Source organism: Arctopsyche grandis, chromosome 8 (genome assembly GCF_051622035.1).
Source record: "Arctopsyche grandis isolate Sample6627 chromosome 8, ASM5162203v2, whole genome shotgun sequence".
NCBI classification, from domain to species: domain Eukaryota; kingdom Metazoa; phylum Arthropoda; class Insecta; order Trichoptera; family Hydropsychidae; genus Arctopsyche; species Arctopsyche grandis.
The window spans coordinates 5,214,162-5,286,250 of NC_135362.1; the positions used below are offsets into that span (position 1 = coordinate 5,214,162).

Sequence of the window (72,089 nt, forward strand, 5' to 3'; positions counted from 1 at the left end):
CGCCGGGTTCGATCCCATGAGCTGACCTTGTTTGAAAATCATTTTTCTGAGTATATCTGTAGTGCTGCTGGTCAGACTTGGATATTTGTGACTCCCGGTCAATCCTTTACTATCAGAGTTTGCCAATTTTTCTGATTTCGTTGTTAAAACGGTTCCCGATTAAATTAGTTCAAAAATTTCCTACCTACTATGTCACCACTATTTGAGTATGATTAATATAAAATTCATAGATGTCTCGTTAATTTTGAGTTTTCAGTGTCTCATAATTCAGCGACTTGTGTAATAAAAATGCTGCATCGTTTCTAATTTGACAGGAAAGCGCATTGGAGTTTACCTGTTAGGCCTTCCTGATATATATATATATATATATATATATATATATATATATATATATATATATATATATATATATATATATATATATATATATATATATATATATATATATATATATATATATATATATATATATATATATATATATATATATATGTAAAAAAAAATCCCCCACATAATTATAAAAATAAATAAAATTGTATAATAAATTAGAAATTCATAATGCAGCCCATTGCTAGAACCATTCGTCTACTTTACTTTCTGATTACGTTGGTTTATTTACAAATACACCAGATCATCTATACACTTTCCTTGGGATTTTAAATTTAGAATTTTTGTTCTCTTTTTATTATTTTTGTATATTTTTTCTCTTAATTATATATGTATGCCTGGCCATATTGGCGTATTGGAAAATTGTAAAGCCAGTGTCGCAACCCCGAGGTACTCATCATAAAATTATCGGTTGGCCAGTGTTTCACCGGTAAGCATTTACTTCCTCCCCGGCTATCGAAATAAATAGTTGTGCACAGGACCGCGTCTACCTATGTATGTAGAGTCGGAAAAATTATATTCAGGTTGTCTTGTTGTATACTTGTGGATTGCTATTGTAAGTTACAAATTCTAAGACACCCAAACTATGATTCGGGGAAACGGGATAGCAGGTATAGCTTCGGTCCGCATAGAGCTAGGTTTTTAATGTTATATTATCTTTGCGATTGCCAGATGTATTTCTTCATTGATGTTGAGTATTGGTTGGTCATCGAAAGAAGAATGTCCTAGATGTGGGATTGGGGGTAAAAACACTATATTTTCATGAATGAACTTGCAAACGTTCAGTCTCTCTTGTCGTCTGGTCCTGTTGAGAACTAAACATTTTTGTTTTCGATCTGTTTTCCTGATAAATTTTTATTGATTAAAATTTTCAACACTACCCTGAATTAATATGATTTATTTTGATGTTGATAAAATTAAAGAGCGGCTGATTTAAGTTTGCACACAGGCGGCCAAATTCTTAGGCACGGCCCTGGTTGTGCATTACCAACAGTCGTCTCACTCGCCCTACCCCCATACCACCATGGCACAATAATTTTTAAAATAAAAATTCTATTATTAAATATATAATTATAAAATATTCTATAAATAAATTATAAAATATATTTATACATCATGGCGGATTTACACGCAGGCACTCACATCGGGCTCTCGATTGGAAAGGGGCCCTAGTGTTTTTGAAAAATTAATTTTGATGATTTATTTTAGTGTTTCCATACCAATCTAATGGGTTTGCTGCAAATGATTGCAAACTACCCGGCTACATGCTCATTTCGATTGCATTTTAACTGTTTGAATTTCAGCATGTACGAAAGATGAGATATTCATGGAGTTGCACAGATGACATTTCGATGTACATTGATGATTGGCAATTCTTAAAATTGAGTTAGATCTTTCTGGCAAGTTTAAAATGGCAAAAGCCGAGACAACAGTATGAAATGAGCATGCGCCCGCTTGGTTTGCAATCGTTTGCAGCGCAGGGCAATCTAATATAACATATTAAAAGTTGAAATCACTTTCTGAAGAAATAAAACTGTTCATTATTTTACTAAATGCATCACATTTCCGAAAAGCTTCATATTTGTATGGAGGATGAACGAATGAGACGACTGGCATGTTAATGCACGTGTTTATTATATGACAGCTGAAGACAGAGTGAGTAGCGGCTCTCCGAACCCAGCCGGGTTGGTCCCCACTCGCAGGAAGGCAACCAAACTCGACCATGTCGTATAAGCGAGCCGCCACATCACTCCCCCCCAGCATCAGCGATACCAACATTACAAAGAAACAAATTTTACAAAAGAAAAAAATTATTGTTACACAAAGAGAAAAAAAATTATTGAGTGGGGAGAAAAAAATTGTTGACGTGGGTCATCCGCTGTGTAGGTGTACCGCCCTGAATGGTCGGTAGATTCGAGGGCGGTGACGTCGCGAGCAGGACGGTGGGTGGTCCGATGGTCGCGCCGATGCGATGCTGCGGCGGCGCCGCTCTTCCGAGGCTGATGTCGGTTGGTGGGGCGGCGGGGGCGGCAGGGGCATCGATGTGGTTGATGATACTCCGAGCTGGACTGTGAGTCGTTGTGGCTCGTGGAGGTGTTGTAGCGCTACCGCCCGTCTCGGCGTGACGACGCTCGTGGGGACGGACGGGGCCTTGATGATGATGATGGTGCTGAGGTGGTGTATGTCTTGTGGTGCTGGATGACCGTTCTATGTGTAGTGGATCGCGCATGACTCCACATCCAGCTGTCAAGATCGTCGTCTCATTCGCTCCCCCATTTTTTTAAAGCACCTGTCATCGACGTTGTGGCTGGACTCCAGTCGATAGGTACATAGGTAGGTAGGTAGCCGTGTCTGCTCGTTTATTGTCACCCGCGGGCCGCGACGCGTGTTGATGGCGATGGGGGCGCGGCGGGTAGCTTCCCCGCCTGGCTCGGCGAGGCAGGGATGAGCGGCATGTTGAAATTGATCGAGGCTGCGTGACTCGATGTCGGGGGTCACCAGTATGGAGGATGAACGAATGAGACGACTGGCATGTAAATGCACGTGTTTATTATATGACAGCTGAAGACAGAGTGAGTAGCGGCTCTCCGAACCCAGCCGGGTTGGTCCCCACTCGCAGGAAGGCAACCAAACTCGACCATGTCGTATAAGCGAGCCGCCACATTTGTATTTATTAGCCAGATAGCCAGAAATCCGGGCCCTGGTGTAATATCGTAATAACGGCCCCGTTTCGGTTTTTTTCCATTACATATACGTAAGACAATTTTATTTATGTTTTCAATTGGTAAACATTTTTCGAGTTTATTAGTTAATAGTTTTGCAAATTGAATTCATTTATAAATATTATATATATAAAGACGCTAATCTGTGTGTGTGTGTCCTAACGCTAGTCGAACATAATGAATGGATAAAAAGCCTAAACTTTGTATAAATTTATATAAAAACCGGTGACCTCTCGAACAGAAATATCCTCTTATAGGTATGCAAAAATATAAAGGCGTTAAAAATAAACATAATATATGTAATGTGCTATCGAGTTGCAACCTATATTATGTGTAATAATAATATTCAAGGTTGCGAGGTCAATGGCCGTTTGTTTATAATCGGAAAGTATTACATTTTGTAAACTTATTATAATAGCTAAACTTTTGTATGCATTAAATTAAAAATTGGAATACAGCGGCTTTACAGCTGTTTTCGACCTTACACATGAATTGTTTCGTTTACTTTTAGAATTACCGTTTCAGTTCTGATTCCGATTAATTATTACTATTCATATTGTAACTTTATTTTAAATCATATATCAATCCGAAAGAACCCGTTGAAATTTCAATGGGCATAACTACTTTCAATATATTGTTGAATAGTTTCAATTTAGTCTCAGAATGAAACCCAATAAAAAAAATTAAATAAAGGGTGACGATCTGAAAATTAATAAACATGATTTCGAGAATAAAACTACAGCTTCCAGTAGGAAAAACTATATTTTAAAATATGAAATTTGATACGTCCATAATGTGTGTATATACAAAGTTTCGGTTCAATCGAACAATCTGTTCAAAATAAGAAATATATAAAAACAAGTCAATAAGAGAGGATCAAATGGTGCAAGTGGAGATATTACCACTTTTACATTGCAATGGTTAGTACTTTACTCATGAAAATTCAGTGTGGTGCAATTAAATGTTAACTACAAAATACGTATTTTACACACATTTTCTAAAAACCACAAAAACGTGGTCAGGAATCAATACTCAATGCATATCACTCGAAATATCTAAATTGAAATTTCTCATGAAAACAATACTTCATCTATCAATACTTTGTATATAAAGTAAAAATCTAAATTTTGTTCTATAACTACGCTATAAATATAAAAATTTTATATTACAAACAAATTAATGATAATTTTAATATATTTTTACACAAATCAATTAATTATTTTGTTCAAAACTGGCATAAATACACGTATCATGTAAAACATTATGTACAAGTAAAATATATTTTTTTCTTACAAGCATCTTTAACAATAAAATAATAAACATATGCAACATTTGACCGATACAATTTTAACAAAATAAACATTACAGTAATATTGATTGGTAAATAAAACTTTAAAGGATCAAATGAGACATAATTTGTATATAAAATTATTATTTTGAATAAAAACACCAATATTTTTTTTTACTACCGCCATCTATGTATAAAATTAATGACTACCAACTGTCACCGAGATTAAAAATGTTCGGACTTGAAAAGCTTCTTAAACGATATTTTATCTCTATCGTAATGGCGGAGGATCCATTTACTTATATTGATGACCAAAATAAGCAATATGGCAAAGTATGAAAACGATCAGATAAGAGGCAAACTTTTTCCTGAATTGTAATCGTAAGTGAAACGTAAAGGAGGTATGTAATAAATAATAATAAAAATGAAACGTTTAGTCGGTAAGAAAAACAAATCCTGACTAACAAACATTATAAATGCACCTGTTAAATATAAATATGTAATATATTTGGTTTCAGAATACGCATCAATGTTCCACATTGACAAATATACAAATCACAATTATTGCTCCATTTTTCAAATAATGGTTAATATCGTATGGTCTACGATAGCACGCTTCAGATAATTACAGGCACACTTCACATTCGCAACATATTCCAAGTATTCAAACATGTACATCATGTACTCGTAATACTGATAACAAAATTTCATTCATACATACAAATATTCTAATGCAACTAAATTCACACCTCGCTCGGCTCTTGCAAAAGAAGAACCTCGTCTTGGTGCGCTTTAACACTCTTAGGCTGATTGTCAACAGGATTTTGAGAATAAATCAACACGGATATAGACACGATGAATATGGATATCACCGTGTATATATTAATTGGAATTCCAAATATTAAATAGCACGCCACTGCCGTAAAGAACAGTTCTAAAGCGCTGGCGAACGTTTTTAGGATAGAGTTGAGGGTCTTCAAGAAGAAGCTGGTCACGACGCCCACCGCAGCACTATTCAACATAATTAATACTATATTCAAATGAAACACATCTTGTAGAGACGCAAAGCTGAAGGTGTTGGAAGCTTTGCCTTCGAAGACGATGATGAAAATATTACAGACTATGGAATCGAGGTACATCAGCACGTTTTGAATGTAAATATCCACGCTGACGCCTTTGTGTTTTAACAAATACTCGTTATAAACACCGGCTAACGAGGAACAAAAGCTCTGAACTAAGATTAGAAGAGCACTAACGCTAAGCATTTGACTGAAGATGTTGTGACCGTCGGATAACTTATTAGTGCCACCAGCGTCGATATGCTTTATCATACAACCGATTGTGAGCATAATCAAGGCAGTCCATTGCCGAGCTGTGAGATACTTTTTGAAAATTATCTGGAAAAAAAGAGTATCAAATAAGTACAATCAGTTTTGAAGTATTACAGATTACGATTAAATTAAATTTTTCTTGCAAATTTATTAAATGTAACATATTAATGTTATCGGTGTGTATTTAAAACATTTATTTATTGATTTAACCCTTTGAATGCTGAATTTTGATTTTTGAAATCTTTATGGCGGGTCGCGTACCAGTGCCGATAATAGGTGGCGGGACGCCGTACCGGTGCGTACCGGCTATTCTACAACCCTGGCAAACAATGAACAAATTCTGCCGTGCAGAGTTTTCCTAGCAACATTTTTGGAGGCTGAGAGCGATTCTATGCATTCTACTTCTATGCTGCTAAGCCTTTAAAGGTAGCATTGAAAAAAAATACATTGAACATGGGTCGTGTAATCCGTTTAAATTTTTATGAAGACACATTTATTTTACACCGGAAGTTTTGAATTCATAACCATAGCAGAATTACCCGATGCAAATCCCCAACTGCTGAGAAGTTTAGATTGTGGTTTGGCATTTAGATTGTGAGCATTACATTTTAACAACAATGAAGAACTTGGAACTAGTTTCAGAAAAATACATTCATTAATAGACTTCTTTTGGGTGCTACTTTATTATGCGGTCTACCTTCACACATCTACTTTAGTATGCAATCTACATTCACGTTTTTACTTTAATATGCGGTCTCACTGTCTCAGTCCTCGCGTGCGACACTGAGACTGAATAATACCGACCCTAACAACCAAATCTTAAATTAATATGGCCAACCTTAACTTAACCTAACCTATTCTGACCCTTAAATAAATAGGTGTTGGCGGCTAAGATATCTTTTTTTTTTTCATATTTTCAACCTATTTATTTAAGTGTCAGGATAGGTTAGGTTAACCGTTTGCCCGCGGCCGTCTTCTATGGAAGCTTTGGGCGACAAGTCTGTAGCGCGGCTGTCTTCCATAGAATTTCTGAACTTTGCACGGGATTTTGAGCCTTATATGCGCCTATTTCAACTGTTTTAAGGTTCAAAATTGCTTGAATACATTACTGAGAGTTGAATGCCATCTATTCAATTTGCTTAAAATGAATATATACCAGTCAAAATTAGTTTTTTGTGGAACCATACTGAAACCTCGTTTATGTGACGTCACGTCTGTTGAACAATGGCGACGATACGTCTCAATTGTATGAAGAATGATTATTTGACAATTAAGCCAAAACTACGAGATATATTATGTATTTTATTGTTTAAAATAATACTTTACGTGATAATTAACATATCTGGTTACTTGAGTGAATATTAAAATCTGTATTTAAGGTCGAAAACTCGATTGCCAAATTCGCGAAAAAGGTGCCGCGTAGAGGGCTTGTTCGCTATATTTATTGCCGCGGGGAAAGGGTTAAGTTAAGGTTCGTCCCTATTCATTTAAGATTTGGTTAAGAGATGTATCTGCTGACGATATTTTGATAGAAATGCTTCGACAACATTATGGGACGGCAGGAAAACACAAAAATTGTAATAAACATTTCATTTGCTACGATACACGTAAAGAAAAAAAAAGATTGACTGGGATTCAAAGGTAGATCGCATGCTAAAGTAGCACTCTTCTTTCGTTTATTTTATATTGTTGCTAGATATATTAGAGAGTCTAAGCACACTTTTACCAAACTCGAAATCCTCGGCGCTAGTTATCTAGGGTTTGTTTGGATTATCTACAATGTGTATACCTGCTTTTTATTGGATTTCTAAATAATTCTAGTTGGAAATTTTCAGCGTGGCGGGCTTTCAACAGAAAAGACGTCAGCACTCAAAGGGTTAAGACAATTTTTTATTAATTTTAAAATGATTGTATTATGTATTGAAAGTAAAATATTTGTTATTAGTTCACCATACCTGGAAGAGTAACGCTGTAATGACCACTCTAAATTGAAGCAATAAATAATAAGTAGTCGGATCAAACAAGGTCAGATTAGCGAATGCGAGATTGTTATAAAAACAATACAATAATGAAGGCACGAAATACAGTCCCAAGAGGGCGATATTGTCATAAATCACTAGTAACATCTTCTTCGGAGATTCACTAAAAAAAATAGACAAAAAACAGATACGTGAGTGTGTAATTATATGCTCACGAATTATGACGCAATAGTACGTACTTTCTGCAATACAGAATGGCTGACGCCACCAACTTTATGACTTCGGTTAACAGTACAACTAATGTTGTATCGTAGTTATACTTCTTTTCAGCATTCTGCGAAGCCGTGACTAATATACCTGAAATCAGAAATAATGCATTTTCAGTTTTTTTCCAGTAAGTATCAGTTATAATTCGTTCCAAAGTGGTATTGTTAAGCTTTTAGTGTTGTATGAGGTGTTTGATAACGTATGAACCAAGTTTATTGACCATAAATCAGAAGTATTCTTCAAAATCCATTAAGATAATAAATCTGTTTATCAATCTGAATAAGTCTTTTAATGTTTTTATTATTTATACTTATCTTAAAATGCACCTGGTTTAAAAAAGATTACATCTCGCTATTTTATCACGTTGCATATTGCCGACAAACCACTTAATTATAATCATTTGCATCACCTAAAGACAATTCCTGCAACTTCAGTGTATTTGTATGTTTTTTTTTGATTTTTAAATGCTTTTTATTATTACGAAATTATGTTCACAATACATCTTATATCTATTTTATCTTTTTCTGATCATTTTATATTTTACAATTTAATTTAATTTGGTTAGTAATCATAGTATTATATTATTCTAATGTTAATCTACAGCATAATAAGAAAAAGAGCTCAAAAACCTATTTACAATCCTTGTATTTGAATGTGTTAGTGTAAGTGTGTATGACACCCGTTCATTGCGCCCGTATACCCTACAAGTACCCTAAACAGCGATATATTGATATTATACTCTCATATTTACTTATACTATAAGTATTTAATAAGAAATGTGTTGCCAATTGGGCTCAATAAGTATTCCAATAGCAAGCATTCCACTTCTATCTATACTTCTATACTAATAAATAAATAAATAAAAAACACAAAAATAATTACATTCTCAAAACAGCGATTATACATACATATTAGTTTAATAAATGTGAATATTTAAAAAAAATAATAAAAATGTCTTACAAAAAAATAAATTTTGTGCAAATTAAATTTGAATTTAAAAAAATGGACAAATACGAAATCTAAATATATATGAATATTAGTTGAGTGAATATTTCAGTTAAGTGTTATCGTTATAGTGATATGAAAAAATGTTCCGGTTTAACGTGAATAATTACAGTTGAGATTTGAATGGCAGTTGAATTATCTAGGGCGATAGTGAAGGAAATGTTACACCATGAAAGTGATGAGAGGAAACGGTGAGCACCTTGATTGATAAATAGCGCCATGTAGGCGATGAAGATGAAGAGGCTGAGCCGAGTTGGAAAGAGCTCTGCCCATCGAACGCGCAACATCTCGTTGCCGTTGTTCCTCTTCGGGCGCTAAATTAAAAACACGACGCACCTACTCCGCTGCATCGCTCATACTGACAGCCGACACTGAAGACAATACTGACATCATAAAAATACATTATTTTGGCCCTGACTGCTCAAATCGTATCCATTGCGGCAATTTAGTTTTCGAAAGTAAAAGTATTCAAATGAAGAATAAACGCCCATTTTATATAAATCAAATATATTTAAAAGGCTCTGAATATTTTTGTTAATTTTTCAAATTCACAAGGAAGAAGTAAATTGATTTTTACAGATTTTTTTATTTTAAACATTTGCTTACAATTTTGTATTATTCACAACTATACATTATTGCTTAGATTATTTATTATTTGTTTTTGAATATGCGTCTATTATATATTTTTTAATCTTACTTCATACATTTTGATTATACTTGTACGCATTTTCTTTTTGTCTTATTTATCTTTCAATATCATTTTTTACATATGCACTTGCTTTTAGTTTTATATTATACTTTTATTCAGGCCTGTATTTTTCTTTCGGTGAATGGATTATTTCACACATTGCGATTGCGCACACGACAATCGCGAATACAAAATATCTGGCACTCGAGTTTTAATTGTTATGATAGTTCACGTGGGTAAATCTCGATGGATAGAATTTTAGGGTGCCAGATGTTCCGTAATCGAGATTTTAGTGACGTGTCGATATCACTTTGTGTGGAATAATCGGTAAACTGGCTACATCCCAAATGTGAATCGCTACCAAGATAACTGCCGCTATGAAAATCGCTTATGCGGATCTCCTGTCGCACGAAAATTTGTCGAACAGGAAAACTACTCAAGTGTTGCTTAAAACTGCCCAAATCTCGAAAAAAAAAGAAGGTTTGTAAAAATCATTTGCTGAGCAATATTTGGGCAGTTTTCTGTACGTTTGTGTACATTTGGGATGTGATCACCGAACCATGTTCAAAATGTAATTTTATAATTTGATGTTGGGTGAAGGTCGAATTTTGTTCTATTAAAACTAATGTCAAATTCTGACACTACAAAATAAGAGTATTGTTTATGTTGTTCGAAGTGGAGTTATAAATTAACGTGCGCTTTTTCAATATGTTAATATTTGGAAATAATCTATTTCATTTGCATAAATTTCAATTTCAATTTGCATAAATATAATCATTGACGCTTCACAACTTGAAGTTATAATGGATATGGACAGAATACCATTCTCGTCGATTTGTAGAACTTGTTTACTTGTCAAAGAAGACATGAAATCTATACGCGAATCTTCCACTGTCGATATGTTGATGTATTGTTCGTCAGTACAGGTATATTTTCTGAATGAATGAAATCAGTTTTATTTCGAAACTATCAAAGTACATATCGACACCTGCATTTTATTTTTTACAGATCTTACATGGAGACGGAATGCCTGATTTTATCTGCTTGCAATGTTTACGACAAGTCAACAAATCGTTCAATTTTAAACAACTATGTGAAAAATCAGATGCAATATTAAAACATTATATACTGGAAGGTTTACTGCCTGCTGAATTTCAGGTTAATTTTCATTATTTCTACTTTACCCAAAGTTTTATTTCGAAATATAGTTTTTTATTTGTATTGAAAATGTATACATATATCATTTAAGGATCACGACTATTTAAATGTTGTAAAAATAGATATCAACGAGTCTGAAAGCGACGAAAAACGCAACGGACAGGTATTATGTAAATATGATTTTTCTTTTACTTTCGATATTTTTTTCTAAAAAAATTAACATCAAATATTTTAGGATTTAATTATATCACCGTTTCCTGAAGACAGCGAATTGCTGACTTCTACACCTTTTAATAAATTATCCCGACAACATTCAGACGACGAAGATACAACTGGTATGAATAGATTCGAACCGCTTTAACTAAAAATAGCCCTGACTTTTTCATACTGTATATTAAATGTGTTTCACAGGTTTCGTCGATTGTCCTGAATTAGATTTAGAACCTGAGTGTAATCTAGTTGAAAATGCATTAGCCGCTTTGCAAGAAGATTTAGAGAGAAGAAACGGGGATGCTAAAGGAGTTGAATGGTCTAAGCAAGATATATCATTGGAAAGCGCAGACTTTTCAAAACCTTTCAAATCGATCGGAACTGTCCAATCCAATAATAATAAATATAGTATGATTATAATATACACTCGGAAAGTTTTGAATATTCATGTTAAATTGCCTTTTCAAAGGTTTATTTATATTATATTTTTAGATCAAATGAAAAAGTCTACTTGTGATATTACGGATGAGACGTTTTCTTGTACGGAATGTACTGAAAAGTTTACAAATGCAAACGATTTAACCGTCCACATGTCTATCCATTCTGCCGAAAGCAACATGCAATGCAATATTTGTAATAAAGAGTTCAATCGTAAGCCGTTTTCATTACAATTATTCAAATACATAGATGTAGAATAACCTAGATATGCCATTACATACAAATTTCGTTGGAGATCTTGAGGGGTGCGGGGGGTTTAACTAGCGGGGAAGTGGTGAAAAAAAGGATGGAACGCAGCGGTCGGCAGTGGTCAGTAACCAGTTTATGTAAATATGTACATGCACTGAAGTTTTATTTTATTTATAACTTTATTTTATTGGACACTTCGCGTGACAGTAAACCAAACTAATAAAGCCATATTAAGAAAAAAATATTTAGCTATACACACTATATTAAACTACAAATGTATGTTACTATAATAAAACCATCATTAACTATTACAATATTTAAACATTAGTAACTTCCACAAGGATCAATTTTAAAGCTGACACTTTAATATTTAGTTCATTGTTTGTAGTTTTAAACTTAATGTCGATTTCTGAATTTCCTTCAGTGCCAACAAGATATACGCGTGCATTTAGAGACACCTGTGGCAGAGGTTGTCGACCGCTGTTCCATCACTGCATAAACATGCGCCGATATTTCATTATATGTTAAAATACTACTATAATTGAAGACATTATATATTAATTCTTAATTATGATATGTGATGCCATCCGCCTTTTTATGTTTTCTTGAGTAATTGTAACACAATTTCACTGAATACGTTGGCATTTTCGAAAAATGTCAATCGACCTTCCGACTTAGAAGCTAACTAGCTACTGAAAGAGAGTTTGCATGCACTGTACTTTTTTTTGTGTGTGCATGCACCAACAGGGTGATTGGCTTAGAGCGTCAGGGCGTATCTATGGTATTCTATATCTATGTTCAAATACCAATAAACTATGCTTACTTTGGTAATTGATTAAGGTATGAGAATGTTGAAGAGACACATAAAAATCCACATGTCATGGAAAGCGTTCAGTTGCCACATATGTTCGAAGGAATTCACCGAATCGGGCGCATTAAACAGACACATAAAAAGGTACAGATACAAGAATTCCCTAAATCGTTTTAAATTTTGAACCTAATCTATAATTCAAACGAAACATTAGCCATAGCGGACTGGTGAAAGAGAAGAAACACTTTTGCCTGACGTGCGGCAAAGGATACCAAGATCAGAACTACCTAGCAATACACACCCGGAAACACACTGGTGAAAGACCATTTTCTTGTACGCAATGTGCTAAAACTTTCACAGACCAAAGACTGCTCGCTTCTCATGTAAAAACACACAGCCAAGACAAACTGCACCAATGCATCGTATGCTCGAAACGGTATCCACATATACTCTTCATCTAAATCCTATCAATTTTGGCAGAATTTTAATACTTAGTATCGTTGCAGGTTTACACACTCTTCTAGTCTGACCACTCACTTGAGGACACATACGGGAGAAAAGCCGTACACGTGTAAAGTTTGCGGAAAAAAATTCAATCAAGTTAGTTTACAATGCTATTTTCTGTTGTTTATATATTGTTTTATGAAACTAATGATGTTGATTGTTGTTTTTAGTCATCGAACCTATCTTTACATATGCGTACTCACACCGGTATCAAACCGTACATGTGCGGTATATGTAATAAAAGTTTCGCCTCGTCGTCTACGTTGACATACCATTCTAGAACGCATACTGGCGAAAAACCTTACTTATGTTCTGTGTGTGGGAAATCTTTTGCTAGGTAATTATATGGTTAATTTACATGTATATTAATGGGTGAGATTTGTATGAATCCTTTTTGTATGGTTTTTATGGACTGAGCTGATTTTAAGCGGTCTTTTCTGTTGGTCCGCCACGCTGAAAATTTCATCAACATTTCCAATTAGAATTATTTAGAAATCCAATAGAAAGCAGGTATAAAAATTGCACATAATTCAAACAAAGCCTAGATAACTACCGACGAGGATTTTGAGTTTTGTAAAGGTGTGTTTAGACTCTCTAATATATCTTGCAACAATATAAAATAAACAAAAGAAGTCTATTAATGAATGTATAATATTTTTCCAAAACTAGTTCCATCTTCTTCATTGTTGTTAAAATATAATGCTCACAATCTAAATACCAAGCCACAAACTAAAATACTCAGCAGTTAGGGATTTCCATCGAGAAATTCTGCTATGGTTATAAATTCAGAAATTCCAGTGTAAACCAGTCTTTATAAACATTGATACGAATTACACGACGCATGTTCAATGCTACCTGAAAAGGCTTAGCGGGTAGTATTCTAGTTTATTTTTATATACTCAAAAAAGAACGCCTATCGGCGTATTTCAGGCTCATGGACTTGTTGGCAAAACGCAATTGTACCGATTTTAAGTTCAGCACACTTCCAATTAACTCTTTTAAACGAAAACAAAAAATAGTGTGGTCAGAACACTATCCCAATAAGCATGTTTCAATAGAAAAAACTCAATATAAAATAGTATTAACAGTAAGAAAAAATCCCAAGTGAAAATACGTACTTTTGACTTTTGATTTGAACTGGATGACTACTTAAGAGAGATTTGAAAGCTGAAAATTACTACAAATGAAAGATAAAATACCCGACTATAGATTCGAATATTCATTTTGAACAGGAAATTGACATATTTTGAGACATCGACCTAACAACACCTAGATATAGAAAAATCGCGCGATTTAAAAAACATATCTCCGAATCTGGAGCCAATCAACATTTTTATTACCAGATTCGTGTTCCCTGGGCATAGATATATAAGAAAAGTCATATCTCGTCTCTGAACCAAAAAGAAGTCGTCATTTGTCGAACAGTGTTATCGGATATATCGGAATTTTTTCCCTATAGTGACAAATATCGGTATTTTGGAATCCCCGATCACAACCGATTTTATTTATAAACTGAATATGAATTAGACTGATATTTTTATGTACATATGTTGTCGTAATAAATATAAATTATAATACTTACCGCATCGGTTGAATTGAGAAGTATGATATCAGAGAATATATGTATGTGCATACATTGAAACATGATCGTTTTTTCAATTGTATATTTTTTCACAATCAATCAATAGTTCAAATTACATACTTTAAAATGCATGGTATAAATATGTATATGTATAAATTTCAATAGATCCGAAGACGTTACACTTCACATGCGCACTCACACCGGCGAACGTCCTTACGAGTGTTCCATCTGTCAAAAGAGATTCACAACTTCTAGTCATAGGTAACAACTAAATATACATTTATATATATATAATATATGTATGTACACAATGATGAAATATATATCTTATTAAATATGTACAATCGTTTATCGTTATAGGAATCAGCACATGCTCATTCACACGGGCGAAAAGCCGTACGTGTGCCGAGTGTGCAGCAAGGGCTGCGTGTCTCTAGCTCAGATGAGACAACACATCCTGAAAGCTCATGGCGGCGTCTGCGAAAACTCGTACAACACGTCTGACTTCGAAGACAAGAAATCCCTCGAAGCGATGAGCGACGACTACGTAGAAATCAAAAATGCATAATTCAACGTAGTAAAATACATAACTATACAAATTCAATCGATAGTCATCGTGCAAGTTTATCGTTAATTAAAAACTATTCGTCAGTCTTCTCCGAATGATATGTTCGTTTCTTTTAAATGTGCATATGTAAGTGTATACAGCACTAGTTTTCACTTTGATTTATATGTATATGTGTTACAGTCGAAGTGTATTTTCGGTTGTTGTTTATTCCAACTGACGTTTTAGGTCATTCATATTCGAATACAATTCAACTAGTGAGTTATATCTCTACAAGCGCAAATACACTTTCAACAATGTGCGCCAGTTTTAATACAACAGTTGGGTTTTGACAGGTCTAATGTTTTTAAGAATGCTTTAGAATTCAATAATGCGTTAATTCAATTCAATAATGCGTATTACGATAAGTTTAAGAATGTGTTCAAAACAAAAATGTGACTTTCCAACTCAAATTACTAGTCGAGTGACGTTTTCACGAAAACCTAACCTCTCCATCTAACCCGGTACTAACTTATAGTTGAACTGTATTTTCAGTTGTAATATAATATTACAACTAGTCAAAATATACTACAACTGAAAATACAATAACGGTAATTGCTACCAGATTAGATGGAATATATTCCAACTAGTCAAAATGGTTCGGTTATTACATCCCAAATGTGAATCGCTAGCAGGATAATCCCCTCGCTACGAAAATCGCTCGCGCGGTTCAAATTGAAATTATTAAGTATAAAACAAATGAAGTGATTTAAGTAATAATAATTATTATTGAATCATGGAAAAATAGTAATTGTTCTATTAATGTAGAGCTACTATTTTGGAAGATTAAAGTTGTTCATGTAGCTATTTCGCTTGCGCAGATCTCCTGTCGCACAGTAAAATTGTCGTACAGAAAACTGCCCAAATCTCGTATAAAAAAGCATTTGTTGAGCAATATTTGGGCAGTCTTCTGTACGGCAATTTTCCTATGCGACGAATTTTTGTGCGATAGGAAACACGCGCGAGCGATTTTCGTAGCGGCGGTTATCCTGGAAGCGATTCACATTTGGGATGTAATACGTTTACCAGTCAAAATTTATTAAAACTGGAAGATACACTTCAACTGTAACATACATATATACCGATAGCCAGTCTATATATATAAAATAGACTAATATCTGTGTTATAACTTTTTTTGTGATATTTATTTTAAATTGTATATATACATATGTATCATTAATTTATATAACAACGGATTGTCTACTGTATACGAAATTTGTCCATATTTTTTAGTGTATAATTTAGGCGCAAATATAATACAAAGGCGATTTAAATTTATATACAAAAACAAATCTAATACGATCCTATAGGATAGTTTTGTACAGTATTTTTACTTAAGATTTTGATAACTCATTCTCATTATTGTAAGCATTAATGTCGGATAGTAAGCCTTCCTCAGTATACGATTTTATACTACGTATTTTTAAATAAAATACTAACCTACTGGCAGTGGCGTAACAAGGAAGGGGCGGCAGTTGTATCGATAACCCGGGCGCATCAGTTTTGGGGCGTCACAAAGGCAAAATATTTTTATTTATTGACAGAAATTCTTGCATGTTACTGTATTTTAAGTTGTATAATATAATACATACTTGACATCGTCAACATCAATGTGTTTATTGCATAAGTCGACAAATGTGGCAAAAGAGAGAGAGAGAGAGAGGGTGCAAAACAAATGCTTGCGCCCCGGGCGTCATCTATCCTTGCTCGCCACTGCCTGTGGATGATATCAATACTGTATACGTTTACAATAATAAGACAAATTTTAATGTGCTCATTCGTTTATTGAATTGTATGGCTGCTTATTTCAGTTTAGTCGAATAATTATAAGATAATGTTTGTTAGTGACAGATCAGAAGTAGAAAAGATCTATCGTTGATGGAAAAATTGTGATTAAAATCGTATGCACTTTTATTTAACTAGCAGTGCAATTTAATTCTTTTCATTCGAAAGTGTTGTCATATATTTTTTTTCTGTGAAAAAGTGATATTTCGTCGATTTAAAAAGAATTAAGTTTCATTAGTGGAATGTATTTACATACACACAATATACGTGTACTAAAATAATAATAAACAATATTGTAACATACAATAGAATTTTTTCTCCATAAAATTTGCGATCATTTGGCACAATTTTTGGACACGCACACATCCATTCAAGTAGATTGAAAATATATTACACATATATTTTTAGCACATTTTGGACAGGAAACGAAAAATAAAATAATACTCGTGTGATATAAAGATATTTTAGTTAGAAAGAAAAATAATGTCTAAAAAGAAAAATACTTCGATAACGGAGAACTGTGCAAGAATTATTAAAACGTCGACGCGAAATGTCATGCGTCATATTTATATCATTAATTACAAAATCCCTGTTTAGTATAATCATCACATGCACTTTGTCACTCCGGTCAAGTGCGTAACAATTATTTATATACAAATTCGAATTTAAACAGAGTCTTAAATTATTAACTTACAAATAATTGCAGGTCCCTTTATCTATAAATAAATAATATACATTTAAGTTTTGACGCATACTCTGATGTAACTGTGGAATTTGGCAAATCATTCCAACTGTGTATGTAACTTTAATTTACCGCTAAAATATTTAACATTAAATACTTTTTCATTCAATTTAGTAATTTGACATTTGCATTGACATCTTTTCCATGTCCCACATCTTGGAAGGACACATCGTTAAAACAAAATAAATTTTAACAGTTAAATTATGGCATAATTATACTATATGTATAAAAAAGTAATCAAAAGATTGTGCTAAGATAGACGCTATAATATTACATTGATAAGAAATACTTGAAAAATATAATATAGAAATTCTAAAGCCCATACTGTTATTATACATATCACACATTAGGCGAATAGTTAATCAAAATTGATACATAGGAACTATATTATGTTATCTTTTGACACAATGTGACCTTTTTGACATATCGCCTATTAAAATTTTGATGACTTCTATGTAAATTATAAATAAAAAAAAACTAGCATCTTGAGCAGTAATTATCAAAATATTAAATTAAATTTTACTAATATAAAAGCAAATAATATCAACTATAGTTGCACATACGAATATACTTGACAATTTATATTAAAAAAAAAAGAAAATGAGTAATTTAAAAAAATTTACAAATATATCAAAGTATCACAATCATTTTAAATAAAAAGTAGATTTTTTTTGTATAAATAAAATATAAAGAAAATTTGCGACATTTACACTAATAGGCCGATTAGGAACAATCGAAAAATAAAAACAGAAAAATTTTCTCAATAGCAATAATTATAATTAATTGTGACAAATTTGTTCAAATAGTCAAAAAGCGAAGTTGCGTTTTTAAAAAATATATAATAATTCGTAAATTCGAGTTCCGTGAACTCGAGAAAAGATCAAATCAATCGGAAATACATTCAATTTAGTGAAAAATCAACTAAAAAATAATAATAAAAAGTACATTGCATATAAAAATCGATAATCTCATGTGAGAACGCTCTCCAATCGAAATGTTTTTAAAAATCTCATTAAATATCTTAAAATACTCGCACAGCGTCGACACTCGCCACGCACAAAATACCGTTGATTTTAAAATCGCATGCAATCGCCGTTCATCCGTACGTATTGCTCGATAAAAGTTTGTGATTGTTGTGATTCATCTGCAACGCCGTGAAGAGCACCTCGTCTTCGTCCGCATTCTCCGCAGTCAAGTTTTCCCTGAGGGCCGCATCGGGCGCCTCGGGATGCGTCTGAAGAGGCGCCAACGACCAGTCTGTCGAACTGTGTACAACGTGCGGAGACTCGTTGAACTCATCCAACTCTTCCATCCCTATCGCAAACGAACAATACATAAAATAATACCACAAATCGTATAGTATACCACAAACATTCATAGTAATTAATATACCCGTATAATTGGCAGACGTCAGCAATAGGTATTGCTCTGATCTAGTCGGCCACAGTAAATGCGCCATTACAAAAAATGCCAAGCAATCGGCAGAATATGTAATACCTGTACGAATAAAACAATGCATTTAAATAGGCTAGTTAATTTTTCGTATGCAAAAAGTTCAAGATTCAAATCTCACCTAAGAGAAACTTAAATCTCCACAGCGGGCTTATTTGTAAGGCAATAAGTGCAATGATTGGCAAATATATAAACCATACCAAACTCGACGCACCAAAGTGCAGTAAAAAGTTAAGTTTCACCATATTATGCTCGTAAAGCATTGTGTTTCTGAAAAACCAAAAAAATATTGTAGTATGTTTCATGCACATTATATTTAAGTGTAGTTTTTCATGTATGTACTTGTAAGGTTGGTTCCATTAAACTAAACTACATCCATTTAACATGAAAAAAATTACCTTAATTCATATATAAACCAAAGCATTATGAGAACCCTGAATGCTAGTATGAGCCAACCAGGCCACGTTTGATATTCATCAATTTCTTCGATTATATCCACTTCCGTCTGAAATTTAATATAAATCAAAATAGAGTTTCATCCCAATATAAAATGCGTTTATAAAAAAGTACAAAATCAAAACATTTTTTTGAATATTATCTAAAGAATTGCCTAAAAACCGGTTCGGTGAACAAAAGTAGACCAGTTTTGAACACCTTTCACTTTCATACAATCGTTTAACAAGATTCGATCCAAAAGTGAAATCAATCACTACAGTTAGCTAATAACCCTAAAACGACGCAACAAATCCAACCGGGATAACTTAACACATCAAACTTCTATATTTAAAAACGTTACTATACCATATTCCAAATATAAAGCAAAATGTGGATCACTCCGTAGCACAGCCATATTCCGAACACGACGGGCTTCCAAGTCAACTCTATACGAGTGACGGCCCATCCCTTCGCAAGCAATAGAAGCAGCAGCATGAAAGCAGTCTAAAACAAACAAAACACTTTAAGAATCCAAACAGAAAACAAAAATCAAAACAAAAGCGACAAACACTCACCCTACTCAATATGTCTAGAATGTCACCGGCGATTTGCAAATTGACGAAGCCGACACCGTCGAAGGCGAACTTGACCACGTGAACGACGATCAGACACAAGCCGATGAACTCCAGCAGCAGACTGCACGTGAACAGTCTAGTGATGGGATGCTTTTGACTCCTGCAAGGTACCGAACGGTTATTTCACACATCGGTTGTATTCAAACGAATCTGTCGGGGGGGATTTGGCGACTTACCGTACGGCGTATATTTGAAGCGGCACTAATATAATATAGCAAGCCCAAAACAACAGATACAACTCCACTGTGTTTTGTCTGTCGAATGAGAATTGAAAGAGCAGCGTGTTGTACGCCGACAGGTTGGGGTTTCCGTTGACGATCCAGAAGTCGTAGTGCAAATCGTCGGAGGTGTTCTCATTGCTCAGCGAGCTTTGATTCGGACGGTCGAACGAAGAGCGGTTGTAATATTCCCATTTGCATGTTGTCGTGTTGCGATAGCACGCTACCATGGAAATATACCAATATCTGAAACGTTAAAATGGTATAAATTAATATGCTATCTACTTCTTTAATCATATTTGAAGGTTTTTATTTTCTATATGTATATCGTATGTTTAGTATCGAGAGGTTACCGGGTTCGATCCCGTGCTAATCTTTAATGCTACTGATCAAACTTGGATATTTGTGACTTCAAGTCGATCGTTTCCTATCAGGGTTTGCCAATTCATCTGATTTCGTCATTGGAACGGTTCCTCCATCAAATTGGCAAAAACCGAGAGATTACCGGGTTCGATCTCGTGCTAATCTTTAATGTTGCTGGTCAGACTTGGATATTTGTGACTTTAAGTCGATCGTTTCCTATCAGAGTTTGCCAATTTATCTGATTTCATCGTTGAATCGGTTCCTGCATCAAATTGGCAAAAACCATCCTACCCGCTATGTCACAAATAGCTGAATTTGATTTATGTACAATATGTAAAAATTTATGTACAAGTCTAAATCCATAGATGTCTCTATGGATTAATTCGTTGTTAATTTCGTATCTTTCAGCCTCTCGAAATACAGTAAAAAATGCTGCAATGTTTGTAATTAATTGTCTAGGAAGGCGCATTGGGGTCTATCCGTTAGCCCTCCATATATCTATGTAAAATAAAATAAAAATTATGTGGGATGTAGTTTTCTAGCCTATATGTATGAATGATTAAGTTGGCATGCATGAGTTGAAGAATGGTAAAGTTGTCATCTTGTAACATGTAACTCCAAAGACTAAAAAATGTTGAAAAATGGTCAATGTCTCCCGACAACCAGATGCTACAAATGCTAAAATCAAATGTGTATTTGTATGTTCGTTTAGGGTTTTATCTATATATGATACTTCACTTTAAATCCAATATATAACATACGTATTAATGGGTTTGTAATGATCTTGGAAAAGAATTAAACATTGTGCTTTTATCTCATGTAGGCGGAGTTCTGTCGAGTGCATTGTAAACGTACTTGTAATCAAGTATAATATTATTTATTTTTTGATTGTTCTAGTGACAATAATGTAATAATAATGGTAAAATGTTATTATATATAATTGAGTACATACACATTTTTCAAGAAAAAAAAGTACGCCCTCTTTTGCCAACCAGTACGAATTATAAGATAAAAAGACTATTTATGGATAATTTATCATCGAATATCTATTATATGATACTAAATAGTGTTGTGCCCATTGATATTTCAAAGGGTGGTTTGGAAAGGAATTGATACATGAACAACACTCGAGGCTATTGTCGCTAGCGGTTTCAGTATGCACATTTCAATTCGCATCTTTGCTATATAATAATTTTCTCAATATTTAGTGTGCTATTTATCATTGTATCAACGTACTGAATACCTCCTCTCTCTTGCATCTGTGATGCACGTGTGCAAGGGGTTTTCCACGAAAATAATTATTTATTTTGATATTGAACAATGTTTTAATTTCGTTATGACATAATTCAAATCATAGAGGTTTTGATGAGGAATACATAAAATATGAAGACCCTGCATTCAGTATATTTGGAGAAATATAAGTCCTGGTAGCTCGTTATCCATCACAGTGAGGCAAGTGTTAAATATATAATAAGTATATATGATTGTTTACTGGGATGTTATTATACTTTATGATATAAATATGCTAATAGATTATAGAGTAAGTAGCCTACAAAGCGGAAAATTTATTATCTACGAGTGTGTTCAATGCCATAAAAAGTGTAACGTTTAATTGATAGTGTAAATATTTAATTTACGACACATTGCATTATGTGTAATTTTCGCACAGATAAATGTTTTTACTAAGATATATAATATTTGAAGGTTTTTTTTTATTTTGGAGCAAATTTTAGTCTGGGCATTAGCTTAAAAAAAATTTAATAACGATATTCAACAGTAAATTTTAAATGATTCGATTCACCAAAAATTATTGTAGATACAATCGGATTAAGTTTTTGAAATTCATTTTCATCTCAGAATCGTTTTATTGTATTAGTGTGAAGATATTTAAATCTCATTCAGTCACTTTCAATGATCGAAGAGGCAATATTTGCATACGTCATTCACAGCAATAACTCGTAAATCAAACAATCATTATTTTGTACGGACGCATATGAAAAACGACACATCAATAAGGAAACACAATTCAACATGGAAACTTCGAAACAATGCTATGGCATTATCGACATATGCTAGTAAATTCAAAACGATAGCATTATATAGGGCAGATAATCGGTGACCTTTAACGAGCTCATTCAAACGATCAAACAGATCGACGATGTCCAACTGGTAGTATGCGAAAATGATCATTTACAACCTTCTCGTTTATCGATCATCGTTTATTTTTGCCTTCTGTACAATTTGTTAGAAATATTTCATTTTTTTGGATGGACGAAATCTTGAAATTGTGCGGGAAGTCATGTACTTAGGACGCCTGCTGACAGAGAATCTCTTTGATGACTGTGAAATTGAAAGGCAAAGAAAAGCAATATGTGTAAAATCAAATATGCCAGCAAGACGGTTTTAGACAATTATTTATGTCCTTTTGTACTAGCCTCTATAGTGGTGAACTATGGACGAAATACAAGCAGGAGTCAATGAAATCTATACAACAACTGCTACCGGGATTGCAAGGGGTTGAACAAGTCACAGATGTTTGTAGAAGGGCAAAAGATGAGAGCGATCCTCTACATTGTCATGTATTTGTATCGTCAAATTGTTTTTTTGCTGCAGAGTCTTCTCATTTCTGTATGTTTAGTGGATGGAGCTATGTATTTCACCAAGCACCATAAATTGGCTTTCAATTGATTAATTAATTAGTATTGTAATGTGGGAACATGAGAGAGAATATCCAATCTAATATGATTCGTGGGTGGGCAATAGAGACTCCTGATTAGGCTAATGGGAATTGGTAAAAGCCTGATCAAAGGATATGCTGGAGTTTTCATAGACTGGGGCAAGTTCGTGCGTAAACAATAGATACGCCAGGGTAGACCTTTAAGTGCATAGATAATGGACAGAGTAACGGATCAGAGAGGCTATGCTGTGCAACTTGTCCTTTATAAGGAAGGACACACGGTAGATCAGGTATTCTGGAGTGAGTGGCGCTTCCGTGTGGACCTCCTGAATCGTTGAATAGATGCTGTGAAGCGACTTTGGCCTATTATTATCATTATATTATATTTATTTATTTTATCATTCACTAGTGGTGCTATCTGGCTTCGCTCGGTAAATGGAAATGAAATGAAAAAAATCTTCATTTCCTTTTTAATTAAATTGATTTGAATCGAAAAGAATTAATATTATTGTAGCGAATACTAAAAGGAGCCGCCGTTATAATTGGTTTTGAGGATTATCTCCAGGCTTAAGTACAAGTCGGCTAACAATGAGATACCCCCGAATGCACTTAGCGGGGGTAGCGGTAACTTGGTCGCATTCCAGTAGAGTTCTCAAAACCCACGGCGATAGCGTGGGACTGACTTCCGTGGCACATCTAGTACGTGACCATAAAAATAGGTAAAAAAAACCGGACATCGAAGATGCCCTGAGAGACCTTTCCTTTATAAGTAGGTACTTAGGCGATATCAAGACATTCTGGACGGAGCACTGCCAGTGCGTGTATCTCCTTAATCACCAATAAATGCTGTGAAACGACTTTGGTCTTTTACTTGGATCCTCCACCCACTCCTACGCAACATTATTTAACGATCGACCAATAACAAACGTCTTTGACCAATTCAGCCAATCAGAAACGACTTTGATGACAGCCAATCAGAAAATACTTTAACGACAGCCAATCAGAAACGAATTATAGACGTCGTTTCAGTTTCATATATGTATATAAGACTAGTGGTGCTACCCGGCTTTGTTTGGTTCAACTTTAGAAGATATCTTCCATTTTAGGATGGAATAAAAGTAACTCGAAACGGAAATGCAGTATAATAGTGAGAATACCGTCGAACCATGAAAAAAATCTTCATTTGTTTATTTTTATAAAATTTATTTGAATCGAAAACGATTAATATCATTTAAAGACCGACCAATCACAAACGTTTTGGTTTTATATATAAGATTTGTATTATCTATATATTATTCATATGGATGATGGGGATTGCACTATTCTCTCTATTTGCACTTCCGACGATTTGTACTTTTGTTTGGAATAAATTGCAAACATTGTATTGGTGTACTATTGGTGCTACCCGGCTTCGCTCGGTAAATGGAAATAAAATGAAAACCATGAAAAAAAATTTCATTTGTTTTTTTTATTAAATTTATTATTTGAAACGAAAAAAAAATTATTTAACGAACGACCAATCAAAACAGGCCGTTGACGAATCCGGCCAATCGGAAGCGACTTTGACGACAGCCAATCAGAAACGAATTACAGACACCGTTATATGATGAAAACAACAAAAATTCAAAAGTTACAAAGTCGGCAGGTGAAAGTCTATCTATGAAGACATATAACAAGTGAAATCTAATATATATTTCGAAAGAGACTTTTTATGTATGTAACTGACGTTGGTTCTTACCATTAGTTTAGAATAAAGATAGATCTAGTGGAGGGTAATAGGAAGAAGAGAGACGAACCGGGGCTGGCCGAGGTTCTGGATGACGTAGGTGAACTGATGGCCGGGCAGCACGTTGGAGGGGGTGTCCTCGTCGGGGCAGAGTTTGCCGGCGGGGCAGGGCGCGCGCCGCAGGAAGTCCTGGCCTTTGGGGGCGCACTTGGCGTCGTACGCTCGCGGGCCCACGTCTGCGAACATCAGTCGGCACAGGTGGTCGCGGTCGCGATCCACGCGGCTCGAGCGCAGAGTGCTGGCCGTGGGTCGCGCCGCGTACAGCTTCAGGAAGTGCGGCCGGTCGAGCACGGCCAGCGTCGCGCCCGCACTCGCGCCCGCACCCACTCGCAACGGCCCGCTCACGTTGCCGAAGATGTAGCCGAACGAGTCGCGGCCCGACTGCGACTCGGTCTTCTGGAAGCCGAACTTGGCCACGAACTGGAAGAGGTCTGCGGGCCGGAAGGTGCCGCTCACGTGCAGCGCCTGCGACACCGGCACCCACACGGACACGGCGAGACACAGCACCAGCACCAGCACCGACACCAGCGGGGGCAGCGGCCCGCGAGCGCCCATCTGGAAGCCGACCCGCCCGACCGGACCGACCTAGCTGCTGGACCGCTTTTGACAACTGGCAGTGGCAGTCAGGTCTGCCAACTCGCGCTCGCCCCGCGCTCCAACTGCGCGCTTTCGTGGCCTCGCCTCGTTCGGACGAAGACAATTTTCAGCTCGGGAAAACACCGCTCGTTAGTATCTCGAGTTTCAGTCTATAGGTTACTCGAAATTGGGTCGATTAACATATTTAGTGGGTCCAAAAATATTCTTAAAACTTGTATGAAAGAATTTCTTCGATATATTCCCGAAGAAGATATTTTTAAATGGTTCGGTGATTACTGGTCAAATGTGAACCGGTCGCTCTAGATCCGTCACACGTGATCACCCGTCACACTAAAACTGGTCACACCCTAAAATCGGTCAACCAATTTTAGTGTGATGGGTGATCACGTGTGACCAATCTAGAGCGGCCGGTTGTCTTGTGACTGGTTTATATATAACTAGTAGTTCGTTTACCTTTTAAAATATTTGGATGTGAATGCAACTTCACTTTGATGTAAATAGGCTTGCATGAAGAACGAAAACATAGAAGAACAGTTCGTTGAAATACAAAGTAATGAGATACTTCGAATAAAAGCATAAGGTCGCTTTATACATTTTGCTTAAAATTAAAAAAATAAAAATGTAAAAAAATGTTCCAACTTCCAAATGTTGTTTGTTGTTTCTCTTTTTCTGAACGATATTTGTAAAACAAATTGTTGAATAGGATTGCTTCTATTACTGAAAAAAAATGATTAAAAGAAATCCATATTCATATTCAAGTTCAAATTCATATTGGCTACGTCCACACTACCGATATCTACACCCGATACACCCGATATTTAGGAATTTTTCCAAAACCAGTCCCTAAATAGCAACCGCAGGTTGCTATTTAGGAACTGGTATTTAGAAACAGCCACAGATATCGGTAGTGTGGACGTAGCCATTCACTCTTTTAGTATATGTAATACAACCCCCCTCCCCCCTTAAAAAAATCATTCCTCACTGGTCAAATTTTTCTGAAATGACGCCTCCAAAAACCTGGCCTCCAAATCCTCTCCAGTCGGTTCGTACAACAAACGATTCAAGGTCTGTTCATACCTAGTCAGCGCGTACCGACTTGAGCAGATATCCGGCCGTACGAAAAGTATTCTTTGGTACATTTTGTATGGGTATATTCATACCAACCGTCACGTTTACGCCACGGCAGGCTTACAGCAGTACCCGACATTTCCTGTTCATACCTTACAGCAACATCCGTCAACGTATCGTATCCGTCTTTTTGGCCATCGTGGAGATATACACGCGAATTACGTGCCATGAGTCTGCCGCTTTGCTGTTTTGGACCAATTATCGATAGTGACAGTTGTCAGCTGTTCAATCTTTCGACATGGTTTTGGCGCAAATATTTAAAAAAAATTTAAATCTTTTAAAAAAATTTATCCATCATCTACAAGCTCCTTATAGTGTCCAAAACTCTCCTTCGGTTTTTCCATTTTTTAACATGGGATGCACATCAAAACGCCTCCGTGCTTTTTTATTGCCTTCTTGAGCTTCTTCTTCCAACAACAGCGTGATTATACATAATTTTTCGTTCGATAAACGTCGAAACATTTTTGCTGACTTGTATTCTGACGCGTAGCTACGAATGCACGTGTATGCATTCATATTGTAAGTACTCGACAATACGACGTAAGCAATATTGCGCCGTATCGTCATGGCCTGTAATGTATAAGTAAGCCGATTTTGCCTTGCACTCGGCCAAAGTGCTGTGACCGTGAGGTGACCGCGACGTGTAGGTAGATATGAATAGAAATGTAATAAAATGACATATTTGAAACGGAGTCGTGCAGTGCTGAAGCCATGCAGTGCTGTTTAGTATGAACAGACCTTCAATGGTTTAAGTCCGTGCTTCATTCGGAACTGGGAAGCCAACGAATCAAGAATAAGAAACTGCCTCTAGCATAATTCCCTCCGATCACATACCACAATATTATAAGAAATTTTTCAGAAATGAATTCAAGAGAAGGTAAGATCTGAGTTTAAAAAAAAAAAGAAATTTGTACCTTTAAAGTAAATATATTTCGTGCCTTTAATAATATACTGTGGCGGCTCGCTTATACGACATGGTCGAGTTTGGTTGCCTTCCTGCGAGTGGGGACCAACTCGGCTGGGTTCGGAGAGCCGCTACTCACTCTGCCTTTAGCTGTCATATAATAAACACGTGCATTAACATGCCAGTCGTTTCATTCGTTCATCCCCCATAATACTATCGTTAACAAATGATTAATTTCAATTTATTATTTTGTCATAAATTGACGTTAATGTATTAATGTAAACGGATTATTCCGCAAAAAGCGAGCTCACTGAAATCTCAATCACGGAACATCTGGCACTCGAGCTCTCGTTAGTGTAATATTTCGCGTGGGTAGCTCCGCTTTTTACGGAATAATCATAGTACGACATTTATTTGACGATGTTCGGAGTTGCGAAGCGCGTTGTTGACGAAACGCGACGCGCGCGTTGTGTCGGCGAGAGCGGCTCGTTTTGACGGCAGATAGCGTTTTGGCGCGCCCTCGCCCTCGTCTCCGCTGAATATCTGTCCCCGCCCCCTTCAGCTGTCAAAACAAAAGCGCGCGAATCGTGGCTACGATGGCAGGTACCGGCGTGCGGAAACCGCTCGCTGAAGTGGCCGTCAGCGGCGGGCCTCTTCAGCCTCTTCAGTCGCTCCAACCGCTTCAGTCTATGCCTATGCCCATGCCCATGTCCATGCCCATGCCCATGCCCATGCCCATGCCTATGCCTATGCCTATGCCCCTGCCTTTACCTCTGCCTCTGCCGCCCCTCTCGGCCCCCTCGCCGGTGCTCTCTTCCACCGCCACCACCACCGCCACTACCACCACCCTCATCCACAGCCACAACCACACCCCCAGCACCGACAACTCCACCTTCGAACCCACCGTCGAGATGATGGTGGACGACTTCGACGACGAGCGCACCCTCGACGAGGAGGAAGCCATGGCCGCCGGCGAAGCCCAAGACCCCCGAGCCGAACTCTCCAGTCTCCGACGCGAAGGCGACATGCCTCTAGAAGAACTCCTAGCCCTCTACGGATACGACAGAAGAGAGAGAGCCCCGCCTGCCCCTCCCCCTCCTCCAGTAGTAGCCCCACCCGCGGCCCTGTCTGCCCTTCGCCGACTCTACACGGAACCAGAACCGAGACTACTACGCTCAGTATCGCGCCCACCTTCCGAAGAAGACGACGACTGCGACTACAGTCCCGAGGAAGACGACTGGAAAAAGACGATAATGGTCGGCCAAGACTACCAAGCTTGGATCCCGGACGGCTTGTGTAGCTACGATGACGCCCTCCCCTACGAAAACGAAGACAAACTTCTATGGGACCCCACCGGCCTAGCCGAACCCCGCACCGAAGAATACATGGCTAGAGCTAGGGCGCTACAACCCGCCGGCATTGGGGTGGCCGCCATACCCACCGGAGATCAACTCCGAGACGACGAGCAAGCCCTCTTCCTGCTCCAACAGTGCGGCCACAACGTCGAAGAAGCTCTTAGACGGAGACGAATATCCGCCGGTGATGCTCCGGCCCCGTCTCCTTCGGCCGCCCTGTGGTCCGAAGAAGAGTGCCGCAACTTTGAAAACGGCCTCAAAGCACACGGAAAAGACTTCCACCTAATCCACCAACACAAAGTCCGCACGCGCTCGGTCGGAGAGCTCGTCCAATTCTACTACATATGGAAGAAGACGGAACGGCACGATATCTTCGCGAATAAGGCTCGGCTCGAGAAGAAAAAGTACACTCTGCATCCGGGTCACACCGATTATATGGATCGGTTTTTGGAGGAGCAAGACGGTGGCGGAGGAAGGGAATCGCCGAGTACGAAGGTGCCGCAAGAGGCGCCGCCGGATCCGTTGGCCGTCGGCGCTCGGGAAGTCTTCTCCGAGTTGAGGCGCTCGTCGCCAGCTCTGTCGCACAGTCCCGACACAGACAACGAGCCGACTACGATCGTATGAGCCACTTCGATAAGACTTTTGTATAAAATGTATGATAACTAGTTTATATTAAATTAGTAAGGATGTGTGAGCTTATGCGAACTGGACAAATGTGTTCAACTGTTAAATGCATCTATTCTTGTTTGTTATATTCCGTTGATTCTTTTATATCCAATGTTTTTGGGAACATTTTTTGTATCGATTCATTTTACTTACACTTGAAGTAATTCCTGATATTTAACTGAATTGAAAATAAGTATAACATTGCAAATTAAAAATTTTTTCAGTTAGAATGAAATCTGTATCAACTTAATACTTATCTGTAGTAACGGACAGTCTATCTCGGAACTGCCAAGAATTAACTACATAAACTTTCCATATATCAAGTTACGGTATTCCTCAATTCCGCATCTAGATGAAAAGTGCATGGAAAAATGAACTCGGATACTATTCAGATAGCTCATAGCTACATTCCAATGTTAATTCTCAGCATTACCTTCGTTCAGACCGATTTTCTGAATTACACGCGTCGAATCTCCGATCTATTGCTTCGACGATGAAAGACAAAACAATGAGATTTAACGGATATAGGAAAATATCAGTAGCGGATAACTAATTGCAGGGACCAGACGGAGCTATGGATCGGAAGCTTCGGCGTAGTAATACTGTTGAAGCAATAAACGGCAAGCTATTGTCCAGCTTGCATTAGCCGAATGTGGAACTCATTATACATAATGAAGTTTTACAATTGATAAAGTGCAAAATTCTATATATATATATACATATGTACGATTCGGAATGTCTGTTCCACTCGTCGGATTTGTAATTGTTTTGAAATTATCGCACTTTGCATATTGTATACGCAGCACTCCCCGGAGACTATTTCCGTTATCGGTTCACACACCATAAACGCAACATGCGTATGTACATAATGTATGTATATGTTTCAATAATGGCGGACATTCGTGTTGCTTGTGATAAAGTATAGCCTAATCGTTGAATGAATATATATATTTTTATATCAAAGAGAAAAGAAAAAAAACCACAATACGACATGAAATGAAAATTACTCTTTAGTTTTGTTTTGAAAGGCATTCATGAATGATATTTCGGAAGAATTGTGAGGAAAAATTTATTGGGAATTTACGTCCCGATTCAATAAATACATGGACGAAGTACGCTAATGTATTATATTTTACCATTTTGTTGTTTAATCATGATATGTTGTTATCTTTAGTTTATATCTGCAATACAACAGATGTATTTTGTATAGAATGTGTTGTTTCTGTTGTAGAATTTTATCTCGATTGCAGTTTTCTTTTTATTGTATTTAATTTAATTAACACAGCTATACATTTTATTTTATATGTATTTGTATTAGAGTTGTACTCGTTTTGTCGAAAAGGCTTAATTTTTTTTTTGATATACCAATAAGTAATGGGTGCTAATTTAGTATGCGATCTACCTTCACGTTTTTACTTAAATATACGGTCTCAGTTCTCGCGTGTGACACTGAGACTTAATAATACCGACCCTAACAACCTAATCTTAAATGAATAGGGCCAACCTTAACTTAACCTAACCTATTCTGACCCTTAAATAAATAGGTGTTGGCTGCTAAGATATCTTTTAAGTTTTATTTCATTAATATTTTCACAAAAAAAACATCTTAGCAGCCAACAGCTATTTATTTAAGGGTCAGGATAGGTTAGGTTAAGTTAAGGTTGGCCCTATAAAAAACATAAATTACGTTTATAGCGAAAAAAAATACACAATGATTAAATAGTCGACTGCAATTTAAAGGTAGATCGCATGCTAAGGTAGACCGCATACCAAACTAGCACCAAGTAATGTCTCTAGGTGCATATCTTAGTCTTATATTTTTCTTTTGGAGATGTGGAATAGTTATTTTAAATAAATTCTAAATTACATCTCGGCCCTTAAAAAGTGCGATTATTGATAAAGAGTTATATCAAAAAGTCGATTCGGGTCGAATATTCCACATTTTGATACGCACTTAAAGATAAATACTTAAAAATTTTCGACAGATAGAAGACTACTCTAATATATCGTTTTTAACGTGTCATAATTATACAGGTTTTTCATTTCAAATTGATTCCTTTTCAATGTCAATTTTAAATGAAAAAGGTTTAATTTGAAATGAAAATGGTTCAATTCGGAATGAAAAACCTATATTTAATTTAATCCATAAATAAAGATATAACTTTTACAATTAGTTTTGTAAGTTCATTTATTGCAGGTGTAATTTTGTTGTTTAATCTACATATATAAAACATTATATTTTCTTTTATATGATTTTACACTTCTGCAATATAAATTTTATCATATGACTGCATAAAATACTTCTAAGTGGAGGTCCAATTTAATATTCGAAATTTGAAATGAGGTTAACGAACAAGATTGTATTGTATTAAAAGTTATTTTAACACTTGCCGCACTGTGATGGATAGCGAGTGACCAGGACTTATTTTATAACCAAATATAATGAATTTAGGGTCTTCATATTTTGTGTATTTCTAATCAACATCTCTATGATTCGAATAAGTCATTACGAAATAAAAACATTGATCAATATCAACAGAAATAATTATTTTCGCTGGAAGCCACAAGCTCATAAATGCGAAAAGGGGAATTCAGTACGTCGCGCTCAACGGTCAGTGTGAGAATGATATCCGCCTTAGAATGACTGCTCTGCTTCAGTCGTTATTTTTTTTTTTCATTTCTTGCACTTATTTTATATTATTCGACGTTTAAATACGTGATAAAATGATTTTTATACCTAATTACAATAATTGACCTAGTAGATTTTACATTATTTTAAAACAAATTTTAAATTGGACGCTTGGCGTCCAGCACAGTGACTAGCGGATATTTTTTAGCATAGTAAGGCAAGTGTTAAGATATTAATTGATTTGAATGAATTTGTATCGTCGAACTGGAATTTTATTTTGTATTATACTTTATTTTGTTTACCGAGACACTAAAGATGTGCATACATTTGATTTGAGTGCAATTTTAATTACACAGCGCAACTTTCAATCTACCCCAATTAAAACATTAAACTTAGAAGAAGCAAAAATTAAATACATATCTATTAATATTTCATTTTACTTCAAGAATGTTGTTTGTATGTATCCTATTTTGAATAGTAAGATTATATATACAATAACTAGTGTTGTATCCGATGGAATAGTATATTAAACTATTAAAAAATTAAAAGAAATGTGTCGATTCTGTGTTCGATCATCAGCACGCGGTCGTATTTTTTTAAAATACCTTTTAAATATATTTATATTTAATTGTTTAGTATGAAAAAAAATGGTAAAAACTACCTACATATAAACAATATAAAACACCAATAAAAAAAATAATTAAATAAATTTTCAATAGATGGCGCTAAATGCTGTGATTAATTTGCCTAGGGGAAACATTGGTAGCAAACAGTATATATAGAAGCCTTTTTTTGGTCTGTTATTATGTTCGTATTATATTTGTAGGTTTTGTTAGCATTGTTTTAACTGACGTGCATATGTCGAATCGAAACGACTATTATAGTACGGCGAGCGTTATCTTACACAGACACACAGAATAGCAATATTACATTTTAATATTTGTGAAAATCCAGTGTCTTGGTGAATGAAATTTGGTCTAGTACAGTAAAAATCGTTTTTGTTTGCTTTGTAATTATCAAAAACTATTAGATTTATAGAAATTCCCATTAGATTTTTATTTATAAAAAAAAGTGTACATGCAATATAATTGTAAAAAGTAATTTAAAGCAATCAAATTCTATCGTTCCTCAAATTGTGTAAATCGCCTTCTGTTATGAAATAAATTAGTTATACTAAATATAATAATTATATTGTACTAAATATTAGGTGAAATTATAAGAAATAATATTTTTCTAAGATTTTATTAGAAGGCATATTTTTGTTGTTGATTGTTTTGAATATTCTGTAACCATCATACTCCTTCTCCATTTCAGTGATCTCTCCAACCATGTTATAAATTGTACAAAATTATGTATACATAATTCACTATCAATAAAATAATTTTGACAATTATTTGAGGCATTTAAATCTACGGCTCAATAAACCAAGGCTTGAAAGTTCCCGTCTCCAAATCTTTGATCTGAAACCACAAAAAATATCATATATAATAATTTATAATTGGAGGAGTGGCATAGTAAATGGCCGGGTCATAATGTTACACTATTTAAAATAGGTTGTGGCTATTTGCAGGTACTATAGCTGCAAATTATTGGCTATTTGCAGGTACTATATTTGCGACAGGCGCAAAAGTACACTTCCAAGAAGGCTTTGCGCCTGTCGCAGTTATAGTACCTGCAAATAGCCACAACCTTTATAATATTATTGAATTACTTGGTTTGTTATGTGATCCAGACAAGCCATTCTAATTCGTTCGACAGTTGCCGGGGAATCGAATCTGAAATTGGAGCTTATATCGCTCTCTTTTCTGTATGCAATAATGGCATCTTTAATCGCGAAGAATACAGAAGATGCCAAGAATAATGGTGGTTCACCGATAGCCTGTAAGATATACATAAGATGATTGTTACATAAAAGTACTAATATTTCATGAAGAGTCAAAATTTAATGGTTTACCTTGGAAGAAAATATTGCTCTCGGATTAGGAGCACCCCTTAGAAGTGAAACGTTAAATTCCCTTGGAATGTCGGCGAATCCTGGAATCTTATAAGCTCCAGGTCCTCTGCTATAAAGTGTACCTGTCGGAGAGTATATCAATTGCTCCATTGTGTACAGACCATATCCTTGCATGAATGCTCCTTCAATTTGTCCGATGTCTATAGCAGGATTAAGACTGTCGCCTACGTCCATGACTATTTCCGTCCTCAACACTTGGTGATCTCCCGTTAGGCAGTCGATTTCGATCTCGGAACAGCCGACACCGTAAGAGAAGTAATTATATGGTATACCCGTGTTGGTTTCTAAACTGTAACCGGTTATGTTCGGAGTGGAGTAATACCCGACGGCTGAAAGACTCGTGCGATTTAAGTACGCGGTTTTTATCCAATCTTCCCACTTTCCGTCTGGGTTATTTTCCATGAATGGTTTCAACCGCTCCATTATTGTGGTGCACGCATTCAAAACGGCCATTCCGTTAATGTCGGATCCGACGCTGGCAGCTGTGGGTGAAGTGTTGGGGACCTTGTCTGTTGCCGTTTCAGATATGTGGATCTTGGTCGTATCTATGTTGAAGGCTCGTGAAGCCACTTGTATCATCTTGGTGTGAAGACCTTGGCCCATCTCGGTGCCGCCGTGAGACAAAAGTACACTTCCATCAGTATAAACATGCACCAAAGCTCCTGCTTGGTTGAAGAACTTGATTGAGAAAGATATTCCATATTTTGTGGGTATTATTGCAATGCCTCGCTTCTTCCAACGATTTTCCCTGTAATATGACGATGATTTATATTAGAAACAAATGTAATGTTCCAATTTGGTCCAATTAGGGGGCCCGTGTTCTAGTAGTTTAGATAGAAAAAGGGTCTCCTAAGCCAGACAAGTTGAAGATAAGAAACCAAAACAAAATAAATCCACTAGTAGCTGGCTCAATATCAAGAATGAATAAAATTTGAATGGTTTTTAATCAGGTAACTGCAGAGTTGAATCAACAAAAAGGATGACTCGTGTCTAAAGGACAGGAAAGCTAGGATCTACCCTACATTGTTAAGAATAGACTGAATACATTTCAGAAAACTTCCAGTTTTTATTTAGATTTTGGTTTAGAGGTCCAAACTAATATGTTCATACCCAGAATAGGATTACATATGATTTTGAATAGGAAAATAATCAGAAATGTTTTTTTATAACCCTTTGAGTGCTGACGTATTTTCTGTTGAAAGCCCGCCGCGATGAAAATTTCGCTGACATTTCCAACTAGAATTATTTGAAAATCCGATAGAAAGCAGGTATAAAAATTGTAGCTAATCCAAACAACCCCTAGATAACTACCGCTGCGGATTTCGAGTTTTGTAACGGTGTGTTTAGACTCTCTAATATATCTTGCAAGAATATAAAATAAACAAAATAAGTCTATTAATGAATGTATTTATCCAAAACCAATTCCATCTTCTTCATTATTGTTAAAATGTAATGCTCACAATCTAAATGCCAAGCCACAATCTAAAATACTCGGCAGTTAGAGATTTCCATCGGGAAATTGTGCTATGGTTATAAATTCAGAAATTCCGGTGTAAACCAGTCTTTATAAACGTTGACAAATGAATTACACGATCCATGTTCAATGCAGTTTTTTTTTAATGCTACCTGGAAAGGCTTAGCGGGAAGTATTCTTGTTTACTTTGTACATGCTTAAAATACAACGCGTTTTTCAGGTCCATGGATTTGTTGGAAAAACGCCGATCGGCATTCAAAGGGTTGAACAAGTTTAATGTAAGAATATTAAAACAATGCATACTTATTATATTCATCTATTTCTGCTTTGCGCTTCAAATAATCACATTTGATCATGCACTCTTTCCAACACCGATCTAGAGTGCAATGTGTGAGAGCTTGGTTGTAATGCGTTACTTGGCCTTCCGAGTACAAGTTCAAAGATGCCACATCAGCAGGATCTTTGTTCAAAAGATGAGCAATATCTCTAATGTACGTCTCGGCTACTAACATTCCTTGAGGTCCACCAAAACCTCGGAAAGCTGTATTAGACGGCAAGTTTGTTTTACACAAATAGCCTGTGACTTTCATGTGTGGAATGAAATAAGAGTTCTCGCAATGCAGCATCGCCCTTTCCATCACCTAAAATCGATTTTTTTTATAAAATATGTACATTTAAGTAGTGTGATTTTGAAACATCACTCACGGCTGATGATAAATCATGGGAGTATCCAGCGTTGTTGTATAAATCTATAATGGCACCGATTATTTTTCCGTCATTTTTTATTGCGATTTTGTATTTGAAATAGAATGGATGACGATTGCCCGTAATCATCATATCTTCATCTCTGTCCAACATGCATCTAACGGGCATCTGGAGTTTGTGAGCTGCGAGTGCAACTGGTATTGCTACGAGTCCTGCACGGGATTCCTTTCCGCCGAAACCTCCACCAACCCTTTTAACTCTCGTTACGATTCTGTTGATCGGAATGTTTAGTACTTCAGATATCAATGCCTGAAATTTAAGATTTGAAAACTCAACCAAATATAACAATTAATATTATAACAATCCAAGATAGATAGGTCTTAGGCTCTTCTGAGTAGAATATTTTCCATCATTCTTTGTCTTGAGCTTAGCTTAGGCTTTTTTTTTAATTAAGCTACGACTATTTGGTCTACTATTCATAAAACTTCTCGACAGTTGGGTGCTGTTCAACCTTGTCTTAATTTTTTTATGAATAAGGAAATATAATATGTTCTGTTTGGAAGAGACCATAAATCTTGATTGTTTATAAGTAATTAAATAAGGTTGTGGCTGTTTGCAGGTACTATATCTGTGAATTATTGGCTATTTGCAGGTACTATATCTGCGAATTATTGGCTATTTGCAGGTACTATATCTGCGACAGGAGCAAAGCAAAGGCTTTGCGGTTGTCGCAGATATAGTACCTGCAAATAGCCAATAATTCGCAGATATAGTACCTGCAAATAGCCAATGATGTGCGGATATAGTACCTGCAAATAGCCACAACCATTAAATAAAGTAACAATAGAAAACTTACACTCATTTCTGAAGGATGCTGGGTCGAGGAGAATATTTCAAACTCGTTGTCTTCTTTCTTTGGCACTGCTCTGCAAGCGTGGGTTTCCAAATAAAAATGCTCCTGCCCTCCCATACGGAATTCATTTTCAATAATATGATCAGCTTCTTGCAACGCTTTATCAACGTCTCCTTTTGTCACTACTTTTGGATAGTTAGGATAAAACGATTTTGCTTCGATGGCTTCTTCGATAGTTATAATGGGTTTTAATTCGTCATAAATTACTTTGACAGCTTTAGCTGCTTTTTGAGCAGTGGCTTGATCTTTAGCAACGACGGCTCCTAAAACCTGTCCTTGGCTGGTGACCGTTTCAGATATGAACACTTCTTCATCGTGAACAATGGGTCCAATTGGCGTTTTCGGTATATCACGAGCCGAGAAAAATTGTACAACTCCAGGCATCGACAAGGCTGCTGATGCATCAATGGAGACTAATTTCGCATGAGCTTTAGTACTCAGTACCAAAGCTAGATATAATTCACCTTCAATTGGAGGCATATCATCACAATATACGGCTTCGCCAGACGCTTGTTTCATAGCTGACATGTGTGGTATCGGGTATCCAATAGGATCATATTTCTGATTGTTAATTGGTATATTGAAGTATTGAGAGCTTTTTAGTTTGCTGTGCTTGAAACCACCGATGGCACTTTTATCTTTACTATCTAAGCTGGATTTATCAGATGAATTCGCTGATAGTTCTTCTGAAATTTCAACGTATGCCTTGAAAAATAAACTTAAGGTCAATGATTGTCTGTATCTTATCATGCCACCAGGTGCCGATGGATCCAAATTCAATTCGCTGAGCAATCCTGAATACACTTTATGCAAAAGGTCATCGTTCCATTGGTTTCCTACGATTTGTCTACAGGAGTTTATAGCCATCATTGTAACTGGGCCCATACCACCAAAGCTTAATTTCATACTTGCAATTTTGTTATTTTCTGTAAACTCAACATTCAAAGCCATGTTAACTATCGCAATATCATCTTCACGTCTTTTAGCTTGCTTGTACGCTTTGAAATATTGATTTTTTTTAGTGAATGGTATTTCAATGGACAATAAAATTTCCTCAGGTAAAACTATATTCTTTCTGTAGCCAGTAAAGAAACTTTCATCCATTATAGCTTTTCTGGCACCGTTTACACTTTTCAAATTGAGTACAACCCCCGCTGCCATGAATATAGGATTCAAGTCTGATATCGGACTACCAGTCATTATATTACCACCAACTGCAGAAACATTCCTGATTTGTTTTCCAGCAAACCAGTACAACATATCCACAATTTCTTTATATATCCTTGTTTTATGTATGGGAAAACATCTTATAACATTTTTCATTGAATTTTCCAAATCTGTCAAAGTTACCGATGCCCCGACAGTTACTCCTGTGTCTGTTATTTGAATCTCATTCAATTCTTCAACTTGAGCTGGCATTATTATAATGGGGTACAGGCAGTTTTTGAATTTTACTTCTACGCCAACTTCAGTGTTTCCCGTGATAATTTTAGCATTCTTATGTTCGTTTTTCAGTTGCAAAAGCTCATTCAGAGACGTGGGTCGATACCACGTTACATTTGCACCTTTGAAAACTAATCTTTCCTCATTATATTTAGACGACAACGCCAGTTCAGGTGGAAATATCGGTTCCTGAGATGGATCGTAAGGAATGAAGTCTTTGGCAATAAAAGTATCCTCTGGTTTATCATCCAATTTCTCAGTACATCCATTTCCAGTTACTTTGCAACATTTCTCTCCCATACCACACGCACCAGTACCGTTTTGTGTCCGGTTACTTTCCCAATCTTCAATAAACGTTTTATAGCCTTCAATTATGGGTCTGTATCCCGTGCATCGACAAAGATTTCCTTGAAAAGCGACTTCCAAATCAGAATACGACGGCTTTCGCATTGATCTCAAAAGAGTATACATTGACATGACGATTCCAGGAGTGCAAAATCCACATTGGGATCCATGAGATTTTGCAATCCTCTCTTGGACGGGATGAAGACGAGTCGTAGTCGATCCAATACCTTCGACAGTAGTAACGGCCAATCCATGCATGGAACATACTGGGGCGAGGCAAGCATTCACAGCCAAGTGTCTACAGATTGAGTAAAAGAGATTAAATTTGATATAACTTTTAACAACCTTATAGGTCTTAAAACATAAACATACATTGGCTTTTTATCTTCGTGGTTATATTTGGATACCATCACAGTACAAGCACCACAACCACCCTCAGCACAACCCAATTTTGTGCCGCATAATTTGAGTTTTTTTCTCAAGTAATATAACAATGTCCATTCCGGATCTGGTTCATCGTCGACGATCTGTGGAAAAAAAAGTTTTGTAATATGAACTGCAAGAGAAAATCTTGTATGATTTCTAGATATCACATTACAAAGTTGAATCTTGTTAATAAACGCGAATTGACGTCGAATTTTTAAACAACTCCGAATTGAAAGGTTATCGTATCATTACGATAAGATAAGTATAGAGAAACGACCGTTGTCAGATTTTTTAAAATTCATTATAAAGGATTAGGTACAAGAGTGATTTTTATACTATTTAAGTTGTTTTCATTGAAATTTATAAAGGAATATTTACAATAAAACAAGTCGACCTTCACTTATAAGTGAAAATATTTTCTGTTTATCATATGTTGGGTTGGGTTACGTCATGATATTATTATTATGTATTTAATACGTTTTAAATTAATTGCACGCAATAAACAAATTACATTATCTTTTGCATCGTACACATGTACAAAAAAGTTCACTTTTAATGCCTTTATAATGTTTTCACAATGAAAAAATGATTATTCTCAAAGTTTTCAACTGTTTTAAAATAATATTATTAGATATTTGTTAATTTCAATTTAGGACCACCAACTTTGGAATACTACATTTTTTTTAATTATTAATTATACCAGGAAGGCCTAACAGGTAACCCCAATGCGCCTTTCTGGCCAGAAATATTGTACATTTGATACAAATAATATTAGTATTATACGAAGTACATATGTAAATACATATCAATTAATATCCACAGAGACATCTATGGTCAAATTTGTAAATTTGCAGCATTTTATACAATTCATCGAAATTCGAGATTGCTGAAAACTAGAGATTTTGCGAGAAAATGGGAAAGGTTGCCAATTTATTTGAACCATTTCAGTGAAAATTGTATAAATTGACAAACTCTGATAGGAAACGATCGACCTGGAGTCATAAATACAAGGTCTGGCCAGCAGAAGCCAGTGGGATTTGAACCCGTGACCACTGTGTTCAAAGCATTATATGCTAATCACTAGTCTATACTGCTATACATATATTCCGGTACCTTAACACGTTCAACCCGGCGTGTACCACTGGTGGCCACGCGGATAGTGCTATAGCAGACTATAATTTTACGGTTCCACTCATCGAGCACCTTAACACTAAAATTCCTATAAAATTCTAAAGATTGAGGGACAACTCATTATATAAAGTGATTTAATGCCGTCACGCGTAATTGGGTGCCGATACGCGTGACAGTGCCGCCACATGGGCAAATGTATGAAATCGTGCGCCGGGCTGATTTTTAGATTTTTAAATGCTTTTTATTATTACGAAATTATGTTCACAATACATCTTATATCTATTTTAATAGCTACTGATCTACTGATCATTTTCTATTTTACAATTTAATTTAATTTGGTTAGTAATCATAGTATTATATTATTCTAATGTTAATCTACAGCATAATAGGAAAAAGAGCTCAAAAACCTATTTACAATCCTTGCGCCGGGCTGAATGTGTTAACTTAGACAATAGAAAATAAGATTTTCTGAAAGTCCTTTTTTTTCAACTTTCACTCACCAGAGTGTAGTATTTAGTATTTATAATACAATATGTATGCCGATCAGACATTTTTAGGGTCTACGTGACGAGCCAGAATGTTAAATTACAGAAAACACAAATATCGGAAGGCAAAGATCGAAAATCGAAAGATCTTAAGTCGAAAGATCAAAAAAAAAGGGTGCATGGTAAACGGTACATACTCACTTAATTTGCGCGAGCAGGGTACAACAGGAACAAGAGGAACAGGCTTTTCCTCCCGTATTCTCCGCGCCTTCCGATATTTGCGTTTTCTGTAATTTAACATTCTGGCTCGTCACGGAGACCGATATTTGATGTAGATAATAACACCAATTAAAAAAAAAATCTAATTTCGACTACATATGTAGATACACTTGGTACATTGCAAAAACACTTGATAAACTTAACGGTAAATTTGTTGACAATACTAATGATTCAGTCAATCTTTTTGCTGATTTTTTCAAATCGATCTATGTCAAAAACAACAACAATAATTCTAATTATAGCATTGTAAATAATAATGTCCTGATTTCACCTTTACATTCTATAAATATATCTATTCAAAAATTAATTAACAAAATAAATGCCTTAGATATATCTAAATCTGCGGGTCCTGACAACATACCCCCAATTTTTATCAAGAATTGTGCCAATGTATTAACTTATCCTCTTTTTAATCTCTTTAATCAATCTATTTCCACTGGTATATTTCCCAATTCTTGGAAGTCTGGCTATTTAATGCCTCTCCATAAAAATGGGGATAAACATAATGTAATGAACTATAGAGCCATCTGTCAACTATCAACTATTCCAAAACTTTTTGAAAGTTTAGTATTAGACGAATTTATTCCTTTCATTAATAACATTATTATTCCACAACAACATGGTTTTACTTCTGGTAGATCTACCTTATCCAATTTATTATTATATGAAAATTTTATTTCTAGTGCCTTATCTGTTAAATTGCAAGTTGACTCAATTTACACTGATTTCAGTAAAGCATTTGACAAAGTTGATATTGAGATTTTATTATATAAACTAAACAGTATCGGAATCAGCGGTGTATTACTAAACTGGTTTCGGAGCTATTTGTCCAATAGATCATTATTAGTTAAAATCGGCCATTCTAAATCTTACTCCTTTAATCCAACTAGTGGCGTTCCCCAAGGATCTCACATGGGACCAGTCCTATTCAATATTTTTATAAATGATATTATAAATATATTTAATGATGTTAAAGTGCTCTTATTTGCAGACGATTTAAAAATATTTAAATGTATAAAAGACACTAACGATTGTGCTACTTTACAAACTAATTTAAACTCATTAAACGATTGGTGTTCTTTTAATAAATTATATTTAAACATTAAGAAGTGTTCTGTTGTCAGGTTCAGTAGGTCAAATAACAAAATTATTTATAATTATCATATAAATAATGAATTATTACCATCATCATCGCTAATTAAAGATCTAGGAGTTATTTTTGACGACAAATTAACTTTTAATTCTCATATAAATTTTATCACAAAAAATGCCATCAAAACACTTGGTTTCTTAATAAGAAATAGTACTCACTTCAAAAATGTAAATACGATTAAAATTTTATACACCACTCTGGTTAGAAACCAATTAGAGTACAATTCTACCATTTGGTCTCCTTATTTAATGAAACAAATTAACATAATAGAGTCAGTGCAAATAAAGTTCACTAGATTCATCAAATTTAAATTTTTTAAAAGTCATAATCACTATGTCAGTAACGTTATTATTTATAGGAAACTTAATTTGCTAAAATTATATGACAGAAGGAAAATTAACGATATTTCAGCTCTGTGTGGTCTTCTTAATGGCACTATTAAATGCTCTGACTTGGTGAGTTTAGTGTGCTTCCATGTGCCGGGTAGATCAATTAGATGTAACCATCTTTTTGATATGCCCAGGTTTACCACTAATTACTCATTGAACTCAGCTATGTTGAGACTGCACAGAGTTGGAAACGAATTATCCATGGTCGATTTATTCATTGTTAGTAAATATAACATGAAATCTATTTTATTTAAATATTTTTTTAATATAATGTAATTTATTTTGTAGTATATGAATGTATGTGTATTTTTCTTTTATATTTCATTTTAATTTTTTTTCTTTTTCTTTCTCTATTTCCAACATGTAAAATGGTCAATTTTTTCTTGACCGTAAAATAAAAATAAAATAAAATAAAAATAAAAAAAATAAAACCTCAAGAATTTTCACCGGCAAACAAAACTATGCAAACATTTATTTAATGATAAAACGATTTATGAGAAAGACTGTGAGATAATTAAAAATAAAATAATAAATAACGCTGATTTCTTACAATTTTTAATTATTCCAAAGTCTAGTTTAGTGTGTACATTGTTATGTAGTTGAAATAACCGGTTGCTGACCCCCACTAAGATAGAATTCGTTCTCAATATAATATGTAATATGTCACACACAAATTATACATGCTCGGCTCACTCAAGTGTCAGCAATTGATATTTGATTGAGCTTCAAAATTGTAATTTTAGTCGGCGTATGCTATCAGTTTGTTATTTGTAATGAATATCAACAATGATTGATATGAGAAATATAAAAAAAAACTACATACTCTTTTGCCATTGACGTAAAAGACAAGCGTAGATATAGAAGGAGAATTATATGACATTTTGCGTCTTATCAATAGAACGACACGTCCACTTTCCTCCACAATAACGGCTCGAATAAAGCTTGAATGCCTGACACAGATAATACATACATATAGTCAGTTGCTACAAACTCAGGAGCTATTAACATTCCCTGCGCTACAAACGATTGCAAACCAAGCTCATTTCATACTTTTGTCATTTTAAACTTAATTTTAAGAATTGCCAATCATCAATGTAAATCGAAATGTCAACTGCGCAACCCCATGAATGTCTTGTCTTTCGTATATATTCTTACATGAGAAAATATCGGGTTTGGTGCAAACGATCGACAAGCGTCAGACAGACTGAACCACAAATTAACTGGATGGCTGCTTTAAACGCAATTCTCGACTTCACGAATGATAGATTGCACATCAGATGACGAGTAACATTTCGATGTGCACAGATGCAATTATTAAAATGGTAATTATTAAAATTGAGTTGGATCTTTCTGGCGAGTTTAATAAGGCGAAATTCGGAACTAAAGTATCAGAAGCACAGAACGTATACAAGGTAGGTATATCGGGACTTCGGGTAGATTTCGCTTAGTGTAAGTGCGAGCAGTGCGCACGCATAAGGTACACGTGTCGTTAATCTGTGGTTCAGTCTGTCTGGCGCTTGTCGATCGTTTGCACCGCATCGGAAAATTTCTAGTCTAGTATTATTACCAAACAAAATTGTGTTAAGAGTGTAAGCGAATATCATAGAAAACCGATCCTTATAAACGCGGTGAAATAAAAAATTTGCCAAATAAATGAAAAATAGGACGGAAAAAAAATCCGTAAAAAAAAATATATTTTTGACTTTTAAAATTCGCTAAACAATTAATTAGAAGTATTTTAAAGCAATGAAATATAACAATTAATAGGAAAAATATCTGACTATTGATTCCAATACTCACTTTGAGCGTAACAATCCTAAATTTTGAGTTAAAGACCGCAAAAGCCAAAAAACTGTAAAAATCGCGGATTTTTTTAAACGCTCATATCTCGTAAACGATCACCCACCAACAAAAATCAATATCATATTCGAATTCAGTGGGTCAAACTTAGTAAAGATTGAATAGTCTCCGCTCTGGTAACTCAAAAACGTGATTTTTTGTTGCTCAGTGTTATTTGTACGTATTTACTCGAAACTATTTAGAGATAAGTGTTATACATTTGATATTGCTGATTGAGTGCACATTATGATTTTGTAGATATTATATAATAAAAACACGGAGCGATAAAATGTATGTTCATAAGTATCGAATTTGGAAAAATTATATATTATTTACTTTAATTTAAATTGAGATGACGTCTTATTTTTTGCTATTTATTATGTTTGAAAGTTATTAAAATTTCAATAATAATAATAATACCCAACTACTAATGTCATCCACGGCCATTCATCATCCACTGCTGGATGAAGGCCTCTCCAACACGCTTCTATTCGTCTCTGTTTTGAGCGGTAATTGGACTATTCGTCACATTGCGTTGGTCACAAAGACAATTTTTGCCACGAAAATCGCGAATACACAATATTTGGCACTCAAGTTCTCGTTAGTATGATAGTTATCGTTATGTACTTTTGTATGGACTTTTCGGCTGCCAGATGTTCCGTTATATAGATTTTAGTGACTTTGTGACGAGTACTTTGTGACCAGTTATCACCGAACCGTTTTGAGCAACTCTCATCGATCTCGCTCCACACATTTTCCAAATTTCATCTACCCATCTTGTTTATACCCATTGGCATTCCCTCAGGTACCATTCTAGTACTTCTTTTGTTCATGGCCCGCCCGTTGCCATTTCAATCTCTTCACTCTATCCATAAGACGTTAGGAAACGATCGACTTGGAATCACAACTATTCAAGTTTGACCCACAGCATTACAGACCATTGTCATCATCTACATCCGCTCATCATCCACTGCCGGATGAAAGCCTCAACAACACGCTTCCACTCGTCCCTGTTTTGCGCAGCTCTCATCCATCTCACACCACACATTTTCCTTATTTCGTCTACCCATCTTCCCTGTTGTCTTCCCTTTACCCTTTTGCATTTTCTTGGGTACCATTCTAGTATTTCTTTTGTTCACCTTTCGTCTATTCTTCTAGCCACGTGGCCCACCTTTGCCATTTCAATCTCTTCAATATATACACTATGTATGTATGTATATCCACTACTCTTGTCATACTTCTCACCCACGTATACCGTTTCCTGTCTTTCCTCGTTATGCAAAGCATACAGCGTTCCATACTTCTATGAGTGCATTGAACTTTGTGTAGCATCTTGGCTTTCAATGTTCAAGTTTCACATACATACGTCATCGCTGGTAAAACGCATTGATCGAAGATCTTCTTCGTCAGGCAGCTATTTATGTAGTTGCAGTCTACTCATGATAATTTATATAAAATAGTTTAAGCATAAATGTTTTCAGGATCATGATGAAACCTTTGATATATAATGTGTTCGATTTCAAACAAGGTATAATAGATAAAACCTCTGGCAAACATGCAATTTCATACACAGAATAGGCGGAAATAAAAAGACGATTTTTAACTTGATAATTAACATTTAATATCCACAGGAAAAAATAAATATTTATTAGTTATGTAGAGGAATGTGATGGAAAACGTCGGACTGCATGTTGAAGTTTGTATGATATTCAATATAGTAGCTCATTACAAAAAAAAAAAAAAAAAACACTTTGTGACACAATACTATTCTACGCAGTTTTCTATTATATGTGGAAGATTATATTTTAAACTAAAATAGAAGCTTGATAGGATTTAGAGCAAAGCCTATATTAGTAGTATAGATAATTTATACAATTTGATTTATAGTTTTTAATATAGGTTCAAATAAGAAAAAAATATGAAATAAATTCTACATAATAATAAAATAATTCAAAATAAATATTAAGGTATGATGTTCCAAGGTGTAGATGTTTTCTGTTCTTTTACCTATAAAGTACAAAAACATTAAAACATCAAATCGTTGAAAGTAATGAAGGTCATAAAATGAATTATGAACATAATTTAATAATACCATTTCTGTAATATGATCTTCACATGCCAATCTTATTTTCTCTACCGTTGCTGGTGAACTTAAATTAAAATCAAGACTTGCATTGTTTTGTTTTCTGTACATACTTATTGCATTTTTAATTGCAAAAAATACAGAAGCAGCAAGAAACAGAGGAGGTTCACCAACTGCCTAAAATCAAATAATAATTCATCAAACAAATAATAATTCGGTCTAAAATAACGGTGCATTAAAATAATTAGTTGATTACTTTGGATGAATAGATTGCCCTCGGATTCGGTGCACCTCTAAGCAGAGAAACATTCAGCTCTTTTGGAATATCGTTGAATCCGGGTATCTTATATGATCCTGGACCTCGGCTATAGAGAGTACCTGTCGGAGAATAGATTAATTCTTCCATAGTATAGAGACCATATCCTTGAACGAAAGCACCTTCAATTTGTCCAATATCAATTGCTGGATTTAAACTTTCCCCTACATCCATCACAATATCCGTTCTCAAAACTCGATGATCTCCGGTGAGGCAATTAATTTCGACTTCCGAACAACCAACTCCGTAAGTATAATAATTATAAGGAATACCAATATTTGTATCTAAATCGTAGCCGGTATGAGGATGGTAATAATAGCCAACAGCCGATAGACTAGTACAGTTTGAGTATGCCGAAAGAATCCAGTCTTCCCATTTTCCCGTTGGATTTTCTTTTATATAAGGTGTTAATCTTTCCATTATAATAGTACACGCATTTAAAACTGCCATCCCATTCAGATCAGAACTGACGCTGGCCGCTGTTGGTGAAGTATTTGGGACTTTGTCCGTCGCTGTTTCAGATATGTAGATTTTAGACGTTTCGATATTGAGCACCCGTGATGCAATTTGGATCATTTTTGTGTGAAGACCTTGACCCATTTCTATTCCTCCATGGGTCAATAGCACACTTCCATCAGTGTATACGTGGATAAGAGCACCGCCTTGATTTAAAGCTTTCACTGTAAATGCCACGCCAAACTTTGTAGGCAATATGCAAATACCCCGCTTCTTCCATTTATTGTCTCTAAAACAATGAATAAATTCCAATCAAATAAAATTTACTTCAATAAACGAAATCGTAAAACCTTGCTTACTTGTTATACTGTTCAATTTTTTCTTTCCGTTGAACGTAATCAGATTTCATCAAACACTCTTCCCAACACCGTTTAAGTGTACAGTGCGTTAAAGTCTGATTGTAGTGTGTTGTTTGACCCTCCTCATATAGGTTTAAATAAGTAACGTCGATTGGATCCATGTTTAGTTTAACGGCAATGTCCCGTATGTAATTTTCTGCTAGCAACATACCTTGAGGACTTCCAGATCCCCGGAAGACAGTATTGGATGGCAAATTTGTTTTACACATGTAACCTACGATTTTTAGATTTGGTATATAGTATGCATTTTCACAATGAAGCATCGCCCTCTCTAGAACCTAAAAGTGTATGGTTTATTAAGTATACTGATATATACTACATATCATACTTGAATACCATAGATGTTGAATAACCTAGATATGCCATTACATACAAATTTCGTTGGAGATCTTGTTTAACTAGCGGGGAAGTGGTGAAAAAAAAGGAAGGAACGCAGCGGTCGGCAACTAGTTTATGTACATATGTACATGCACTGAAGTTTTATTTTATGTATAACTTTATTTTATTGGACACTCCGCGTGACAGTAAATCAAACTAATAAAGCCATATTAAGAAAAAAATATTTAGCCATACACACTATATTAAACTACAAATGTATGTTACTATAATAAAACCATCATTAACTATTACAATATTTAAACATTAGTAACTTCCACAAGGATCAATTTTAAAGCTGACACTTTAATATTTAGTTCATTGTTTGTAGTTTTAAACTTAATGTCGATTTCTGAATTTCCTTCAGTGCCAACAAGATACCTGTGGCAGAGGTTGTCGACCGCTGTTCTATCAGTGCATATAACACTACATACTAGTTACCTTCCTACTTACATAGAAGCTAACTAGCTACTGAGAGAGAGTGTGCATGATCTGTACTTTTTTTGTGTGTGCATGCACCAACAGGGTGATCGGCTTAGAGCGTAAGGGCGTATCTATGGTATTCTATATCTATGTTAAATACACAAGATAATGAATCTTTAAGTTTTTTACGCAGCTCAACTAAAACCTACAAACATTCACTAATCTTAATCTATGATATCGAAATGTTTCTATCTGGTCAAGTTTTCATGAGATTATAATAATCAGTAGGTCTGAGTTAGTATACATTTTTAGGTTTTGGTTAAGTGGCTCATTCGCTATCAAAAAAAAAAAAGGTTTACAGCTGCTGATAAGTCATAGCAATATCCACCGTTGTTGTACATTTCTATGATGGCACCGTCAATTTTTCCATTATCTTTAACGGCTATTTTATATTTAAAATAAAATGGATGACGATTTCCGGTCATGATCATGTCTTCATCTCTATCCAACATGCATCTTACAGGTTGTTGCAATTTGTGAGCTGCTAGAGCTACAGGAACTACAAGCAGCATTGAACGGGACTCTTTACCACCGAATCCACCTCCTACTCGTTTGACTCTCATATTGATTCTATTTATAGGAATCCCAAGGACGTTTGATATGATTTTCTAATGAAATTCAATAACATACATGTATTAAATATAATAAAACAAAAATATAATTAGTAATAAATAACTAGAGTAATGAAACTTACACCCATTTCTGTTGGATGTTGCAATGAACAAAATATCTCCATTTCATTGTCTTCCTTCTTCGGAACTGCTCTAGAAGTTTGTGTTTCAAGATAGAAATGTTCTTGTCCTCCCATACGAAATTCATTCTCGATTATGTGATCTGCATTTTTAAATGCTGCATCTACATCACCTTTTATTATTGTTTTAGGACAACCAGGAAAATATGACTTGGATTTTATTGCATCTTCAATAGTGATAATTGGCTTTAGATCTTCATAAGATATTTTAACAGCCTTAGCAGCTTTTTGAGCTATTGCTTGATCCTTTGCCACGATTGCCCCAATAATCTGCCCTTGACTAGTCACTGTTTTAGATACAAAAATTTCTTCATCGCGCACAACAATACCAAAAATATTCTTCTGTGGATCCAAGTCGCTAGCTGAAAAAAACTTTACAACTCCTGCCATGGAAAGCGCTTCTGAAGGATCTATTGATAAAATATTCGCATGAGCTCTAGTACTTTGTACAAGTGCCAGAAACAATTCATTGTTCATCAAAGGCATATCGTCACAAAATACAGCTTCTCCTGTAGCTTGTTTGGCTGCAGAAACATGTGGAATAGGATATCCAACAGGATCTATAGGTGATTGTGGATTGATAGGTATATTGAAATATTGAGAACTCTTTTGAATACTATGTTCAAAACCACCTATGGCACTTTTATCTCTGTCATCTAAAGTGCCTCTATCTGAGAAATTTGCTGATAGTTCGTCTGATATTTGAACGAATGCTTTAAAAAACAAGCTTAACGTCAATGATTGCCTGTATCTTATCATGCCACCAGGTGCCGATGGATCCAAATTCAATTCGCTGAGCAATCCTGAATACACTTTATGCAAAAGGTCATCGTTCCATTGCTTTCCTACGATTTGTCTACAGGAGTTTATAGCCATCATTGTAACTGGGCCCATACCACCAAAGCTTAATTTCATACTTGAAATTTTGTTATTTTCTGTAAATTTAACATTCAATGCCATATTAACTATTGCTATATCATCTTCACGTCTTTTAGCTTGTTTGTACGCTTTGAAATACTGATTTTCTTCGGTGAATGGTAAATCAATTGACACTAAAACTTCCTCAGGCAATGCCATATTCTTTCTGTAACTGGTAAAGAAACTTTCATCCATAACAACCTTTCTGCTACTTTTAACACTTTTAAAATTGAGTACAACACCCGCTGCCATGAATATAGGATTCAAGTCTGATATCGGACTACCAGTCATAATGTTACCACCAACTGATGCAACATTTCTGATTTGTTTCCCAGCAAACCAGTACAACATATCCACAATTTCTTTATATATCCTTGTTTTATGTATGGGAAAACATCTTATAACATTTTTCATAGAATTTTCCAAATCTGTCAAAGTTACCGATGCCCCGACAGTTACTCCTGTGTCTGTTATTTGAATCTCCTTCAATTCTTCAACTTGAGCTGGCATTATTATAATGGGGTACAAGCAGTTTTTGAATTTTACTTCTACGCCAACTTCAGTGTTTCCCGTGACAATTTTAGCATTCTTATGTTCATTTTTCAGTTGCAAAAGTTCATTCAGAGACGTGGGTCGATACCACGTTACATTTGCACCTTTGAAAACTAACCTTTCCTCATTATATTTAGACGTCAACGCCAGTTCAGGTGGAAATATTGGTTCCTGAGATGGATCATAAGGAATGAAGTCTTTAGCATTGAAAGTATTCCCGGGTTTATCATCCAATTTTTCTGTACATCCACTTCCGGTTACTTTGCAGCATTTCTCACCCATACCACATGCATTACTGTTGTTTTGCGTGCGGTTACTTTCCCAATCTTCAATAAACGTTTTATAGCCTTCAATTATGGGTCTGTATCCCGTGCATCGACAAAGATTTCCTTGAAAAGCGACTTCCAAATCAGAATACGACGGCTTTCGCATTGATCTCAAAAGAGTATACATCGACATGACGATTCCAGGAGTACAAAATCCACATTGGGATCCATGGGATTTTGCAATCCTCTCTTGGACGGGATGAAGACGTGTCGTAGTCGATCCAATACCTTCGACAGTGGTAACGGCCAATCCATGCATGGAACATACTGGGGCGAGGCAAGCATTTACAGCCAAGTGTCTACAAGCTACTTAAGGACATAACATTAGAAGTACACGTGTGAATAATGATTGTTTAGTACGTATGTATATTGATCTAGCAAAGGATACAATGGCTTCTTGTCGGTGTGATCATATATCGAAACCATAACGGTACAAGCACCACATCCTCCATCGGCACATCCTAGTTTGGTACCACATAGATCGAGTTTTTTTCTTAAATAATATAATAAAGTCCATTCTGGATCTGGATTTTCATCTTCTATCTAAAAGTTGTAGGTGGCGATTCTTGGTTATGTGTACATAATATAAACTGCGCAATATAATTCCATTACGTTACATTTGTTATGGAATGCTATCAGTATAAAATATTTTATATTAACATTAACAATCAAAATAAAATATTTTATATGAAAAATTTAAATAAATGTATGTTTGATTTCTGTACAATAATAATTTGAAATGATAATTACAAAAAATTTTTTTTAAAACGGTACATAAAAAATCATTTTTCAAGATAAAGATCATTTTACAAGTATGATAAAATTAAGTCGTAGATACTTACTTTTTTGCCATTCACGAAAAATATGAGTTTAGATGATGATTCGTTTACAGACATATTTGCACAAACTATGTATCATGCGAATGATCGCCGCAATACTAATGTTGACTGATTAATGTAATCGATCAAGTGTTTATATAACTACACCACTATTGAATGCCAGCGATACCACACATTTTCCGGATTCTTGCAGTTTCATATTTTAAACATTTATAGTTTAAATTTATTAAATCCTTACTTAAACTATTGGAAATTTAGAAAGGAGCATGTTTTATACAAAACTTACCTAGTGATATGTATATGCATACTTATTTATTTTAAGAAAATATTTCTAATGGGAAACAGGAAAGCCATGAGATAAAAGTAAAAATGAAAGAACTTAATTCAAAAATATTTATATTACATAAATTTATAACAATTCGACACTACAATAATTCGATGATAAAACTAATAAAAATTAAACAGTTTTTAAATCCAATGGATTTTTTCCTTCCATTTCTTTTTCGAGAGGGGTACCTTCATACAGTGTTTTTCTTTCAATTGCGGATTGCAACATTGATACATCATGTTTTGTTTTAGTAAAATCATATCTACATTTGCACCAATACACTAGTGTAGTCAAGATGTAGGAACCCATTCCAAAATTATTAGCTCTCCTTATATTTGAAGTTATGAAAAAACCCGCTAATCCGCCTGCGAAACCACCTCCAATTCCATACATGAGACTCTCTCTGAAGCAAGGAATTTTTGAGAGATCTTTACCGAATATTACATATTTCTGAAAATAATATATACGATTAAAAACAAAGTTATTTATTTATTTTTATAATTCAAAATGATAAATACGCACTGTTGATTTATCATCATCCTCCTCCATATTGTAATCAATATAAAGTAGGGTTAGGGTACGTTTGACAACCGAAGAGAACTCGAGTGCTACCAGTGGAAATAAATTTGGCCACAGAAAGGCTGCCTTGCCCATAATATCGAAGACATAGTTTTGAATAAAAAAATGAACACGATAGATTTTATGTAAGACTAGTGTTTTATAAAGTTGTAATAAAAAGCGCTTAAACTTGGCCAATCTAATAGTAAAAATTTCATTAAATTTATTTGAATAGTTTTATTTTATTTAAATTTATTTGAATATTCATTTGTTCAATGACATCACGGATTTATGAACTAACATTACATATTTATTTACATACAGTCTCTTTCGAAATTATATATTAGATTATAAACAACCCGGTCTCCGTGACGGGCCGGAATGTGAAATTACCGAAAACGCAAATATCGGAAGGCAAAGATCGAAAATCGAAATTCTGCGCGCGCATATTAATACGGGAGGAAAAGCCTGTTCCTCTTGTTCCTGTTGTATTCTGCTCGCGCAAATTATGTGAGTATATACCGTTTACCATGCACCCTTTTTTTTGATCTTTCGATTTAAGATCTTTCGATTTTCGATCTTTGCCTTCCGATATTTGCGTTTTCGGAAATTTCACATTCCGGCCCGTGAGGTAGACCCGTTCAATGACATCACGGATTTATGAACTAACATTACATATTTATTTACATACAGTCTCTTTCGAAATTATATATTAGATTATAAACAACCATAGAAGTAGAATGCATAGAATCGCTCTCAGCCTCCAAAAATGTTGCTACAAAAACTTGTTCATTGCTTGCTCATTGTTTGCTAAACTTCGTCTCTCTCTCTCTCTTGTCTCTCTTCTGAATTTCCGTCTCTCTCTTCGATGGCTCGCTTTTAGACGATACTTTTGTTAACAATAACCATTCTATGCATTCTATTTCTATGTAAACAACATTTAAATACAATTTTTATTATTATTCATTTAGATGATTTTTAGAACTGAAATAATAAATTATATATACATATAGTTAATTAATATAAATATGTATTTACATAGTAAGATTACCTTTTAAAAATGTAAACAGAATATATTTGTGTGGATTTTTTCATAAAACAAGTAGCTATTTTAATTGTTCCTCAAATAATCTTGAAAAATTGGGTCTACCATAACATAAAATGTATACATATACACAGTGGCGGACTGGCCATACAAGCGAACATGCCCGATGGCATGTGGGCCCCACTATCTGTTAGAAAATATGGCATGTGGGCCCCACTATCTGTTAAAAAACACACACACACACACACACACACACACACACACACACACACACACACACACACACACACACACACACACACACACACACACACACACACACACACACACACACACACACACACACACACACACACACACACACACACACACACACACACACACACACACACACACACACACACACACACACACACACACACACACACACACACACACACACACACACACACACACACACACACACACACACACACACACACACACACACACACACACACACACACACACACACACACACACACACACACACACACACACACACACACACACACACACACACACACACACACACACACACACACACACACACACACACACACACACACACACACACACACACACACACACACACACACACACACACACACACACACACACACACACACACACACACACACACACACACACACACACACACACACACACACACACACACACACACACACACACACACACACACACACACACACACACACACACACACACACACACACACACACACACACACACACACACACACACACACACACACACACACACACACACACACACACACACACACACACACACACACACACACACACACACACACACACACACACACACACACACACACACACACACACACACACACACACACACACACACACACACACACACACACACACACACACACACACACACACACACACACACACACACACACACACACACACACACACACACACACACACACACACACACACACACACACACACACACACACACACACACACACACACACACACACACACACACACACACACACACACACACACACACACACACACACACACACACACACACACACACACACACACACACACACACACACACACACACACACACACACACACACACACACACACACACACACACACACACACACACACACACACACACACACACACACACACACACACACACACACACACACACACACACACACACACACACACACACACACACACACACACACACACACACACACACACACACACACACACACACACACACACACACACACACACACACACACACACACACACACACACACACACACACACACACACACACACACACACACACACACACACACACACACACACACACACACACACACACACACACACACACACACACACACACACACACACACACACACACACACACACACACACACACACACACACACACACACACACACACACACACACACACACACACACACACACACACACACACACACACACACACACACACACACACACACACACACACACACACACACACACACACACACACACACACACACACACACACACACACACACACACACACACACACACACACACACACACACACACACACACACACACACACACACACACACACACACACACACACACACACACACACACACACACACACACACACACACACACACACACACACACACACACACACACACACACACACACACACACACACACACACACACACACACACACACACACACACACACACACACACACACACACACACACACACACACACACACACACACACACACACACACACACACACACACACACACACACACACACACACACACACACACACACACACACACACACACACACACACACACACACACACACACACACACACACACACAGATTACCGTCTTTATATATATGATGATATACCAATACCTATGTAACAACTATTTACTGAAATAAAAATGGGAATAAACAAATTTCCGTGAATAATATAAACTGAATAGCTTAAAACAATTTTGATAGGACGATTCATCGTCAACCAGCGATTTAAATTTACTTCAGACTTTCAAAATAACATTTGATTATACTTCGATGATATAGTAAGATTTAAATACACAATTTTAAACAGTTTTGTGGAAAAAATTTTCGCCTGCGGCGCTTTTTCTCTTTTTACATTATATTTTTTATAATTACTATTTCAAAAATAAGCTTATTTTTTTCATATTTTATAACTCAATAAGATAAAAGCCGTAAGGTAAAAAGTAAAAGCCGCTTTTATGCCGCATTCTTTTATGATGCATTCTATCTACCTAGAACAAGGGTTAAAACGAAATATACAAGTAATTTATGGATCTATTTTGCTTTTGCCATTTTTCTTGTACCTAAATTTCTTTATTCCCATTTTTGAAAATTTTATTTATTTTATTCCCTTGATTTTTAGCGTGGTGGAAAGAAGAAAATTTTGTTATATGGGGGGGGGGGGACAAATTTTTTTAACCCTGGGTTAACCCTTTGACTCCTGGCATGTACTGATTTCAGTCCCAGTCCGCCACTGCATATACATACATATGGGTTCGTTGATTATTCCGCAAAAAGCGATCTCGCGCAAGTCACTAAAATCTCGATCACGGAACATCTGGCACCCAAAAACTCCATTAATCGAAAGCTATCCACGTGAAATAGTGTACTAACGAGAACTCAAAACGTTCCGTGATCGAGATTTTAGTGATTTACGCGAGATCGCTTTTTGCGGAATAATCCGTTTACCATACAAATGTATAAGTCGTAAGCATATAAATATACCATTTAATATGTCGACAATTGTGAATAGAAAAATAATTGTAATTGTTTATTTAAAAATAAAAAGCATTTTGTTGGTATTATCGAAGCGTACATTCGTATATATGTATTTATATTTTATTTTCCCATTAATTTTTAATGTACTTTTGTTTGTGTATATATTTATAATTTTTTATTTTTGTCTTCTCTCTGTATTTTCTCTCGACTATTCTGGTGAATTGGGGATTCATGTAAGGTCACAATGAACCAAACAATGTCTAATTAAATAATTAGATATGATGTATTTTTATTTTGAGATTTGGGCCTTATGGGGATGTTTTGTGTTCACCGTTGGTTCTTGTACTTATGTAAACATTTACATACATACATACATAAATTGGTACTGACTGTTGATACTAGACATTCCTAATTTTTCTCCTTATATTAAATATTATTATGTGACTATTTTCATTGCTTGAACTTTGTTTTTTTTAATGAATTGTATAAGAATGTTCTGTGCAGAATGGTAGAACAAAAATATACATAATGCTTATAAGGGAGTTTCAATTTGGCTTTAGACTGCCGTAAATCATTATTTACTAGCAATTCGGTAAAATTAATTGGCAAAGGAGAATGGCCAATGGACGTTCACTGTATTTCTCATTTTTTTTTTACTTTAAAAACAATTCAATTAATTAGCGGATATACTTTTAAATTAATGATTTTCAATTAATACGAAGCGAGTCGAAGGAAATGTCTTTAAATTGAGTTAAAATTAAAGTATTTCACTCATAAAAGTATTCCGATTCTTTTCATTCTTACTATTCCAGGGCTGTGCTATTTCAATGTAATTGAATTATATTTTTCTGCAGTGCGACTGCAGCTTCGATTAAAACTTAACATACGTATTGTATATGTACATAAATACATACACACATATTATTATTTATTTTTTTTGTATTATCTACATATATATATACATACATATTTATTTACATGGACTATTTACATATTCTTCCTATCGTCTGGAATGCAAATTACCGGTAAATCGATAAAAAAATATCAGTCATTACCGATTCATGGGTAATTTACCGGAAATTTTGTAACAAAAAGGTAGTATTTTGGCATTATATTATGATATAAAACAATTGAAAAAAATATCCTTATAAAACAATAATTTTACATTAACGTCATTAATTTTTTCATTCAAAAGGTATCAGATTATATAAAAAATTCGGATGTGACAAACCCATAACTTTATCTACATATGTATTTGACGAATATAAGAAGATCGCAAAACAAAATTCGATAATTAAATATACATATGTACATATTATTATCGATACAAATTGAGTGCAAATATAGGGAAACTTACACAAGAAAAAATTCTACTTCCGGTTGCCAGATTTTGTTTGAATTTCTTTTATTACTTAAAATCATTATAATTATTATACATATTAAATATCAAGAAAATAAAAATAATTTAAAAGGTCAAAATAAAATAATGAAATATTGTTTTAAAAAAAATATAACTTCCGGTTAACGAATTCTAACCCAAAACTTATCAGCTCTAAGCTAAAATCCCACTTCCGGTTTATTAAATGTAGTCTTTTTTTATTTTTATCACATTGATACAAGAATTATACTTGAATTTTTAGTGAATTCGAGTATAATTCGAAGTGTTTGGGGTCGAAAAAATAGTCGTACGTAGAAAAATCGAATAAGAGTAAACTACCACTTCCGGATGACGAATGCTTACCAAATTTTATACATAACTTGGTAATTTATACATAACTTCCAGATATGAAATTTCAGTTCAATAAATCAAAAGGTTTTTTTAGAAAAACTGTAAAAAAAAGAGTAAAAGTACTACTTCTGATTCAGGTAAAAATATTCAAAAAATATAAGGTTATAAAGATTATTATTTCTATTAAAAATAAAAATCTAAAAAATCAGTCCAATTCAGTTAGTAGTTTGGGAGATAATTGAATTCAAAAGCTTAAAAAAAGAGGACACCTAAAAGGAGAGGTACCATTTCCGGTTAAATTAAAAATTTACGTCGTTTCGATAAGAATTTCAGTAACCGAAACTAAGTTTCATTTCTATAAGACTAACGGTGTTCAAAAAATCCCCAAAATACACACACACACACACATTTTTTTCTAGATCATGAAAACGTGATCAGTGATCGGTTCTGATTTCGAATCAGCCAAAATCTCGAATTCGAATTTTCGCATGATCACAAAACTTCATATATTGTTACTACGTACATAGATAAAGTAAAAAGGATAACTACATATGTATGATTAAAAAACACACTGCTTCAAATATTTGAATTACGGTTTCAATATATATTTCAAACAATACAGTCAACATAAAAATTAAAGATAAATATTGTGGATAAAAAATATTTGCATTATAGGTGTCAGTGAGTTGTTCCTGCGATGAAAAGCCACCGCGATGAAATGTCCGGACATGGCATTACATATTAACGGTAGTTGGATTATTAGTCACATTGCGGTGGTCACAAAGACAATTTTTGCCATTAAAATCGCGAATACGCAATATTTGGCACTCAAGTTCTCGTTAGTATGATAGTTATCGTTCGTATGATGGACTTTTCGGCTGCCAGATGTTCCGTTATAGAGATTTTAGTGACTTTGTGACGAGTAATCACTAGAGCCCGGAATCTGAAGGGGCTGTTTATTGTTCAAAGATTGTAAATGCATTGTTAAAGGTTTGCCGAACCTTTTTTACAAAGCATTTACAACAATTGAACAATAGGCGGCACGTTTCCAGCCCCTTCAGATTCCGACCTCTAGTAATCACTGAACCCATATTAACATATATCTTCGAAGATTAAGCCGAAGGAAAATATTTTTTTTTGAAATTGGATGGAAAAGACTTCGATAATGGTTTGATGTAGTTTATTGAAATGTAAAATTTGCACGTGGTGGTTCAGCGGAGCGTACGGAACACAAGTTGTCCGTACGCCGTCTGCTCGAACTCTGTCGACCGTCGCGTATTTCCGCTTGGGCCGACACTAATGCCAACTTGTCAATAATGCCAATCGACAATCAGTTAATAAGACTGTTTGCCACACGTCATTACAAAAGTCGGAACATAGTCCCACATAGGAAAACTGTTGAACAATACAGTTATTCTACAGAGTTACAGCATTACTGACGAGTCGTTTACAATAAATCATAGCTCTTAAAATAATTAAATAGAGGGTGAATAATGAAACCTTTGCCTCATCCAGTGTGAGGATAAAATCAATTTATTGGTTCAGTAATATTTCAACTTATAGGTATACCTCTGGTGAATGTTGTTTCTATTTACATTAAAATTTTTGAAATCTCCTTTGAAGCTGTGAATAAGCATTACAAGATAAGTTTACTTTAAAGAAGAGAGAGTGGACTGTATATGGTTTAAAACTTAAGCATTCCTCATCTTGATGTTAACTTAGACAATACAATGTTGACACTGTTACAGTTGTCAAGACAGATCAGCTATTACCGATCAACTAAACTTGATTAGTGAGTGTAATGCTCCTAAGTTAACTTGATTTCATCAACAAGTAGCACAAACATTGCTAAATTAAAAGTAAATTGGAAAGTCATTCATTCATTCCTACAAGCAGGAAATGAAGGCGAACTATGATTATAGATGTCTCTACGTTAAACATCGAAATGTTCAGTATTATAATATTTACTTATTCTATGATTCACATAAATACTATAAACAGTAAGAGTTAACTTATGTTTTCATAACAAGAAACATAAGACCTGCGGATGACTCCCGGCAGGTTATAATTAAGTAGACATGAAATAATTTAAGATGCTCCATTAAGTGTGGCTTGGAGACTAACATTAACAAATCATGAATCTAATTTTAACTGTCAAATTTAAACAGTTTATTTTAAACTCGGATATAATCCTTCCGAGTGATGACATGAGACAAGTCTTATATTATAAAGACAAAATGATTAGATTAAATTCGGAGATATATACTGCCGAATGTTAAAATGAAAATAGCTTAAATTATACACACAACACAATTAAAGTGAATTACGGAGTACTACTATTAACATTGAATGATTTAAACTCATGATTACATCTAATAAGTAATATGAGTTGGGGGTAGTGTCTTCGGGTTAAACTAAGCTACCGAAGTTGACGGAATTGAAGCTGCTGTTTCTCCTCCCTCTTGCTGATCTTCCTTCCTGTCAAGTGGTCCTTGTGGTAGAATCGGCAATGGCGCCACTAGATGACTGGACCGACGAAACTCTCCGCTGGCAGTAAAGACGTCGACGACTCGAACTCTGCCATCTGGTCCGGGATACAATTTAGTGACTCGACCCAAGACCCATCGGGTTGGCAGCATGTGTTCCTCCTTTAACAGGACCATTTGACCCACACTCAGATTGTTGCTCGAGTCCTTCTTCCATTTGTGTCGTAACTGCAAAGAATGTAAATATTCCGCCGACCAACGTTTCCAAAATGCTGCTGTGGTCAATTGTATCTGAAGCAGATTGGCATGGACATTAGTGTTATATTTAACCTCCATTGGAAGAGCGAGTAAGGATCTGCCAATTAAGAAATGTCCAGGTGTGAGGGGTAAAAGGTCTAGTGGATCCGAAGACAAGGGACTAAGAGGACGGGAATTCATGCAAGCTTCTATTTGAGTCAATACCGTACAAAATGATTCGAAATTTAAGGTGGTGGCCTTTAACACCTTGTTTAAATGAATCTTCATGGATTTAACCGCTGCTTCCCACAGCCCTCCCATGTGAGGCGCCCTTGGCGGGTTAAACTTCCAACGAATCCCTTCGGAGGCTACATACCGTAGTAGCTTCTCCTCATGAGGACGTTCGTAAATTAATTTTACTAAATTAACGAGTTCACGACTTGCACCGACAAAATTAGTAGCATTGTCGGAATATATCGTATTGGGCCTGCCACGTCTGGCTACGAATCTTCTTAAACAATTTAAGAAATTTGAACTCGTTAAGTCTCCGACAAGTTCCAAGTGAACTGCCTTACTGGAAAAACACACAAAGACACAAACGTAACCCTTAATTATCTTAGAATTCTTATTGCAACCACTCTTCACAGGAAAAGGTCCTGCGAAATCTATCCCCACATGACTGAAAGGAAAATTCGCAGTGGTACGTTCAAGCGGGAGTAATCCCATTAATCTATTGTGTGACAGTGGTTTATTTCTGAAACAAATGACACATGAACGCACCACTCCTTTGACCGTATTATGTCCGGCCAATGGCCAATAGGTCTGCCGCAATAACGACAGTAAGGCTTGAGTACCCAAGTGAATATATTTCAAGTGCGCATCTCGGACAATCATGTGTGTAAGTTTATGCTTATTTGACAAGATAATGGGTGACGTTGATAGAGTTGTTCCCAGAGGAAGTCTACTTCCAACACAAATTAAATTCTCGTGGAATAGAGGGGACAATTTAGCTAATTTACTGCTACTGGGAATTGGATGTCCCTTGCTCAGCAAACGATATTCCAATGGAAATGATTCCATTTGCGATAACCTTATCAAATTATTTAAAGCATCTTTTAATTCTAAAGCGGACGGTTCGTTATTTTCTTTAACGTTTAATTGTTTATTCCTTAGTGGCCGACGAACATATGATAAAACTCGAAGGAGTCTTGGAAGATGAGAATGTTTATCTATCCAATTATTTTCCCTCACAAGGGTAGCGTTAGTGACTACCCTTCTCTCTGGAAGATCTATTGTGATCTCAGGAGGTCTTCGAGGCCATCGTGATTCGTCTAATTTCAACCAACTAGGGCCGTCCCACCATAACGAATTATGATTTAATTGTACATTTTTGTTTTTCTCTGCTATTTGAATCTGTCGGTACATCTGCTTAATATCCGCAGTAATCACGTATTTATGGAGTCGAAAGTTGAGTAGTAAACTTAACAAATCTGATTGGACACTAGGTCCCACCATCAAAATATTATTTAGTGAGATATTAGACGTTGTCTTTGCGGACGCATCAAAAACTACACGATATTTAGTGGTAAGGCTAGACTCCTTAACCACGACGTGATGAGGTAAATAACAATGAACCTCATGTGCCTCCGGAGGTTCACACTCTGACATATGTCCTAAATTTATGTACTCTTCTAAAACTTTATTGTATTCCATTTTTAAATTATTATTGGCTAAAAAACGTCTTTCCAAAGTTTTGTGTCTTTTCTCCGCAATGTGCAATGAACTTCCTAATACTACCGGGGAATTTTTATATGGTAAAGCTACACAAAATCTACCGTTTTTATCTCGTGATGTGTGTGCTTGGAAATGTTCCTCACATCTTTTCTCCTCAAGAGATTGATGTTTTACCATAGGAACCTGGTCGATCATCCAAAAGTTTTGAATGTGACTGTCTAATTGACTTAAGCCTATGTGGCTCTTCCCTGGAGCATTATTTACTTCGGGATATGGACCAACTATTGTCCATCCGAATTCGGTATCCTTTAAGATAGGCATACCTTTTCCTAACTGGATGGTTCCTGCTTTCATAGCATGAACGCAAATCTCGGCGCCGAGCAATAAATCGATTGGCGTCGGTTTATTCCAAAGGGGATCTGATAACTTGATTCCCGCTGGTATTGAAATTAACTGTTGATCCAGTTTCACAGTTGGAATTTCGCCAGTAATTTCTGGTAATACCAAACACAACACTTTGGTTGAGTAATTAGTGGTTGAAGACCTTATGGTCACCTTGGTGATGTGACGAATGCTACTTTCTTGATTAGCGATACCTACAATTTTTTGAGAGATTTTCTCTAATTTGAAGTTATTCTTCTTAGCGAAAGATGTGGTAACATAGTTGACTTGTGAGCCGGAATCTAATAATGTGCGACCCTTAACGACCGTTCCATTGGACGTTATAATGTCTACTTGTACCGTGGGTAAAATTATCTCCCTTTGAGAGAAATGAGTAGAATGAGCATTAATTGACTTCCTTCCCGTATTATTGGAACTAAATGTATCGTCCTGATGCAACAAAGTGTGATGGTTTTGTTTGCACCTTAAGCAATTATAGTTAGACTTGCAATTTGTTATCTTATGCGATGAATTTAAACATTTAAAACACATGTTATTAGATTTAACGAATTCATTTCTTTCCAAACTGGATTTTGCTTTGAATTTATCACATTTGCCTATGAAATGATTATTTCGACAAAATGCACATGCGTTTACCTTACTTGATGGGTTTTTATTCGCGACATGAGTTCTCCTGATTCGTTGACGGTTATGAGGGAATTCTTTCACCGTAATTACAGATGCAGTAGATTGTAATACGTTACATCTATTCTGCAGAAACGTTTCTAACTTCTCGTACGGTGGCATTTCTCTGTCAACCAGAGATGTTTCCCAGTCCTTTAATAAACTAAATGGTAATTTCCTTAGAACTAAACATGTTACCCATGGATCTAAAATTTCTCTCGCGTAACCCAATGATTCAATGTTTTTAATACACACCGTTACCTTATTTAATAGATCTCTCAATTCGATATGTGATTCCTTTGTGATTAATTTTAAGTCACAAAGTGAGTTGATCCTAGTTTTAAGATTAAGTCTTGGTAAATTGTATTGCTTGTCTAAAATACTCCACGTTATTTCATAATTGTCTGAGCTAATATCTAACCCTGATACAGCTGCTAAAGCGGGACCGAGTAATGATTGATGCAAATATAGTAATTTCGTGACATTCGAATATTCCGTTTTGTTTCCTATTATATTCTTAAAAGCTTGTTGAAACGATTTCCATTCAGATGGATCTCCCTGAAATGTGGGAATGGTTAACGTCGGTAACTTATCTCTAGCAAATTTAATTGTTGCTTGCTCTACCTTTAGTTTACTATCTTGAAAGGATTGGCAATCTAATGCTGCTTTAAGATTTTTAACTGTTATTGTAATTGCATCGTACTCTTCGTCTATTTTGGCCGCTTTCGGTATGTCTGTAAGGTTATCTAAATATTCGTAATGGAGTTTTCGGACATAATCGTATGCTTCTTTAATGGTTTGATACTGTCCTTCATCTAATTCGGAGGATTTATCTATTTTTCCTTTTAGTCTTTGTACCGCGCCTGAATACCTTAATTCTATTGACGTCATTATGACTTCTACTTTATTTTCCTTCGCTAATATTTCTATCGATTGAGTCTGACTTCGAGTCTGATGTATTCTAGAGCTTGACCTGTCTCTAATAGGTTCTACGTCCCTAGTTGGATTTCGACCTTTATGCGACTTGGAAGTCGAAGCTTCTATTTCCTCGTTTTCAGCACTTGACATTTGTTTCAGAAAGTTGCACTATTTCGTCTCATAAATACAGTTGTTCTCTACTATAGCTGTCAATTGAACTATTCGTAGAGATAAGGTAATAATATTCAATGATTAACCGTGAATCTTAATATTCTACTTTAACTATTATCACCAGAATCTATCCAACATATTTTGGAAGAAATTACAACCCTAAATTGGTGGGTGCTTGATTTAAACCACTTTGGGGCTACAAGTCTTGTGATTTATTTTAAATCACCACTGTTTCATCACACATTATGAAACAAAGAGATCTACCGATGTATGAATATGCCGGTATGTACTTGATTTAATCCACTTTGGGGCTACAAGTGTAATTCCACATTTATCGTGGAAGGGGGGGGGGGGGAGGGTGTTTCTACACACATTAAGAAACAAAGATCTACCGATATGAATATACCGGTATGTACTTGGTTTAAGCCACTTTGGGGCTACAAGTATAATTCCACATTTATCGTGGAAGGGGGGGGGGGGAGGGTGTTTCTACACACATTAAGAAACAAAGATCTACCGCTATGAATATACCGGTATGTACTTGGTTTAAGCCACTTTGGGGCTACAAGTATAATTCCACATTTATCGTGGAAGGGGGGGGGGGGGAGGGTGTTTCTACACACATTAAGAAACAAAGATCTACCGATATGAATATACCGGTATGTACTTGATTTAATCCACTTTGGGGCTACAAGTATAATTCTCCACGTGCTTTGCTAATTTTACACTACATCTGATTTTACACTTTTAATACGAAATTCGATGCGACCGATGAACCATTCCTTCGTAGCGCGATATTATTTTATACAATCGCGTTAATTAATTGTTATACTTTAAAACATATTTTAAAAACTGACCTACCCACATGATTGCCTTTTGAACAGATTGCCTGAGATTGAATACATTCACTTACTTGAATATCCTTTACGATGTTTATGTGATCGTTCCGATAATTTTGGATTACCTCTGTGTCCCATGCGTCTTTGTAGGTTATGTTTTTATTTATATATTTTCTGCGTCAATCACGCGGTCATGTACCTCTGTACATCAATCAATATATTGCTGAAATAGAAGCAAACATGTTATTAGTATTGGAAAGGTATGGATAGTAACAAAGGAACGATACCGATTTCTTAATTGACATCCATTTTTTCTCGACCACGTTTTTTCCTATTGGTTTGTCCGTTTGGTGTTGTGGCCTAGGTTACTGGTGTCCGGTTCGAAGTGACCATCATGGAAAAGACTTCGATAATGGTTTGATGTAGTTTATTGAAATGTAAAATTTGCACGTGGTGGGCCAGCGGAGCGTACGGAACACAAGCTGTCCGTACGCCTTCTGCTCGAACTCTGTCGACCGTCGCGTATTTCCGCTTGGGCCGACACTAATGCCAACTTGTCAATAATGCCAATCGACAATCAGTTAATAAGACTGTTTGCCACACGTCATTACAAAAGTCGGAACATTGGAGTCGAATTGTTTTGACGACCCCAGAGAGCCTTGATCAATAGAAATATTGTTCATATTGTTAACTATTTTCTCTGAACAATACTCGGACACTTGAAAGACTGAAGTGGAAATTAAGCAAACCAAATTCATAATAATTTATGTTGACACATCTGTGTACTTTCCACGGAATTGAATGGTTTTCGAGTGGATTGTTTACGACTTTACGGCATTATCGTCGAAGTGGTCTCATTCAGAGTGGTCAGACACTCGAGCAAGTGAACAATGGCACGGCTCCTCTGATGCAATTGAATGCAGGTTTCGGAGCCTAGAGCTAGTGTGCAGTGTGGATGTGCGCATGCGCTATGCATCTAGCTGGCGAGTCGAGTGCAACGGCGAGGAATGCAGCGGCTCGTCCGACGACAAAAGGGTCAACCTTTACCTGTCCATTGTTGAAACGGTAACAATGGGCCATCGCGACCATTGCTGGGATATTCAACAGGCCGCGCCCAACACAATGTCGTTCGCAAAAAAAAGACAATTACTTTACATCATCATCGTCAAATTTGAAGAACTATTATATTTAGGTGTTTGAGACACGCGATTTGATGATCGCAAATGTTAATAAGTCAACAATAAGGAACTTCTGTGAAGTGTTTGTATTATACATATTATGCATAATATAAACATACTCGGCATTTGTAATATAAACCGCTTAAACATGGCCAATCTAATAGTAAACATTTTATTAAATTTATTTGAAAAGTTTTATTTTGTTTAAATTTGTTTGAATATTCATTTGTTTATTTATTAAATTGAACGTCACGGACTCTACGAACTAAACAAACATGCATACATACAAATCCTCTTTCGAAATTATATATTAGGCTAGTGGTTTTACCCGGCTTCGCTCGGTATTTATAATATATACCGCTTAAACATTAATCTGTTTTTTATTTAAATTTATTTGAATCGAAAAAAAAATTAATGACAGCCAAAAATTAATCAGAAATGAATGGTTTTTTATATATCAATGAACCGGAACAGAAAAAATTATCCTGATCCGGAACTGAAACAGGAATCCGGATCCGGAATTGAAAAACGAATCATGCTCCGGATTGAATAACGAACCTAGATCCGGAATTGAAAAATGAATCTGGAACCGGAACTGAAAAACAAATCTGGATCCGGAACTGAAAAAAGGTATCGAAATCGAAAATGGAAATGAAAACGATATTTGTAGATATCGTTTGTTTTTTTATATCGATATACCTAGATATCGTTTGTTTATTTATTTATTTATTTTTATTTTTTTATTTTATTTCATACCAGGAAGGCATTACAGGTAAACCCCAATGCGCCTTCCTGGCCAAATTACAAACAATACAGCATTTTTTATTATATAAGTCGCTAAATTACGAGACACTGACTTAAACTCGACAATTAACGAGACATCTATGAATTGTACATACATTTTTATTGTAATATTTACATTAATCATACTCAAATAGTGGTGACATAGTGGGTAGGAAGGATTTTTAGCCAATTTTTAATCGGGAATCGTTTCAACAATGAAATCAGAGAAAATTGGCAAACTCTGATAGGAAACGATCAACCAGGAGTCACAAATCCTGGTCTGACCAGCAGCATTACAGATATACTCAGAAAAATTCTTTTCAATCGAGGTCAGCTCAAGGGATCGAACTCGGCGCCTCTCAGTGTTAAGCAGAAGCTTAACGACCGAGCCACGCTGCTGGCTCGATATCGATATACCTAGATATCGTTTGTTTTTTTATATCGATATAGATATCGATCGATTTGTTCGTTGACGTCACGGAATCTACGAACCAACAAAAGTTACAAAGTTTCTTTCGAAATTATACATATATTAGATTATGCCGCCCTGGGCAAAAAATATTTTTGCCGCCCTTCATATGAATGTTATTATTTTAAAACATGTTTTTTGACACGGAATTTTTGTAGGTGTATTTAAAAAATAAAAAACGTATACATATAAATACATATGTATGTATATACATACATACACAAAACGTATACATATACATATGAATACATATGTACATATATAAAAATCAGAAATATAAAGATATTAGAAAAAAATATATTACCTTTATACAATATGTTACAAATATACACATCTACAATTTAAATGTTATGTCAAAAACAATACAACTTAATTTTCCTTCAGTCATTATGCAGACGAAGTTTAAAATATATTGCAATTTATAAAACATTTTTCTTCACATTCGAGCAATCTTCAGGCGCAGACACTCATTATCGTGCGGCATGGCATGTCTAAGTAGACTCCAGCTGTGAATGGGCGTGACTTCATGTCATTGTTAATTCGTACGATCTTATTATTCCAACAAGTTTCTCCTACATTTATTCAAATATGGATACCATTATCGATCACTGTCATTTGATCGCTGGGGATAATTTTTGGAGTGGGTGCCATCGCATAGATCAAACATGCTGGCGTTTTTTACATGTGCAAAACTATCTAAAAAAACCCGTGCCGTATACCTCTATGCGGGCTCCATGACCAAAAAAATCTTTCTTGTAGATTTGTTCAAACGTTATGAAAAATCTTTCAGAATATATGTAATTTGCTTAGCAAATATTAATAGGCATAACAACAAAAATTACGTATTTTCGACTACTCAATTTCATTTCAAACATCAACAATAACTAGAAAGGCATAAACATTTTCGTTTTCTTGTTTCCAGGTTTCGTTTTCTCCTTGATTGATGAGTTATTTTACGATTTTATATATATATTTTTTTTCATATGTATGTCATAGTACGTAGTATGGCTAGCTGTATACAAATGTACATATCCAAGAATATTATATTATGTAGGTGAACGGATATTAATTACAAGCCGCAAGCATATGCATTGCCTGCAACAATCAACAAATTAAGACTAGCCAAATTGCGAGGAAGAAGGGATGTTGATTTTATAGGAACAGTCACAAAAATTAACCACTTGATCGCCACGCGTTTGTAGAAACAGATTCGATTATTTTATTATTTATTTTTACTAACCTCTTATACGTTTCGCATGGTTTTCGTGTAAGCGGTCATTTTTTATATCCCTTATCTCTTATCCGATCGTTTTCATACTTTGCCATATTGCTCATTTTTGTCATCAATATAATTTACAATTTCGCCATAATGACATTACAGCTTAGCCCCAGATCGTCACTATACAAGACACTGAAAACTCACAATTAACGAGACATCTAAATACATAATTATTACATACATACACACACATGTAAATCGAAACAATACCTGACATCTACGGTCATATATTACAAACATCGTATAAATACGATTAATAAAATTTTTCATGTAACAATACGAATTTTTACATTCGATAAACAACCACAGAGACATCTATGGTGATAAATCTGGCGAAACCTGAGATATAACAATAACTCAAGGTTTGCAACAGAAAATTGGGAAGGAAAAGCCAAATTTACAGGAACCGTTTCAATGAAAATCAAAAACCTCGACAAACCAAGGTCTGGCCGACAGCAAAACTGTTAGTGGGAATCGAACCCGTGACATCAAGCACGAAATAATTCAATACTCACCACTAGACCACGCTGTTGGTTATGTTAGCCAGCAGTTTGGCTTAGTGATAGCGTATATATTTAGCATCACTGAGGTCATAGGTTCGTGTCCTCGCCACTGCTGGTTAGATTTGGGGGTTTTGTGACTCCAAATCGATCGTTTCTCTATCAGAGTTTGCCAATTTTATCTGATCATTGCTGAAACGGTTCCTGAAAATTGGTATTAAAAAATCTAATCCTGTTGTCACAAAAATCTCCCTGTGTATAATTTGTATTAATTATACACAGTAATCTGAAATCCATAGATGTCACTATGATTATTATTTCTGATTAATTGTTATATTCTACATATTCTGATTGTATATGTATGTATTACTGTATTTCTGATTTCTGATTGTTTATGTATTTCATTAACGTACACCCGTCGCATTGGAGCAAATCTGTAATGGCGAGTGTGTATTGATTTGTGACAATAAAATAAAATAAATAAAATAAAATATGTGTTTAGTGCCAACCCTTGACACTACCTCTTGAATATATCACAAACTAACGAAAAATATTGACTTTTTTCAATTTCATAAGTATCACAGGATATACATATGTTGCTGTGAAGCAACCAAAATTAATTTCGAGCCATAGCCTTAGATACGAAGGAGCGCGCACCGGTGCACTTATGGCGATGAAGTGGTTAAGCAAACTTTGATTTGAATTAAATAACCATCCGGATCTTGCCAGTAGCAGTAGGTAAAAAGTGTGCTTAATTTGAATTTGTTTCTAATTTTTTAAAAATAAAAGCACAAATTGCACAGCTGCGTTCCTAATATTATTTACGGAGTCCGCGAACTGGTTACACCTGACCTGAAGCATTTGTAGTATTCAAGAAAATATTTTCTTTTCACACGGGACCATTGAGGAGCTTCCCACGCATCGTTCCTATCCCAGAAGAACATATAGATATAATACATACCAAAAACAGGATACGGGAAACTACCGTCAAGGTTGTGTTAATATTATTCACCCACTTACCCATCCATAAACGTTGACTAACATCACGCGAAGATTAAATATCTGATTTTAGGTTTGAGCTCCATGGTTATGATTTAATTACACTTATTTGATTAGCGAACGTCGAATAACATTGTATGTACATATATGTATGTATGTAT

General features: G+C 35.4%; 8 protein-coding genes across 9 annotated transcripts; 2 read left to right on the top strand and 6 right to left on the bottom strand.

Moving 5' to 3' along the window:
- Positions 1-3,855: 3,855 nt before the first annotated feature.
- On the bottom strand, positions 3,856-9,341 carry senju (UDP-galactose transporter senju). The gene is made up of 4 exons (XM_077436576.1): positions 9,180-9,341; positions 7,948-8,065; positions 7,685-7,871; positions 3,856-5,795 (listed from the first exon to the last, which is right to left on the bottom strand). Exons 1-4 carry the CDS (start codon positions 9,265-9,267, stop codon positions 5,142-5,144), a joined length of 1,047 nt encoding a protein of 348 aa, XP_077292702.1. The 5' UTR covers positions 9,268-9,341; the 3' UTR covers positions 3,856-5,141.
- Positions 9,342-10,308: 967 nt separating this feature from the next.
- Positions 10,309-17,306, top strand: LOC143915081 (uncharacterized). The gene is made up of 12 exons (XM_077435509.1): positions 10,309-10,594; positions 10,677-10,826; positions 10,918-10,989; positions 11,062-11,161; positions 11,238-11,444; positions 11,529-11,687; positions 12,564-12,678; positions 12,749-12,970; positions 13,041-13,134; positions 13,209-13,375; positions 14,786-14,881; positions 14,981-17,306. The coding sequence occupies exons 1-12, from the start codon at positions 10,472-10,474 to the stop codon at positions 15,186-15,188; spliced, it is 1,713 nt and encodes a 570-aa protein (XP_077291635.1). The 5' UTR covers positions 10,309-10,471; the 3' UTR covers positions 15,189-17,306.
- On the bottom strand, positions 16,992-26,551 carry LOC143915082 (uncharacterized). The gene is made up of 8 exons (XM_077435510.1): positions 25,328-26,551; positions 20,450-20,737; positions 20,214-20,373; positions 20,005-20,142; positions 19,602-19,708; positions 19,325-19,473; positions 19,144-19,248; positions 16,992-19,065 (listed from the first exon to the last, which is right to left on the bottom strand). The coding sequence occupies exons 1-8, from the start codon at positions 25,870-25,872 to the stop codon at positions 18,848-18,850; spliced, it is 1,710 nt and encodes a 569-aa protein (XP_077291636.1). The 5' UTR covers positions 25,873-26,551; the 3' UTR covers positions 16,992-18,847.
- A 1,842-nt stretch (positions 26,552-28,393) lies between these two features.
- LOC143915771 (mesoderm induction early response protein 1) lies at positions 28,394-31,657 on the top strand. Its single transcript, XM_077436578.1, has one exon. It carries the CDS (start codon positions 28,543-28,545, stop codon positions 29,923-29,925), a length of 1,383 nt encoding a protein of 460 aa, XP_077292704.1. The 5' UTR covers positions 28,394-28,542; the 3' UTR covers positions 29,926-31,657.
- Positions 31,658-33,600: 1,943 nt separating this feature from the next.
- On the bottom strand, positions 33,601-44,295 carry ry (xanthine dehydrogenase rosy). The gene is made up of 8 exons (XM_077436577.1): positions 44,177-44,295; positions 39,863-40,017; positions 37,646-39,788; positions 36,790-37,098; positions 36,388-36,725; positions 34,551-35,358; positions 34,308-34,475; positions 33,601-34,056 (listed from the first exon to the last, which is right to left on the bottom strand). The coding sequence occupies exons 1-8, from the start codon at positions 44,231-44,233 to the stop codon at positions 34,006-34,008; spliced, it is 4,029 nt and encodes a 1,342-aa protein (XP_077292703.1). The 5' UTR covers positions 44,234-44,295; the 3' UTR covers positions 33,601-34,005.
- Positions 44,296-46,793: 2,498 nt separating this feature from the next.
- LOC143915772 (xanthine dehydrogenase-like) lies at positions 46,794-52,871 on the bottom strand. 2 transcript variants are annotated; one of them, XM_077436580.1, is made up of 8 exons: positions 52,714-52,871; positions 52,260-52,414; positions 50,019-52,170; positions 49,624-49,932; positions 48,407-48,744; positions 47,532-48,336; positions 47,285-47,452; positions 46,794-47,199 (listed from the first exon to the last, which is right to left on the bottom strand). In XM_077436580.1, exons 1-8 carry the CDS (start codon positions 52,765-52,767, stop codon positions 47,155-47,157), a joined length of 4,026 nt encoding a protein of 1,341 aa, XP_077292706.1. In that variant the 5' UTR covers positions 52,768-52,871; the 3' UTR covers positions 46,794-47,154. The 2 variants fall into 2 exon arrangements, with proteins under 2 accessions (XP_077292706.1, XP_077292705.1); XM_077436579.1 differs by having other exon boundaries at positions 52,260-52,410; positions 52,710-52,871.
- On the bottom strand, positions 52,720-53,645 carry l(3)87Df (cytochrome c oxidase assembly factor COX20 lethal (3) 87Df). The gene is made up of 2 exons (XM_077436582.1): positions 53,561-53,645; positions 52,720-53,488 (listed from the first exon to the last, which is right to left on the bottom strand). Exons 1-2 carry the CDS (start codon positions 53,585-53,587, stop codon positions 53,168-53,170), a joined length of 348 nt encoding a protein of 115 aa, XP_077292708.1. The 5' UTR covers positions 53,588-53,645; the 3' UTR covers positions 52,720-53,167.
- Positions 53,646-60,439: 6,794 nt separating this feature from the next.
- LOC143916184 (uncharacterized) lies at positions 60,440-67,259 on the bottom strand. The gene is made up of 2 exons (XM_077437152.1): positions 62,087-67,259; positions 60,440-61,984 (listed from the first exon to the last, which is right to left on the bottom strand). Exons 1-2 carry the CDS (start codon positions 65,858-65,860, stop codon positions 61,685-61,687), a joined length of 4,074 nt encoding a protein of 1,357 aa, XP_077293278.1. The 5' UTR covers positions 65,861-67,259; the 3' UTR covers positions 60,440-61,684.
- Between the last annotated feature and the right edge of the window lie 4,830 nt (positions 67,260-72,089).

What these genes read in the sequence shown, in the direction of transcription:
- senju (XM_077436576.1), bottom strand. Translation starts at nt 9,267, where the DNA reads ATGTTGCGCGTTCGATGGGCAGAGCTCTTTCCAACTCGGCTCAGCCTC. An exon ending in GGCGCTATTTATCAATCAAG is followed by an intron (nt 8,066 to 9,179) that starts GTGCTCACCGTT and finishes TTCTGATTTCAG; the next exon opens with GTATATTAGTCACGGCTTCG. An exon ending in GCCATTCTGTATTGCAGAAA is followed by an intron (nt 7,872 to 7,947) that starts GTACGTACTATT and finishes TATTTTTTTTAG; the next exon opens with TGAATCTCCGAAGAAGATGT.
- LOC143915081 (XM_077435509.1), top strand. Translation starts at nt 10,472, where the DNA reads ATGGATATGGACAGAATACCATTCTCGTCGATTTGTAGAACTTGTTTA. An exon ending in ATCCAATAATAATAAATATA is followed by an intron (nt 11,445 to 11,528) that starts GTATGATTATAA and finishes TTATATTTTTAG; the next exon opens with ATCAAATGAAAAAGTCTACT. An exon ending in TGTGGGAAATCTTTTGCTAG is followed by an intron (nt 13,376 to 14,785) that starts GTAATTATATGG and finishes AAATTTCAATAG; the next exon opens with ATCCGAAGACGTTACACTTC.
- LOC143915082 (XM_077435510.1), bottom strand. Translation starts at nt 25,872, where the DNA reads ATGGGCGCTCGCGGGCCGCTGCCCCCGCTGGTGTCGGTGCTGGTGCTG. An exon ending in CAGAACCTCGGCCAGCCCCG is followed by an intron (nt 20,738 to 25,327) that starts GTTCGTCTCTCT and finishes TTAACGTTTCAG; the next exon opens with ATATTGGTATATTTCCATGG. An exon ending in TGCTTTATATTTGGAATATG is followed by an intron (nt 19,709 to 20,004) that starts GTATAGTAACGT and finishes ATTAAATTTCAG; the next exon opens with ACGGAAGTGGATATAATCGA.
- LOC143915771 (XM_077436578.1), top strand. Translation starts at nt 28,543, where the DNA reads ATGGCAGGTACCGGCGTGCGGAAACCGCTCGCTGAAGTGGCCGTCAGC.
- ry (XM_077436577.1), bottom strand. Translation starts at nt 44,233, where the DNA reads ATGTCATATAATTCTCCTTCTATATCTACGCTTGTCTTTTACGTCAAT. An exon ending in GAGCAATATTTTCTTCCAAG is followed by an intron (nt 34,476 to 34,550) that starts GTAAACCATTAA and finishes TATATCTTACAG; the next exon opens with GCTATCGGTGAACCACCATT. An exon ending in TGGATCACATAACAAACCAA is followed by an intron (nt 34,057 to 34,307) that starts GTAATTCAATAA and finishes TTGTGGTTTCAG; the next exon opens with ATCAAAGATTTGGAGACGGG.
- LOC143915772 (XM_077436580.1), bottom strand. Translation starts at nt 52,767, where the DNA reads ATGTCTGTAAACGAATCATCATCTAAACTCATATTTTTCGTGAATGGC. An exon ending in TTTTCGTGAATGGCAAAAAA is followed by an intron (nt 52,415 to 52,713) that starts GTAAGTATCTAC and finishes TACAACTTTTAG; the next exon opens with ATAGAAGATGAAAATCCAGA. An exon ending in AAGATCATATTACAGAAATG is followed by an intron (nt 47,200 to 47,284) that starts GTATTATTAAAT and finishes TGTACTTTATAG; the next exon opens with GTAAAAGAACAGAAAACATC.
- LOC143916184 (XM_077437152.1), bottom strand. Translation starts at nt 65,860, where the DNA reads ATGTCAAGTGCTGAAAACGAGGAAATAGAAGCTTCGACTTCCAAGTCG. An exon ending in TACTCGCTCTTCCAATGGAG is followed by an intron (nt 61,985 to 62,086) that starts GTTAAATATAAC and finishes CATTCTTTGCAG; the next exon opens with TTACGACACAAATGGAAGAA.